Source organism: Lissotriton vulgaris, unplaced genomic scaffold (genome assembly GCF_964263255.1).
Source record: "Lissotriton vulgaris unplaced genomic scaffold, aLisVul1.2 SCAFFOLD_964, whole genome shotgun sequence".
In the NCBI taxonomy this organism is placed as follows: Eukaryota; Metazoa; Chordata; class Amphibia; order Caudata; family Salamandridae; genus Lissotriton; species Lissotriton vulgaris.
Window position 1 is genome coordinate 415,283 of NW_028249229.1, and position 72,089 is coordinate 487,371.

A 72,089-nucleotide genomic window follows, 5' to 3' on the forward strand; every position below is an offset into this window, starting at 1 on the left:
CTGGGTCCTCAGACGCCCAGCAGGAGGTGGAGCCAGCATTGACACTGGCAGGAGCAGAGCTATCAGCCTCCTGGCAGGAGGTGGGGCTAGGATCGTCCATGGCAGGCACAGAGCCATCAGCCGCTTGGCAGGAGGTGGAGCCAGCATTGTACCAGGCAGGGCAGGCTATCAACAACTACTCTCCCCCTACTCTCAACGCAAATGTCCCACTCATCCCACACTGACTCATCCAGACCTCTTGGAGCCACCCAGCTCCTGTCACACACACGCAAGACCAGCAGAAACCAGAAATGGTTAGACAAGAAAATAGACACTTTCTAAAAGTGCTATTTTCGAACCCAGAGTCCAAAAACCATCCACACCAACGGATGCGTAATTAAACCCCGAGTTCAGGGATACCAAACTCGACATTTCACCATGCTCCCCGAGCCAGCTAGGATCATAGCATTAATAATCCCGGTGACCCATTCTAACTAATGGAGAGCAGGCTACCTCGCAATAGTGAAGAACAAAGATGGCGGTTGTTCACTATCAGGACATGCCAACTTGGTCAGGCGTGTCCTACCTTACACTTACAATGCACCCTGCCCGTGGGCCTACCATAGGGGTGACTAACATGAAGTCAAGGGAAGGATTGAGGGGCTGGCAAGTAGGTATACTTGCGCAGCCTGCGTGACAGCACTAGGCTGCACGTGGGTCTCGCAATGACCGAACCGTAGACATTCTTTTACGAGGCCGCTCCTGTGGGTGGCACAACACGTGCTGCAAGCCCACGAGCGGCATTTGTATTTACAAGCCCCGGCACTCCTGGTGCACTAGACTAGGGACTGACAGTAAACCAAATAAGCCAAACATGGATACAATAGATACATCAATTTAACATAGGGAGCACTTGCGCTACGGCACTGATCAGCAGTGGCACGGCGCCCAAAGCATATACCAGCAAAACATCGTAAAACAGTGGAGGCAAACAGAAAAAATGGAGGAGAGACTCAAGCCAATGATGTCAGGTCTAACACAAAGGATCAGGACTGTACGGAGGTGATGGTGGTAGTGGACTACCTCACTAAGATGGGGCACTTCATTGCCTGCAAGCAAGTACCCTCGGCAGGTCAACTAGCATTGCTCCTCCTGAAGAATGTAGTACGGCTACATGGATTACCCACCACTATCATATCAGACAGAGGCTCGCAGTTCACGGCACAATTCTGGAGGAAGTGGTGTTTGGCGCTGAACATCAAATCGGCTTTGTCTACCAGCTACCACCCGCAAACGGACGGCCAGACGGAACGCCTTAACCAGTCCCTCAAACAATATCTACGATGATTTGTGGATCAAGGAAAGGAGGAATGGGTAGATCACCTATGGCTGGCCGAAATCGCCTACAACAACGCTACCCACAGCTCCACCAAGTCGTCCCCTTTCTACTCCAATTATGGTCACCATCCCAGGTTTCTGCCTTTTGTTCACCCAACAAGAAACTTGCAGGTGCCAGAAGCTGCCAGGAGAGTGGCACGCATCAAGGATGCTCTTCTGCGATCTCGTGCATGTCTGGAGGCAGCTAAGAGGTCATGCAAGGCGGCGGCGGATAAGAAGCGGAGACCGGGACCTCTGTATATGGTGGGGGATTATGTGTGGGTGTCCACTAGGAATCTACATTTCAGGAAGCGAAGCATGTTCCACCCTAAATACATCGGCCCGTATCGCATTACCAAGTGCCTCAGCCCTGTGAATGTACGCCTGTGTTTACCTAGCCACTTGAGGATCCATCCGGTGTTCCACGTATCCCTCCTGAAACCGGCCGCTAAGGGCGATCGAATGTCCTCAGCCCCTGTGTCAGTTGACGGCGATGTGGAGTATGAAGTCGAAGGGATTCGGGATTCCAAATGGCGGGGAGGCTAGCTGTGGTATCTGGTTGCCTGGAAGGGGTACGGCCCAGCGGAACAATCATGGGAACCCGGGCTGGCATCAACGCACCACGGCTGGTCGCGGCATTCCACAAGAAACACCCGAACAGCGCGGGGCCTGTTCGGAGAGGTGGATAAGAGGGGATGTACTGTCATGATCTACGTGGCGTGGGAGAGCGCTGAATTCTACCTTAGTACAGAAGAAGGATACAGCCGGGAAGTTCAGGAACTACAAGATCCGGCATGCCAAGCGGGTGCGTCACACCCGGAAATGAGTATATAAAGCGCTTGGGCCGTAGGGACATTGTCGAATATTTTGATTCCTGATCAGCTGTCCGTTGTGTCCCGTTTGTTCCGAGTCCACGGGAACAAGGAGCTGTGTCCAGATCGACGTTGGAGTAGGTATCGCAGTTTGGAACTACGGTAAAGTCTCCAAGAAACGAGCGGCTGCTCGTTGTACTTTGCAGTTGTGATTCTCGGTCGAGCGTTGGATTTTACGCTCCCGAGACGGACAGGAATAGAGACGCCCACCAAAGGAGGTGGTTGCTGCGTCTCTATTTTGGGGTTACTCGTTGCATCTTGTACCATTCCAGTAGAGCACCTGGACAGGTGTTCCCGAGGCTCTAGTTGTACAGAGGACTCCTCATCGTGCTCCCCCCCCCCATCAGTCGTATTCGAACGGCATTTTCGGCCGTTTCTCTGCACAGTGTTCTCTGTTGGCCGGACACCGGAACCGGTGTCCATGCAGAGGTCGGTTGGATCTCGGCTCTTATATTAGAAGCCAACGGCTGATGGGTAACGTATGAGAGACCTTGTGTTACGAGACTTAATCGCACTTTCTATTATTTTGTATTCCTTATTTCTATGTGTACTTGTGTTTATTAAACAAGAACATAGACAAACAATTGTTTCCGTGGTTTGTTTTGCCATTAGTCCTCGATCCCGAGAAGTGGGGGATTACAGTGTGCTATCAAACGCAGCTTTGACGACCACAAAGCAGAAATAAAGCACCCTTTTATTTCAGATTGCTTTGTCACACATGGGGGCCAGAGCAATCAGATCAGAGATGGTGCTGCATTGATCTCTAAAGCTGCAGAGGGCTCTTGGTATGATCCGAAGTTCCTCTTCACAGACTAAGATCATTGGGTAAGAAGCTGGCATAAAGTTTGGCATCATTATCGATTAGGGTGGGAGTCGGTAGTGGCAGGGGTCAGATTTAGAGCCTCCTCTAAATATTGGTTGAATGATGGATCCTCTTCAGGAATCTGGAATGGAGTTAAACAGGGGTGGTAAAACCCTAGTCCAAAAAAAAACACAAAAAAAAACACAGGGTCAGATGTAGAGAAAGCAGTAGGAACCCCGGTGGGACCAGGGGCTACATCTATCTGCATTCATACCAGCTTTAGCGCACAGCGTTCCTCTATTTGGCGGAATACATCCAAGATAGTTGGAGAGCCGGGTGCAGGCGGTTCCTTTGCAGGTGTTTTTATAGTCTTCGGAGAGACACAATGAGTAGCTTGGCAAACTACAGGAGGAAGATGAAAATTCGGCATACGATTCAAGTGAGCCGATACAAATGAGCACCATGGGGTTTCAGTGATGTTTGAATTAGTGTCCCGGCTGCTTCCTATTGTGGCTTCATCGATCAGCAAGCAGAATCTCTTGGTGTTCTTTTTCTTACTTGCAAATCTCCAAGTGCTCCTTTTCCCCCCTTTTGGCATGTCAGATTGTTTTTCTGCAGAGGGTTCTTGATTTACTTAAACTGAGTTTTGCAGCTAATGAAAAAGGAGGCTTGCCTTGAATTTGCATTTGCAGTTTACTTTGCTTTTCAAAGCCCTCGAGGATTCCCTCAATTGAAATTTAGAAAAAGGAGTGTCACGAGACTTGGTAAATGGGGGGAAATTGGCTCGGAGTCTCTGAAGGATTTGATCAATAATGAGCACCCACTGTCTGGGAGGCCATTTACATTGGGATGTGACATCATTCAATTGGGCTCGTATCCATGGCATAACTTTCCGGCTAATTTCATGATCCGGTTTCAGCCTTTTTAAATTTTCAGTCCAGACCCCAGAACTGATGGAAGGAGCACCTCCATTTTTTAATGGACAGATGAAGAGATTAATATACTGACGTCTCCGGTCGCTATTAAAACAAGATCTTAAAGAGAAATCTTGCATATATTTGAAGAGTACCACAGTGCAGAGGCTAAAGTTGATATTGAAACTAGTAAAGTATATGTGTTGATTAATTAAAATCATTACAAACAGCAAAGAACATATCCCAAACAGAATCTAGTTAAAAATATACAGATACAGTGAGTTTTTATGTCCAAGAGGAGATCCACTAATAAGCCATACCATGATTTGAGCAACCACAGTTTATCAATTTGCAAACAAACAAATTGAAACTAATTTATGCTGATGATTAGCAGATTGTACAATTAAAGCTGGGATGTCATACTCTATGTCCAGGCCGTTGCCTCACAGCCTGTTGCTCCCCCAAATAGATTGTTATTTAAGTCGCCATATAGCAGGACATTTGCTGGTGGAAATTTTTGTTTGAGGTCAATTAGAATGAATACTAGGTTTCTCATTCCTAGACTTGGTCGGATTGATGTAGACATTGATCATCAAACGCAAATGATTTTTGAGGTCTTGGAGTATGCCAAGACGGATTGCTTGGGCCCAATGTACTTTCAGAGCAATCTCCTCTGCCGAGCCTTGCAATGATGTAGAAATGTAAACAGTTAGGTCATGCATTGGGAGACCATACTAGTTAACTTAAATGGCTGCTTTCTGGAACTCAACATAACCCGTTAGAAGGACATTTGATGGAGCCTGAGATTCTTGAAGCATAAGAAGATTGAAGTCCTTCCAAAGGTTGCGGATTAGTCATTTCTAGTTTTTGCATGAGCCTGTGTGTATTTCAGGACCATCAGCTGAGAATGTCCCTGCACAGGCACTGCTTGACATGTTTACATTGCTTCGTCACAGGGCATGTCTTGCATGAAGGGCAGTGGTCAGGCAGCCCCAATCCGAATGATGTCTCGGTCTTACTAGAAGTGTGTGATCCATGTTTTTTGCAAACAAAGGCTTGGTCGTTCAACTTAGCATGGTGGATATTTTAGAGCCTTGAATTCCTGGTGTGCTTTTTGGAATTGAATAAGTTAAAGGACTATGCTGGTGCCAGCCCACAGTTGGGTACCCTTTGACCCTCACTTTCGAGTTTCACACCCCAGCCTTCAAAGACCACAGATTTTGCCAGAATCCTTTCCAACCATGTTGGGGAAAGAACGTGGCCCAAGTGGGGTCCTGGTTCATAGTTTGTCCTTGGCTCTTAAATTAATAAAATAAAGGGGCTCTCCTTACTTGCCTTGGGACTGGATACCGGCCATACTGGACATATCTTTGCCTTCCTGGCCCATACCCTACTGCCCGTTCTGCGAGTCCTCACGCCGCCGCTTTTCCACACTAGCAGCCGCTGAGTGGAGGACTCGCTATCCCGGCATCCCTTGCGGCGGCGCACCCTGACGCCGTCATCAGAGCGCCCGGAGGCGAATTAAAGACCTTGCAGCCCCCACGTCACGGGAGCACCCGGGGGTAAAAGGGCGGGGCATCCGAGGCCCTCAGAGGACCTAGGAGACTGGACTGGGCCACTCCCTGCTGAGGTCTGGCTGTACATGTTTGTGTTCGGACATTGCCACTACTATTGATTGTTATAATTGATTGATTGATGCTTTATTTCGATATGCACATATCATAAAAGCAGTACAAAAGATAAAAACAGCATGTCGAAAAAAGTAAGACTGAACATTTAGTATAAAAATAAAACACGTTAGATCAGCATAAATTAGATAAAAAGAGAATTAAATTGATATGGACAGTCTTATAGTTCTAATCAACCAAGCCCATTTTAAAAACTTAACAGCACAAACAATGGGAGGGGCTGTGTTAGTTAAAAGAATCCGGAGTGCAACGGAGTGCTGACGAGTACCCAGTTCTCTGCAGATGGGACCAAGCCAACGTGATCTGGGGCGACCATAGTCCGGGCATTCGAAAAGAAAATGTGGCACCGTCTCTGGCTTGTCATGACAAAGAGCACAGAAGCATGATATAGGCTGGGATTTATTCCACCTCGAGCAAAAGTCGGCCAAGGGTAGGGTTCCTAACCGAAATTTAATGTACAGGGACCTATCCATAGCCACTGAAATAATGTCCATGTACGGCTCATACTTGACAGCGTCTTTTAACAGCAGAAAAGCTGCAGTGGTTTTGCAGTGCTGCTGGCTTCTCAAACGCTTCATACAAACCCACTCCCAAAAAAGTTTTTTTAAAGTCTCCTTCGGAGGAGCGGAGTGGCTATGCCAGCAAGAGTCCAGGCCTAGGTCCCCTAAAAGGTGTTTTATGTCCTTCAGCCATTTGATGCTACGCCAACCGTCAGAGTGCATCACCTCTGCCAGACCATTGGCATAGGATTTTAGCTCCGGGACCCTCCACAAACGTGCCCAAAGCAAAAGGGGTTGAAGCCGAGCCTGGTCCCTTATGGCTTTGCAGCCAGTGTCCATGAGCACTGGGATGGTCGGGCTACTCGATGGAATGGCAAGGAGATCCTTGATGAATTTATTTTCAGCCTTGCTCAGTGAGTCAACTTTGCCCGAGCCCCACAGTTCCGCTCCATAAAGTGCCGCAGGGACCGCTCGTGCTTTGTATATCTCAAGTAGAGGGGCAACACAATGTTTTGAAGAGTTGTTAAACTCCTTAAGAAGGGCGCCCCCCACCCTTTTGTGGGCCAGTGTCATTTTGTCAATGTGGGCAGTCCAGCTCATCGCGTCGTTCAGTCGGATTCCCAGATAATCAAATTCTGCCACTCTTTCTAGAGGTATGGAGTTCAGAATGGGAGGGCGGCCAAGTTTGCGAGGTGGATGCATAATTAGGTACTTAGTCTTATCTACGTTGATGACAAGGCCCTTAGTGGTACAGAAGTCCTGAAAGCGGTTCAGCAGTGTCTGGAGACCTTGGGGGGTTTTAGAGATGAGGAGGGTGTCGTCGGCGAACAACAAGGTTGGAATTTTTACTCCTCACAGGGTGGGAGCGTCTGCTGGTTCGCCCAGTAGGTAATCTACCACCCCGTTGATGTAGAGGGAGAATAAGGTAGGGGCCAGAACGCAGCCCTGCCTTACACCCCTCTCGACCCTGATCTTGTCGGTCTTTTCCCCGTTCAACCCCCATCTAACCTGGGCATAGGTGTTAGAGTGCAGGTTGATAAGGAGGTTTAATATGTACGGGGGCATCCCTAGACCGTAAAGGACCCTCCAGAGTTCCTCCCTAGGTACCAGGTCAAAGGCAGTCTTGAGGTCAATAAAGGCCAAATAAAGACTGCCTTTGCCCAGTACCACCACCTTCCAGTATAATAACAAGAGCCTGAAAACCTGTTCGATAGTTCCTGTACCTGAACGGAACCCAGCTTGCATATCGGACAGGATGTGATTATCGTCCACCCATTGGGAGATCCTCCCTAAGATGGCTTTCCCCGCCAATTTCTGGCTTGAATCTATTAGGCTTATAGGCCTATAGTTCCCGGGTAGATCCCAACTGCCCTTTTTGTAGATGGGGACCACCTCCGCACCTCTCCAGGAGTCTGGCACAGGGCCTCCCCCAATGATTGCGTTGAGGAGTGCAGTGATTAGTACCCCCCATTCTTCCGGGTAAGCGCGGAGGATATCGCCTGGTAGGCCATCCGGACCAGCTGCTTTCAATGGAACCAGGGTTTTGATCTGCTTTGTGACATCCAAAACAGAAAAAAGTTCCAGGTCACGAACTAGGGTAAAGGGTGGGAGGTTAAAAGAATCGTTAAGTGGGCCTTCAACAGCAGAGTAAAGTTTTTGGAAGTGAGAGAACCAAGTCTGGGCATTGATGGTACAGGTCCTCCGGGTATCGTCAGGACGGTTCCTTTTGCCCACCATGTCCCAAAAGCCTTTGGCATCTTTCCCACGACTGGCAGCCAGGAGGTCCTGCCAGTAATTATCCTCCCACTCCATCCTAGCATTTTTTTGGCAGAGTGCATAGTGTCTTCTTGCCTCCCTAGCCATGGACGGTAATTTGGACTTGACTGCCTCAATGAGAAGTGACTTCGCCTCCCTACACTTCAGGTTGTACCAGCCCTGTCCCGATCGTGAGCCTGGTTTCCTTCTGCTCGAATTAGCTGGGACTACAAAGAGGTCACTAATAGCCTGAGTTATGACACAGTACCTGGGTGCCACCTCCATCAGCCCTTCCTCTTGGGGATCGAGATTGACTAGGGCTGAGGCAAGGAGCTGCCTAATGGCAGAAGTTTTCTCCTCTGAGAGTGCCAACTTCACCCACTTTAGCCGTCGTCCACAGTTTGTAACCACTGACAGGTCCGGGGCGGGGTTACTAGAAAATCTACTCGCGGTGATATTAAGACACCTGTAGGACAAGGTGAGGGACAGGAGATTGTGATCACTCTCAACCGATGGTACAATCACCATGTCCTCCACCATGCTCCACAGGTGTATGTCGAGGAGAAAATAGTCAATCCGTGACATGTGCCCTGGCCTGTTATAGGTGTGGGCCCCTGCTTTGTCGGACCTTGTCCTGCCATTAGCAGCCCTGAGGCCAAACTCCATAGCTAGTGAGTTGATCTGGAGGGCCACTTCTGTCCACTTTTTAATAGGACTAAGCTCGAGGGGCGGAATCATATTCCTCTTGGGCTGTTAGGATTTCAAGGTCCAGGGGCTCAAAAGTGCAGTTCAGGTCACCCGCCAACAAGGTACAGGACCTATGAGAGGATAAGCGGAGCTGGGCTTCCAGACAGGCTATTACTGGGGATTCTCTACCCCCCTTTGTACCTCGGGCGTAGATGTTAAAAATGTTTAAGATGACTCGGCCCTGGGAATTTCTCAGCAATATATTAAGGAGATCCGGGCAATTAGTGTCCCGCTCCACCACCCTGCAATTAAGTTTTGAGGCCACCCAGATAAGTAGGCCACCCGAAGGGCGGCCCCTACCAGTTGCACTATGTACTGCCGGCAGAAAGTGGGTGGAATATCCCGCCTTGTGTAGGGGCACCCGACTCCAGGTTTCCTGGAACAGGCATATGGAGTATTGCTCCACAAGCTCGTTCCAGTCCGGCAGCGCTAGCTTCCTCTCGAGGCCCGCCACATTCCAGCTGAAAACCCTAATCGGGGGGTCCGTCACAGCCGCAATGCGACAATCCTCGACAGGGAGCGGTAAGTCCAAAACACCCACACCAGAGATGCTAGCCGGAAGATTAAAAGATGCCCCAGTCTCCCCTTGCTCTTCTACAAACTCGGCTGTAGCCTGAATTTGCGATGAGGACGAGGAGCTATTGGTTTTAAGGTGAGGTATTGGCTCAGCAGCAGGGCTCGAAGCCACAGGGACCTCCCCGGGAACATCCCAGAGTCAGCAACCCCAGGGTCCCCAGTTCGGTATCACTGGAGCTAGGAATAGCTGCTGTGGGAAAACTCCCGGGGGAGAGTGGCCGTGAACGGTATTCTCCACAGGAAATTGGCCCCCAGAACTGCCAATGTGGGTTGGTTGCCCAAGGTGAGAGGAGGAAGAGGTCGTAATGGACCGGGGGTAAAAGAATGTTAAGTCGACTGCGTCGATACCCGTTCCAACCGTGGGTTGTCCTTGGGAGCATATCAGATGGGCAACCCTAACATCCTGGAAATTTATCACCACGCAATCCCCTTCAAGAGATTTTTTCCCGTTTCCAATCCATCCCACCCTGCGTACACCAAGAATTATACCATCCACTCCCGGAGGCAAGGGCCTGTTGGCTCTCAGCCAGTGGATGACCTTGTTCTTAAGTGCCTGATGGTTTTCCTGCTGGGTACTCCTGATAGGGGGGACTTTGGTGAGGATACATACGGGTGGCACTCAGGGGGGAGATTAACTGGGGGACACTTTCGTCTAATATTCTGAGGAAAACCTGAAGGAGGAGGGTTTGTTGGTGGGACAGGAATGGGTATAGCCTTAGGAGTTGATGCTATACCGCCAGTTGTAACAGGTGAAGCGGCCCCAGGTTGCGAAGTTGGGCCCGTCCCTCCCTTCTGATGTTGCCTTAGGCCTTGAATAGGCGCCGAGGTTGTTACTACTGGGGGGGGGATAGCATGCACTTGGGCAGCATGGGTGGAGACATTCGGCCTTGTCTGCCTAGGGCCATCCTCAGGGGGCAACCGAGATAGTATTCCCAGAGACTGGTCGCTTGGGCGGCCGCGGCAACTGTTCTCCTGAAGGGGGTCTCACTGGAACCTCTATCCTAGTGTTCTTATCTATCCTGTCTGTCTTATCCTCACTGAGCTTTGGCTGAAGTTTGAACAGGGTTTTAAGGGAGAAAAAATTGTCCCTGGTTGCCTGTTCAAAGCAGTCGAGCCTATCCCCCAACCTCTTAACTTGGTCAGTAAGTGGTACCAAAAGGGACCTGACCAGCTTCTCGATCGACTCCAGAGAGGGACCCACATTGGCTAGGTCAGGCGCTGATGGGACCAGCAAGGAAGGTAATACTGTGTCAGCTACAATTGGAGCGGTAATGGGAATCCCTGAAGATACAGGTCCTACGACGCCCCGGGGGAAAAGACCCCTCTGGGGCGGGTACCTGGCGTGCTTAATAAGCGAGGATGGACAGCCCTTTCGAATGTTAATTGCCCTTTTCCCCTTCCTTTTGTTAAGCCCCTGAGTAGATCGAATCTTAGGCGGAGGTTGTGGGTCAAGAGCAGGAGCATCAGGGCAATGTTGGGACTGGTTGCCAGGTGGACATGCTATGGAAGACTCGGTGCAGGGCTCTATAAGCACAGCACAAGGGCTGGTGGAGTGATTACCAGTCTGCGAGCTTTCTGCCCCATCTATACCACCCTCTAATGGTGCAATGTAAGAATCCCCAGGTAGGTCCCCAGGCAAGAGTGCATGGGGAATGGAGTTTTGTGAGGACAACACTATTGCTGGAGATGTGGTTTTGGAGGGAGGAAAGTCAAAAGAAAGGCGCCGTTCTGATATGGCGAGTTCATTGTCGATGACAGCCGCCAACCTAGTGAGGAATTTGTCCATAGAGCCAAACATAGTGCCCCCAGGGGCACTTTCACCGCCACCCCTCAAGGCCTTACCGGAACGTGTTGACATGCTGGGTTCCGGCCCCACAGTGAGGTGCCACGAACTGGGACCTGTACGGTGGGTGTCAGGGGGGTGGCCCTGCCCTGCCTCCTCCTGCCCCGGACGGCCACAGACGGCCCGCCCTTTGCCCGGGCTTCGCTTGGCGTCCCGCTCGCGTCCCGCTGAGCGTCGAGCTGTTCTTAAAATAGGGGGCGTTGCAGGCGGGGGGCGTGTCTGATTGTGGGCGCGTCCGCCTGTGCAGCTGGGGAAGCAGGGACTCCTGGTCTTCCGAGTCCCTGCTTAGCGCCGACAAGATGGTCAGTCCAGGCGCCTCCCAGTGACAGCGCTTGGTTTTCGCCTCTCCCTCCTTCAAGCCGCGAAGCGGCACCCGCGGAGCGGGTGCGGCGAGAGGCAGCGGCAACAGGGGGCAGCCCAGCAGAGTTGGACCCGAGAGCACAGGGTCGGACGACAGCCTCCACAACTTCCAGGTGAGTCCCGCTGGGAGCAGAGCAACCCGCGCCTTTTCTCTGGTCAGGCGGGGGCGTGTCTGATTGTGGGCGCGTCCGCCTGTGCAGCTGGGGAAGCAGGGACTCCTGGTCTTCCGAGTCCCTGCTTAGCGCCGACAAGATGGTCAGTCCAGGCGCCTCCCAGTGACAGCGCTTGGTTTTCGCCTCTCCCTCCTTCAAGCCGCGAAGCGGCACCCGCGGAGCGGGTGCGGCGAGAGGCAGCGGCAACAGGGGGCAGCCCAGCAGAGTTGGACCCGAGAGCACAGGGTCGGATGACAGCCTCCACAACTTCCAGGTGAGTCCCGCTGGGAGCAGAGCAACCCGCGCCTTTTCTCTGGTCAGGCGGGGGCGTGTCTGATTGTGGGCGCGTCCGCCTGTGCAGCTGGGGAAGCAGGGACTCCTGGTCTTCCGAGTCCCTGCTTAGCGCCGACAAGATGGTCAGTCCAGGCGCCTCCCAGTGACAGCGCTTGGTTTTCGCCTCTCCCTCCTTCAAGCCGCGAAGCGGCACCCGCGGAGCGGGTGCGGCGAGAGGCAGCGGCAACAGGGGGCAGCCCAGCAGAGTTGGACCCGAGAGCACAGGGTCGGATGACAGCCTCCACAACTTCCAGGTGTATTTTACTATACTAATTATCCACTAATCCTTTATAGTTTCTGGAGTAGCGTGCTACTCGCCAAAAGAGCACTGCAACACCCCATATGGGGTAACAAGTGTTATATTATTGTAAACCTTTTTCCCTCTTCTGTCCCTTCGCCAACCTTCTGAATCGAAATAACTGACTAACATGTCCACCACTCAAATCACTTTCACATTTCACTATACTAATTCACCACTAATCATTTTTGGGTTCTGGAGTAGCACGCTACTCACTGAAAAAGCGATTTGACGCCTGGTCAGGGATAGTAAGCCCTAAATAAGTGCATCATCACAGTAGAGGTTAACATTACAATCAAATTCAGTCGCCAGTATTAAACGTATTATCAGCTATTAAAAACTAACAGTGAAAATATATGTAAATACCTATTTCGCAATTAGCAGAAGATAAGTCATGTTGGTAATATAAGCATCGATGTAAAATTCATTCCCTGAAAGTCTCGGGAAGATTTGTCAAGCGGGGGCCAAGAAAAAAGTGAATGGACATTTGATATCATGTGAAGCAAAATACAGCTCGAAAAGGCGGAGATTGGCAGGAACAAACCTGGTATACAAATCTGGAGAGAACAGATCAAGCTGCAACTCAACGTTTGCTGTCAAACAGGAGGGTGAAGCAAAATGAGTTCTAGAATGGTGGAGGGCTGGTATCTCGTATCCCAGGTCTCGATATTCCAGCTGCCTGCGAGGGCTGCTTGGAAACGCCGGAGCTGGATTTCTCGGCAGGAGAAAGGCAGCGTCTCTCTCTCAGCGCGTCAGGAAGGCGGGGCAGCGCCTGTGGGCTTCGCTCCCTGCTGGGCTCCTCGGCAAGTCTCGCTGCTCCAATCTCGTCACCACCGCGTGTGTTTGCTTAAGGCAATGTCGGTAATATTTATACCTGAAAGGTGCCGAGATTGACGTAAGGATGGACATATATACGTCAATAAGGATGTCATACGAACGGGTTCGTTCGCACATTCTTTACTGAAGTTCTCGGTGAAATCAAAACAATGGCTACGGGAAAATCCCAGATCGCGGTAGGTTTCATTTGTTTTGAGAACTCCGTATGCCTTATCAGGGGCTGGAGGACTAGTGCTTGCCTAATTAGATGGCATGCGTTATGACCTAATCAGATAACGCGCTTCTGTCCTGTGGTGTGGCTCAATCAGATAGCGGTTTTTGCACCGTTGGATGGCTGCTAGTTAATTATTAACCAAACCAGGGTCAGGAGTAGGGGGATCGATACAGTACCTATAGAAATACATCACACCCACTCCACGTAGACTATGGCCATATTTACAAATCTAGGCATAGTAAAAAAACTAGTAGTGTTCGTGTATACTGTACCACCCCAAAATACATTCATATGCATTCTGAAATTTGGAATTATGAAATATACGAAACACAATTACATGTACTATATGCACTCAAGCAGTATAATAATGCTAAACATATAACACATATTATAAATCAGCATGAATAAAAAAAGCGTAATTTACACATGAAATGGCTCTTAATACAGAAGAAAAAATTTGAGACCATTCCATCACAAAATATAACATACTTATGAACATGCTACAGGGTAGCTAATGTCTCTAGAGTACCTAAGAATAGAAAGTTAGTTCTCTAAGAATAGTTCTACCTTAAGCAGAAGATGAGTGTTCCAAAAAAATTTGTAAATATTATTGGATTTGAAAAGGGTTCCCGCTGTCTGAAAAAAATGGTGAGAAAAATTTCCATATCGCTTTATTTTCAAAGTTGGAGGACAAATTCAGGGTGTGGGGAACGCCGTGTGCTAGTTTGCTCAAAGTCATTCTTTCTGTTGAAAACATCATATCATTTAGACTTTCGAAAAAACTGTCAACTGCTTCTTGCGAAAGTTCCATTAACTCGGAAAAAGTTGTTACCATGCTGTGGTATATAAATAAATAATACCGGATCTAGGTTTTACTGGACATAGCAATGACAGATAGCTCAATAAATAAGAGTCAAGATTCGAGGTAGTAGGAGTTTTGCAGGTTTAATACAGCATAAAGGACAGGAACAGGACAACCTGCACGGGAACAGAATGGCAGCTGCCGGGGGCAGGAAGGGAAGAGAGCTCTAACTTTTAATAACAATGTACAACATATATATACTAAAACAATAGCATTACAGTGAATACAGTAGGCGTAGCAGTGGGTGGAGCAGAAGGCGTGACGCGTAGCAGTCGCGAAAGATAAGAGTGAAAGTGGGTGTAACAGGGAGTATACATAGACATGTGATGCAAACGTAACAGAATATGTCATGAATGGGGCGGAAACATGGAGGGGGCTACCTAAGGAGCCGGGACCTCTGACCTAATGGTGCGCGCAAACTGGCAATGACGTGTTACTAGGAGGAGCTGGGGGCTATGAACTCTGTGCTAGGAGCAGAGACTGAAGTCTGGAGAGTCAGGGCAACATGTACCTAAACCCTATCTAGTATCTAATGTTTAGAGAACATGTTGATATAAACTAGAAGTCAGGAGGGGAAAGGCTAACAGACTCTAAGACTGGAGCATGCATTATTCTACATGTAGTGCGTGATGAAGAATATTAAATGACCATTAAATACAGTATTTCTCTTACATAGAGACGTAAAGGCTAGACAATGACGGAAACTATTGATGCGATTCAGTAGCTTAGGAATGCAGAGAAGGAGGGCTGGACTGATAACTAGAATCATAACATACTCTTGGCAGACTCGTAGGCAGAGCCAGGCTGAGCCGGGCACTATGAGGCAGGAAGTAAGTGAAGGGTCGAGGATACAGGTGGGGGCCGTATCGCTCCTCAGCGAGGGTTCAGGAGACAGGAGCTGAATCTGGTGTCCGGGCCCTTTTGAGGCCTAGAAACGGGGACTTTACAATGAAATAACGTGCACACTGAGAAACGTGGCAACGTAGCTGTACATAGGCCTAATACTCGTAGCTTTCACGAAGACTGGAAACTGGCATACCAGAGATGGACACAACTGTAATTGCGTCTTTAATCAAACATGGGGAGTACATATGCATATTAATCATGCACACATAACATAAGATGGAGGACACGTAGGGACACAGAACATGGCAAAATTTACTTTTCCACATTCCCTCCTTGTCACTACGTTTCCATCAGGAAACATCAATATTCATGATACCATCTATCATTTCATACAGTATCATTTGCTCGTCTCGAGTTTTCCTGGAACGGGATCTAGGACGGGACTTGGGACTAGGAATACAGGATGTAGCACAAATGCCGCAAATCGCAGGGCCACATTGTAAACAGAGGCAGCAACTGAATATGATCGCTACTGCAATACCTAGAAATGACAATACTTTCCATCCCCAGGCAGAAATTATACTCCAGAGCCAACCGGACCATGTCCAGGTGCCTGGATTCTGGTGTAACATATGGGCAATTTTATGAAGTCTGGTTATAGCTGAATAAACAGACGGCGCGTTATTAGGAATGAAAATGCAGCAACTAGATCCGATGACTCTACATGCCCCGCCCCTATCGGCCAGTATGACGTCAAGGACGAGACGATTTTGAAAAACTACAAATCTCATAGCAGATTGCTCTTCGGTTAAGTTACCTAGAGCAGAAGTAGTCTCATTCACTACTGCTTCAAGGGTTCTGGTTAACCTACGGATTAGTTTACTATTCTGGACAGGACCTATAAAGAAAAAGAATCCTTTATTAAAGTCTTGATACTGTTCTAGAGTGGTTTCAGTTTGATCGACAATCGGGGACTCGATCTCCCTTCTATGTCTAATGTGTACTAGACGTGTGTTTCTATGATAATCGGATGGGGCTAGGAAAACTGGTGGCAGTAGGAAGGCAATGTAACAGGTACCATCCCAATCGAGGGGCAGGCGAACATATGCGGTCTGACCACAAATAAAATAAGAATGATGTGAGGCTTTGAAAAAAGATTTCCCACTGTCACTATACTTGATAATAGTAGTACAATCACTATGTCCTACATGTACGGAACCATTATTTCGGACACATAATTCGCCTTTGACTGGTAATACTGAAATTGCAGGTAAGTCTGGAGTAGTATCAGACTGAACATTCAGGACCATAAAATTCGAAGAATAATTACCTAAATTATACACTTCATTTTCTAGATCTAACCCGGTTCTATGGGGAAGACCTTGCTTGTCTGGAAAACATGTACTGTTAAGAAAAGACATATCTGTTGAGGATGACGTTAACGTGGACCATGCTCCACACGAACCATTATGTGAAAATGGATAAGGAAAGAGTGGCAAAACTCCCTTCGGTGTCTGGAAAGGGGGGAGTCGACCACACACCCAACAATTAGTGGCATTGCTGGTCTGGTGTGAATAATGTAACATGCGGATAAAGGAATTATTACGCATAGCAAGGCGGTAAGAGAGTTCATGAGGTGGTAGATCACTAAACGTGTGCTCTACTGTAACATTAGCAGACTTATTTACATGAGAAACTGGAAAACACAAATAAAATGCATAACTGGTGCAGGTAATCATGAGGCTGAGATATAGCAGAAAACATAAAATAATAGTGCAATTTTTAGAATTCTCACTAAATCTCTCTCTGTGGGGGTCTATTATATACATGTCAGAAACCGGTCTAACCGTTTCACCTAGGGGAGGACTTAGACAATCAAACTGGCTGACTTATTTTACTAGACCTTAATTTCGATTTATACTCCTGCTGCAGAGTTTTCTCTAACAGGGAGGGTTCAGTATCATTGTCTTTTGCGGGACAGTCCTTGAGAACAGTACTTTGGCAGTCCTTTAAATCCTGGGAAATGTTCTTAGTAACAGGTTTCAGTCCATAAAACTTTTTGACGTGCGACAGGTGCACCCACCCCTTGCGGCCTTCCAACTTCACGGCCGTACGGGTGGTAAGGAGGACCTGTCGGGGTTCCTTCCAGCGAGGCTCCAGCGGACTTGAACGATCAAAGTTCCTCACAAGAACCATGCATCCGGGAACGATTTCATGCGGTGCCCCCTCGGTATTGTCTGGAAATGCGGCGGCAACCTGTGAACGACAAGAGTGTAGGGCAGACATCAAGGAAGCTAGGTAATCTGTCAGCATCTTACTTGAAACATCGGTAATACTTCGGGGTCTAGGTGTACCCCACATATTAGGGGGGCGGCCGAATACGACCTCGTACGGGGACAGACCTGATCTGGAATGTGCGACCATGCGCATATAAAACAAAGCAACTGGCAGAGCTACTAGCCAGTCCACACCTTTCTCTTTACATACTTTGGCAATTCGGATTTTCAGGGTCTGATTATGTCTCTCTACGAGACCGGCTGCTTCAGGATGGCGTACACAATGAAACTTCCACTGGTACCCTAATAAAAGGGAAACATGTTTCATAAGCTCAGATGAGAATGGCTGGCCGTTGTCAGAATACACGACCCTAGGGAGTCCATAACGGGGGAAGAATTCACGAACCAACTGCTTGGCAGTGGTCGCAGCTGTGTAATCTGGGACTGGATATGCCTCTGTCCATCTGGACAAAGCGCATACGACTACAAGGACATACTTGAAACCTCGACATCGCTCCATCTGAATATAATCCATCTGGAGGACTTCAAAAGGGTGGTCAGGAGGCTGGAATCCCCCTTGTTCCACCGGGACACTTTTACCTGGATTAAACTGACAACATATCATACAGGTACGGACTTTCTGCTTGGCTGCAGCTCGTAAATGCTTGTTGAACCAAATGTTCTGGATACTGTCTAACATAGCTTTTTCTCCTAAATGTGCTGGACTATGTGCGGTATTGATAATGACTTGAACCATCGAGTCGGGGGGAAACCATGTGGCTTTTCCCTTCGTCACCCATCCCTGATCTGTCTGGACCCCTCCTTGTTCGGACCATTTCTTGATTTCATCGGGAGTAGCATGCAACTGGATATCTATGACATCTTGAGTGGGGTCCTTAACTGTCATACATGTAGTCTGATCTGGAGTGGATGTCAGTGTCTTGCTAACTGGAATGTCGGGAGTCTGAGCTGTAAGCTTGGCTGTTCGATCTGCTAGATCGTTACCTTGAGAAATAATGTCAGTAACTTTCGTATGTGCCTTGCACTTCATGATAGCGATAGAAGTCGGTAAATGTATGGCATCTAACAGAGCTTGAATAAGGAGACCATGCTGAATCTTGGTTCCATGAGAAGTCATGAAACCTCTCTCCTGCCAGAGCACTCCAAAGTCGTGTACGACTCCAAATGCGTAACGTGATTCTGTATATATGTTAACTTTCTGGTTCTTGGCGTGTATGCAGGCTTGTGTCAGAGCAACTAGCTCTGCTGCTTGAGCGGACAGAGTGTCAATACGATGTGTCTCTATAACTTCAGTGTCAGTAGTCACTGCATACGCGGCTACTAGATCTCCTGTACTTGTTCTCATGCATGAACCATCCACATAAAGTGTCAGGTCGGGATCTGGTAATGGGATATCTGTCAGATCTTGCCTTGGCTTTGTCATAGTGTTAACTACTTCCACACAGTCGTGTGTGGCGGGATTCGAATTAACTGACGGTAACAGTGTAGCAGGATTTAGAACGTTGCAGCGTCTGATTTCTATGTGTGGCTGGAACAGTGTCAATTCATAACCTGTTAAACGTGCAATTGTCAAATGCTGAGTCTGTGTTCGATTTAAAAGAACTTCCACGGAGTGTGGAACTTGTACTGTCAGGGAGTGTCCCAATACTATGGAATCACTTTGTCTGATAGCTAGTGCTGTGGCTGCAACTGACTTGAGGCACGCAGGCAGAGCCTGGGCTACAGGATCTAATGTGCTCGAAAAATAAGCACAGGGCTTGTATTGTCCTGCTTGATCTTGTGTGAGAACAGATAATGCTGTACCTTCACGTTCAGTGACGAAAAGTGTAAAAGGCTTACTGTAGTTCGGTGTAGCTAGGACTGGAGCTTGGCATAGAGCTTTCTTTAATTCATTAAAACTAAGTGTATGTTCAGATGTCCAAGGGAGGACAGTCGATACGGCTGCCTCCTGTGTCGTTAACTGTATCAGTGGCTTGGCTAGAAATGCATACTGAGGAATCCATTGTCGGCAATAAGAAGTGAGGCCGATAAAAGCACGTACCTCCTTCTGGGTCTTGGGCTGAGGAAGACTCGCTATTAACTGGATACGGTCAGGTGTCAACTGCCTACCCCTCTTGGACAGCAAGTGGCCTAAATAGATTACTTGCTGGACACAGAATTGGAGCTTTGAAGGGGACACCTTGTGCCCCGTCTCGGCTAAGAAATACAAGACTGTAAGGGATGCTCGCTCGCAAGCACGTTCAGAACGGGCTGTGATCAGTAGATCATCGACATACTGGAGCAGGGCAGTGTCAGTTGGCATGTGAATATTATCTAGTTGTCTCTTAAGTGCTTGACTGTAAATACTAGGACTTTCTGTGAAACCTTGAGGAGCTCGTGTGAACATATAGCTCCTTCCATTTAAACAGAATCCAAAAAGAAACTGGCTGTCTGGATGAATGGGGACACTGAAAAATGCGTTCTTGAGGTCTATGACTGTGAAAAATGAGGCTTCGGAATCAATGGCTGTCAATAGGGAAGAAATATCTGGGACAACTGGGTACTGGGGAATAATACATTTATTGAGTTCTCGAAGGTCAATCACTAATCGATATACTGGGGGTGCATTTGGATCAGTGCGTTTCATGACTGGAATGATCGGAGAATTACATACATTGGAGTCAGTTTCTACAACTACTCCTTGAGCGATGAGCTCGTCAATAATTTTGGATAAGGCTGCTACAGCCTCAGGTGGCAATCTGTACTGTCTGATTCGTGGTAACACTACACCTGGCTTGAGAGTCACACGATGGGGTGTGATTTGCATATAGCCTACATCAGTTGGACCTTGTGCCCATAAATGCTGTGGAACATTGGACAATCTTGGATCAAAATCTTGTAATACATAGTGACCCTTGAAGTCACGTAGGAACAAGCGTATTCCCTCTGGGGAGCAGCAAATAACTGCACCTAATTCTTTCAGTGTTTTAATGCCTAACAAATTTTCTGGGCATGACTTTGTAAGTAACAGATCAGTAGTGCGGGACAATGGACCTACTTCTAGAGTTACTGGCTTTGATATTTCGTTTACAATAGGTTTACCTGAAAATCCAAGGGAAACATTTCTTGAGCCTGAGAGCGGAGCCCCTGGAACTTCGGCGTGGCTAATGGTGGTCCTACTTGCCCCTGTATCAATCAGAAACTTTCTGTCTTTCCCTAATACTTGACTGTGAACATAGGGACCCTCTTGATCTACAGGTATCTCGATGAGAGGCAAGCCTACCTCCCTCTCTAGGCTGTTTCATGAATATGGCTGATACTCTGGATACTCGGACTGTGCATACTGGTACATCTGCTGTGTAACATGCTGTGTTGCAGCTATAGGCTGCGGTACTGTAACTGTCTGTGGTGCATTCTGTGGCTGAGAAGTCTGTGAAACTTGTTCTTGTCTAGGCGGACGTGGTCTTTCTTTAGTCTTACCGGTAGCTATGTTGTGTTTCAGAACTGCACACTCGTTTATATAATGACCTGGCTGTTTACAATAATTGCAGGTCCCTTTAACAGGAACTGCAGGATGACTGGCTTGATTCGGACCCCTCTTCTGACTGTCTTGTGGGACAGATTGTGCAACTAGTACTTTCATGATCCTGTTCTTCTCTGATTCTATTCTGGTGATATTGGAGCATCTGTAACATTTGGGACGGGGTATTAGCTTGCCAGGTACTTTCGACTTTCAAAACTCGATTCTTAACTTGGGGACTTGAATTCTCGACTAATTTAGTAACAAAGAGATGAGGGTATGACTCGCTACTTGTCTTGAGGCCACTGTTTATACTAAAGCATTTCTCAAATCTAGAATAAAAATCACTAATGTCTTCGTCTTGTTTCTGTTTACAGGCTGAGATTGCATCCCAGTCTTCCTTTTTAGTTGCTAATAATCTGGGCAAAACTTGAATTAATAATTCAGGTAATTCTTTACATTTCTCTCCAAGACCGGTACCTGGTACTCGTGCCTTATCTTCAGCTTCTAGGACTGCCCAATCGATCTTTTTCTCTCCCACCTCCCATTCTTTTTCCTTGAGTTTTTCGTATACCCCTGCGGGCAACAGGACCTTTAACATTTTAATTATATCTGGATACGTGTATTCTCCCATACGGAGCATGTCTTTTAATTCTCTATGGAACCCTGCTGGATCTTTGTCATGACAGGGAATTAATTTCTTCATCTCTAAGAGTTCCATCTTTGTAATCGGGGTGTAAACAAACACTCGCTCTAGTTCGCCACCCGTTCCTCTAACTGGGTGGACTTCTCGTAACGGATTCTGTCTGTCTATGTAAAACGGTTTATTTTCTGGGGGTGAGACATGAACGAAATGCGGGTTTAAAAACGTTCTATATTTGTGGCGCTGTTCTAGAATGACACTAATTAAATCGGTACCTAGACCTTTCCATCTATACTGGAGTAACTCGTTCAGAACATCATGTAACGGACCTGGATCGGAATGCTGACCCTCATACAGAGTAATGAGGTGCTGGATCATATACATACCCACCAGTCGCTGCTCGGCTGGGGGCAGTTTCAGAAACATTTGTGCCACTATTTCGTCGGGAAAAGTGGTAGAATCAGTAATCCATCGGACTGCTGATTGGGCTAGTTCTTGTTCATGCATAGTACTTAACTCACTGTAACCGATTCGTGATTTCAGAATATGATCGGTAGCTTGAAATACTTGTTCTAGAGAACCTTGTTCTGGTGCTGGATGAGGAACAGTTTTCTTGTAATCTAGACGTGAATGTCGGTCGGAAAGTCTAGTTCTACCCACATACGCTATTCTGGTGGGATTCTCGTCGTCTACCTCTTCAGTAGAAGAGTCATTTTCTTTCTCGCTGACTTGTGCTTCTTTGCGTTTCTCGTGTAACCTTATTATTTCTTTACGAATTTTCTTGTACATACTCTCTATACTACTGATGGTCTTGTGCTTACCCTCGGCTATATTCTCACTCCACCTTGTCAGGATTCAGATTTCGGCCGGATCTTTGGAAGGGTAATCTTGTTCTCTTATTAAACAATTAATCAGAAATTTTAATAACATGAGCTGGATCTCAGCTTTCCTTTGAGACATGGCTTCGCCAATACTTTCTGGATCATCCCCTGTACGGATGAAACGATATATTCTGTCTAGATCTTCTTTCATGTCCGGTAGGGTGTCCAAATACCCGGTCACCCGTCTTACACGGATGGAATATATAACTGTACTATCATCACCTGTAACTGGATCATAGCGGCATTCAGTAAGGGCTCGTCGGATTTCTGCAACGGACTTATACTTAGGCGTACGCTGTAACGCACGTTCATGTAACTCGACTGATGTTACACGTTGGTGTGGTGGCGGGGTACCAGGAGGACCTCCTCCTGCGGCCCCTAAACTGGAATTGTCGACTGATACTCTTCGTGCTGGTAGAGTGGGAAATTGTAATGTAGGCTGGACCGGGGGTACCGTAGCAGGTGCCCCGGTGACTGGAGGAGCAGGATTTACATTATTTGCGGGAGCTGGCGGAACAGGATTTGCATATTCTGGGACTGTGTCGTCCAAATAGGACGAGATGAAAATATCAGCTGCGGTCGGTTTGTGACGTAGCTTGGTCGGAACCAACGGTGGCGGAAAATTGCTGGATGCCTCCGGGGTTGCTTTTGGCAAGCCCTCGGCGAGAAGAGGGTACATACCCTTAATGAGGGCATTCCTCTGTCTGTCTGACTGTTCGGTTTTAACTCGTTCACCTATCTCGATTAATTCCCTTTCTTGGGCTCGTTCTAAGGATTCTCTACTTAATTCTGACTTTCTGATTTCTTTTTCGGTTCTTTTATGAGATTCTTTGCGCCATAACTCGATGGCATCTTTCTGTGACTGTCTGGCTTTCTTTTTCCATAATGCCTCTTCTACTCTCATGATGCACTCGGCATCCCACGTACCTGATACGGGCCATCTATACTTTTCCCTTAACTCTTTGGTGTATTCCACCCATAAATCTAGATACAATATGGCACTTATGCCATGCTTCTGATACATAAAATGACCTGGACTGTCCCTAGGCGGGACAGGAACTGCTGCTTCTAGCAGACCTTTTCTGTTTTTTAACTGACGTAATTTAGAAAACAAGGGCATGACGGAACTGTAATCTAGACACAATACAATACACAATGAACACGATAATTACACCACATTCATACCACGACGTTAAAATACATGCAGAACATTTAGAATAACAGTTCGAACAGAATACTACCTGGAATACTGAAAACAGAATACACGAATTTTCTCGAGAACAGAACTGACTAGAACAGAACTAGATGCACTGCTGAAACAGTACGAAACTTACCGGTCTCATAAAGAGACACGTCAGGACCCGCATCCACCGAAGTGGACACTTCGTTTTGGGTCTGTGTACCACCAAAACCCACGGACCAGAGTTAATTAAATTGACCCTGTCTAGATACTACCCCAGCAACGGTACTCACCGGGCAGCAAGAACGGAAGGCCTCGGACTGGACTGGACTGCTTCGACGCCGGACGGACGAACTTCGGACTTCTGTTACGGGTGGGCCTCCGGATACCTCGGACCTTGGACTCTCAGCTTGGGCTCTGGTCGGGACTCGCCGCGTTCCTCCACCGCCTCGTCTGGATGCTGGACCGCCACCTCCGTCTCCTCCGTGGGCCTGAGGGATACTTGAAGCAGAAATATCTGCACGTGCACGGTATGGTTCCGTCACGGCTGCAGAGGGTCAGGGGGCCGGCGTGGCTTCACCGGCGCGTGGGGAAAGGGCAAGTCCCTATTCGGGCGCCATTATGTGGTATATAAATAAATAATACCGGATCTAGGTTTTACTGGACATAGCAATGACAGATAGCTCAATAAATAATAAGATTCGAGGTAGTAGGAGTTTTGCAGGTTTAATACAGCATAAAGGACAGGAACAGGACAACCTGCACGGGAACAGAATGGCAGCTGCCGGGGGCAGGAAGGGAAGAGAGCTCTAACTTTTAATAACAATGTATAACATATATATACTAAAACAATAGCATTACAGTGAATACAGTAGGCGTAGCAGTGGGTGGAGCAGAAGGCGTGACGCGTAGCAGTCGCGAAAGATAAGAGTGAAAGTGGGTGTAACAGGGCGTATACATAGACATGTGATGCAAACGTAACAGAATATGTCATGAATGGGGCGGAAACATGGAGGGGGCTACCTAAGGAGCCGGGACCTCTGACCTAATGGTGCGCGCAAACTGGCAATGACGTGTTACTAGGAGGAGCTGGGGGCTATGAACTCTGTGCTAGGAGCAGAGACTGAAGTCTGGAGAGTCAGGGCAACATGTACCTAAACCCTATCTAGTATCTAATGTTTAGAGAACATGTTGATATAAACTAGAAGTCAGGAGGGGAAAGGCTAACAGACTCTAAGACTGGAGCATTCATTATTCTACATGTAGTGCGTGATGAAGAATATTAAATGACCATTAAATACAGTATTTCTCTTACATAGAGACGTAAAGGCTAGACAATGACGGAAACTATTGATGCGATTCAGTAGCTTAGGAATGCAGAGAAGGAGGGCTGGACTGATAACTAGAATCATAACATACTCTTGGCAGACTCGTAGGCAGAGCCAGGCTGAGCCGGGCACTATGAGGCAGGAAGTAAGTGAAGGGTCGAGGATACAGGTGGGGGCCGTATCGCTCCTCAGCGAGGGTTCAGGAGACAGGAGCTGAATCTGGTGTCCGGGCCCTTTTGAGGCCTAGAAACGGGGACTTTACAATGAAATAACGTGCACACTGAGAAACGTAGCTGTACATAGGCCTAAAACTCGTAGCTTTCACGAAGACTGGAAACTGGCATACCAGAGATGGACACAACTGTAATTGCGTCTTTAATCAAACATGGGGAGTACATATGCATATTAATCATGCACACATAACATAAGATGGAGGACACGTAGGGACACAGAACATGGCAAAATGTACTTTTCCACAATGCATTCATGAGCATGATTGCCTTCATTGATGGTTTGATCAGCATAGCTGACAGAAGGTCGTACCTGATCGATGCTGCTTTCATCTTGTACTTCACTACCCCTCAATCGTAGTGGTGAAGTCTCCACGAATGCCGTCATCAGGATAGGTAGCCGCTGGGGGCAGCACAATGCATGAGCCGTTACCGGACCCAACAAGGTTTCTGCGTCCAATGGCACATCCGATTGTAGTGTCAAACAGGTGTCCAACACGCATTCTTCGCCGCATAGCAAGCACCTTAATACAGGCATAACACAACGTTGCCACATTGGTCTAAATGAAAGAAACCAAGTCATGTTCAAGTCCCGTAGCCGTGCTAGTCCAAGGACTCTAGTTATGCGGTCCCGGTAGCCAATGGCTAGAATCGTTTCTTCCCTTGTCGCAGGTGTTTTGTCTGTGACATGGTTTGCCATAGCGAAATAACAGGATCAAAAATAGGATGCCTGCCACCAGTCCCAAAAGGAGAGGAAGTCCGCCAAAGATGGAATGGACAAAGTCTGGAAAGATACCCAGGATGGCTTTAAATGGGGTTAAGGCTCCCGAAAACACTGTCTTAAATACACTTGAGACACCACTGGTATCAGAAATGTTTAAGATTTCGTTCAGTAATTCTGCGAAATGTATGGGGGAATTAGTTGATAACAATGAATGAATCTATGCCGTTGTCCTTGCAACTTGGAGATCATACGTTTCTTTTGATGACGTTAGCCTGGTCGGCGTCTGTAGGAGCACTGTCTTCATTCTGCTTAAAGTATCAATTCGAATAGAAGCAATTTTCAAGTTGGGCCATAACCTTGCCTCCCTGTCTGGGGAATCGCTGGGGAACAATACCCGTTCACAGCACATGACCTTTGTAGTCACAGTTATGAGATAAGGTTTTCCGGGCAGCAAACTACAACATCTGCGATCTACTATTAGAATGTAACTCCCGTTCGAGAGTCTCCTAAAAAATGGTTCTATTTGTGTTGCAGGTGTGCCTAGCTGGTGACATTAAACGTTATTTGAGGTCCCTTCACAGGCTCCATGCAAACTAATACCCCGACACAGAAGTGTACCGCTTAATGACCTCGCGCAATTATTGCCACTAAGAAACACTTTCTGGCCTTTATTACTGACACAAGCATGTGTATAGGGTAAGTTCCATGTTGACTTAATGTACCCTTTACCCAACCTTTCATACTGGCCTGCCTGTATATATTTTTGGCAGTACTGAAACCTGAAAGTAGATATCGGAATATTTATTATCCCATGTATTATCCATTCAATGACAGGTCGTTCTGACATTGTCAATGGTAATCTTTCGAGTTTTTCAATGCTCAGGATTGTATAATCAGCACCCTTCTGCGCCATACTGATTTGTTTATCAGTAAGGTTAAAGATATTAAATAATGACGTTGTGTTGATTAAACGCCAAGGCACATAGCCTGAACGCAGGTTTTGTAACGTCCAGCCAAGCTGTACAATAGAACGCAATTGGGACTGACCGTGTTGTAACAACAGTAAGTTTTGCGATATTATATCGATTGCTGAAGACGCAATGCTGTCCAAAGAATATATTCTGGAAGACAGAGTCATTAACCTATTGTCCACAACAGAAAGCGATTTTTCCAAATGAATACGGTCAATTTCCCGTATTTTCTCTGCTGTCTCAATTTGAGCTTCTTTCCAGGCTTCGTTATAAGCTGCATATATAGAGGCCGCTATGAAACGTTTTTGACGCTGTTTGCGTGGTCCCATGATGAAATCACGCAAGTCAGCACCTTCTGTAAGTAAAGTTAGGTGTTGCTTAATTTCTGCCAGTGTGGATGTTTGTAGCCATTGAAGGCAGAGCTTGCCCACACTGTAAGTGGTTATTATCCCTGGATGTTGTCGTTGGGAATATCTAGGGTCTGGCCTGGTCAATGTGAACCCCTGTATTTTGTTCAGGAATCAGTCTTGACAGTTATTTGTATCTGTGGGCCAGATCAACCATTGTTTCCATTCAGGATGTGTTCTGTTTTGGTTTAATATATGGTTTACGTCTATCTCAACATCTATAGAGCTATTACTATTCACTGTTGGCTTTGGAATAGACGGTTTGTTTAAATCTTTGATTTTGGCTAAGCCAAGACAGGTAGTTTGTTGAATAGTGTCATTCAAAAATATAATTTGTTCTGGGATCATGCAGGCTCTAAACAATGATTCTATACCTTGTACTTGCCAATCTCTTGTACCCCAAACAGTTTTTGCTTCAATGTTATTGTTCCAGAAATCAAAACCAAATGTATTCATTTGCTCAAAAAATGAATCAGAATATATCAATTTTGTGTTTGTAAGCATGGTCTTTGTACCTGTCTTATTTGACAATTTGAAATACAATGTTTCTGCATTACTTGTGTTAAACCCTGAAAAGTATGAATATTTATCATAAAATGTTTTCGAGCTACCTTTTGGAGGAGTAGCACAATGTTCCCATTGGTTATAATTTAAAACATTTCTAGGTTGTGCAGATTTATGTAGATAATGGTTACCATAGTGGTTGTAGCAGAACATCTCATCATAGATAGACGAACCCTGCAAATAATCATGTTCTGTAAATTTAGCAGACATCACAAGATCAGACATCATATCATTAATACTTTCAAAGTCCCAATCATCAGCAAATGTGCTTGGTTTTACAAAGTCACTCAATGAGATATTAAATTGGTGTAGATACTTCAGGATTTCAACCGGACCATAGATTTCATAATCAGTATTGTCCCATGCTACCCCGCCGGGGATAGGGTTGGCTGTAAGGTTGACTGAAGAAAGTTCTCTTTTCTCGACGTGTGAAGATGTGTGTGGTTTAAGGACCAAGTTGATTTTCTGGCTGGCTGTGTCCATTTTAGCATATTTTCCCTCAATGAAATGTCCCAAGCATAGTACCATGATGAACCAAAGTATGAGGACAAATGCACCTAAGGCCACCCAAAATTCAATCCATGGAGAAATCAGATAGGTTTCTTTCAGCTGTTGAAAAAGTTCCTTAGTTTTATCTTTAAAAGTTTTTATTGATGGCTGTTTCTTAGATTCACTCAGATCTTCAGAGAAATCATCGAAGTTGATGAAGTAGCCGGATGCCGTTCTGTCAATTGTTCCAATTGCTTCTGGATTACTTCTTGTTCTAGAAGTTTCATTTGTTACTTCATCGTAGGTTGGTGTGTCTCGACTAAATGTTTTTATTTGGGTTTTTAGAGGTTTAAGTTCCATTGCTTTGTTGCATAGTCCTTGTTGATTTACTGTAGAGTTTTTGAATGTTATTAGTCTCTCAGTTTGAACCTCTGTATTTGTAGCAAACGTTGGTGTTCTGCTACTTCTTGGGAGTCCACTTGGCCTACTATTTGTTATCGGCCACATGATTGTGGTTTTACCAGGTCGATGGATACAACTCTGTTCTCCTTTTTACCAGCAAGGGGCGGTAGTACTACTGATCTTGTCCCGTTGACAGACAGGACAGGAACTGCTTTTCTGTAAGAAGGCCCAAATTCCTTCTTTACCGCGATCTTCTCTCTGACTAGATCCCCGACTTTTGGAATCCAGACAGGCCTTGCTGGGACAGGTGGTTTTTCTTCAGTGGTTGTTGGCTGTTGTTTCAACTTTATGTTGCTCAGGTCTTTCCTTGTTTCATTTAAGTCCTGCAAAATAGCCAAACGATCTTTGATATCAAAGCTTTTGTCTTTAACCACTGAAGTCTGACTATCAAGATCTTGGATCATCATTCTAGTCCCAAACAATAGTTCGTTCGGACTGAATCCCCTCAGAGAATCTCTTGGCAGGTTATTTAGACTACGTTGGACACTTATTAGATGTTTGACCCACCCAGCTCCTGAACCTAATACCTTTGCTGTTATAGATTGCTTTATGTCACGGTTTTTTCTTTCTATGATTCTGTTTCCCTCAGGATGAAATGGACAAGAGTACCGCAATGCAATGCCCATGCTGGTCATGGCCTCCTTATAAGCCCGAGAGCTAAAAGCAGGACCCTGGTCAGAATGTAGCATGCCAATTGCGTATGTGCCGATAAAGACTCGCAAATCTTTTATAACAGTTCTGGCGTCAGCCGGTCGCTGGGGCCACATCCATGTGAATCTCGTACATGAATCCACTGCGACCAAGATATATTTATAGTTACCATCCCTTTGTAAGGGACCACAGTGGTCCAGATAAACACAGGCTAATGGTTTGTCTGAGATTAGAAGGGGCGTCTGCGCTGGTCGTCTCACTGTTGATACCTTCATTCTTTGACATATTTCACATTCTAGAACATAGTTCCTTGTCTGTCTTCTCATTTGAGGCCACCAGTATCTCTGCTTTAATAATGATACTGTGGCTGAAACGCCAGCATGTACAGAAGCAAGCCTTTCGTGTGCCGCTATGATGAGTCCTAACCTATGTTCCATGTTTGGAATTGCCCTATCCCCCCCCTCCAGGGATTCGAGCAAACGGAACATTATTTGCATCAGTTATGTATGAGTACTTTACTGGAAAGCCTTTCGGGAGTGTTTCTATCGCTTTTTTTACTGTTGCGCTGACAGCCTGTAATATTTTGCTGTCTATTTTTGTTTTTGACCGGGTGATGGTAGCTACGGAAGCCGTTTGTACAGCTGCCTTCGTGGCCTCATCAGCCAATTAATTCCCTGCAACGTGAACGCCATCACGTTGATGACTCAGTGTATGGATCACGTGAGTCTTTTGTAGTTCTTTTTGCAAAAGAACTACTTGTTCCCAAAGAATTTTATGCTTGATTGTGCCTCCTTTTGCATCTTTAAAGCCGTTTTGAGCCCAGATCTGCAAGTATTCATTATAAGACTGGACGCAGTAATACGAATCACACACTATGAGTGTGGGGAATTCTCGATCAGTATTTTCAAGCGCCATTTTGAATGCTCGTAGTTCTGCTCTTTGAGCTGTGCAATCTCCTAGAGATTGCGTTTTAGTGACCAGTGGTTTAAATTTTCCTTCGTGCCAGCGACCTTTAACGATCGCGCACGCAGCACTGTAAGCTTGTTTACCCCCTACTGCGGGTTGTGCTGATCCGTCTGTAAATATTATACAGCCGTAATGTTCTAGAGGTAAAATTTCGGTTGGCAGAGGACATTCGAATTCATATTGGAGAAATTCTTGTGTTTTCAGGTTGGGATCAAATTCGTATACCACGTCTGTTGCTGCAAGAGAATTAGCCCATTGTATCCATCTTGGATGGAGTGCTTTAGCATTCGGAATGCTAGCCTTCGTTACCGCCTCCAGGGCTGGTATCGGTGTTACGATGATTATTCATTTACCTTGTGCTAAGGCTCTTTCTTTTGCTACAGCAGTCTGTACCGCGGTTAGAATTTTTTCCGTTGGGCTGAATTTCATTTCAGCTTTTGTGTACAAGTGTGATTTGTATGCAATTGGTACCTTTTCTCCCTCATTAGAGGTCAGGTATGTGAATCCGCATCTTCCTGGGATGACTCGAATCACAAGGTTGCGTGTGTTGTCACGTGTTTGTAATTTTGTTTTAATTAACATGTCTGTTTGTAAAGATCTCAAAATTTCTGTGTGTTTTTGAGTCCAATTGTTTCTTTTAAAATCTGGTTTTATTAGATCATAAAGGGGTTTGACCCTTTCTGCGTAATTTATAATGTAAGTTCTTCCGAAATTCAGGAAGCCTAGAATTGATTGTAGGTTTTTTAGTGTTCTAGGCGCTTGGATTACAGCACATTTCTCTAGGAAATTGTCAGCCAGGCTTTTGCCTTCACTTGATAGTTCATATCCTAAAAACAGGACTGTTAGATGGGCAATTCTTGACTTTTTAAAGTTGAATTTGTAACCCTCTGCTGCGAACCCAAGTTTATGGTGTTCACTCTCTTCAAGTGAGTATCCAAGTCGTCATCTGTTAGATAGATGTCGTCGACATAAGATAATGCCTCATCATCATAGGTTTGTAGTAACTCTGTTACTCTCGCTGAGAATAATCCTGGGCTGTTCTTGAACCCCTGGGGCAAACGACAGAATTTTTTTTGCGCGCCATTTATTGACAACGCGGTCAAATATCTGCTCTCTGGTGCTATATTCTGACAAAAGAATCCATTAGAGATGTCTAACGTTGTTTTGTACTTTTTGCGCACTATGTTATTCATTAGTGCAGCACTATGCAAGTTTTGTACTGCAAATGTTTTGCAACATGAGTTAAGGTGTCTGTAGTACAAAACTAGACAATATGAATTGTCCGGTTTGGAGACAGGAAACAAAGGGTTGTTCATTTGTGAGGTGCAAGTTTCAATCACCCCCTGGTATTCAAGTTGATCTAGGATCTCTTTTACCTGTTTTTTAGCTTCTTGCTTAATTGGGTACTGCCTCTGTGCAGTAGGTTGTGATTTTAACTGGATTTTGTGAGGAGGAGAGTCCTCATCCCATCCCGCATGATTTTTATATAAAGCAGGAGCTTGAGCTACTGCCCACTTTCTTGCAAGTGTATATTTTTTATGTATTGGAATATGATTTGAGAAGGCAGGCATAATTATTCCTTCGCCATGAGGGCACTCGCTGACAAACTCTGGTGGCCAGTCTTTTTCAGCTAGAAGGATGTCATAGCCCTTGGAGAGATTATCCCAAAATAGACCCCTTATTTTCCTAGTCTTATCCCCCTCTATACGTAATGTTATTTCATATATTTTATGGGGTTTGCTAACTCTGGTATCTGCAGTTTCCACTTGAATGTATTCATTCGTGTCCACTGTCTCCAGATGATTCATAAGGACTTTGCGAGCTATGCTCACTTCTGCTGTGCTGTCTAGCATTGTCTGAGCCCATTCTCCGTTTTTCAGCTGTGTCCTCAGTATTCTCGGCATTGTTGATTACTTTAATACTGGTTTTAGAACCGGGACCCTGGCCGGCCAAGACTCGCGTCGAGGTCAGTCAGGGATCGCCAGTTCTAAGTGTCAGAGCAAGGGAGTTACACGCCAAGATAACCCCTACTCGCCCTCTAGGTAACGTGGCGCGAGCAGCAAGGCTAAACTTGGAGGCGATATGAGTTAAGTATTTGCGCACGCACCCCAGCAACAACACCCAAGGCCCACCACAAAGGAAACTCCACACAAGGTTATATAAAAATAGCCTTTGTATTCCAATACACATTAGATAAAAACACACACTTTACAATGTGCCAGGGGCACGGGCAGAATTTACAGGGGATATGTACAAGACAGGGCCACCTGGACCACTGTCAGGAATCAACACTTTCAGAAGTAACACTTTTAAAAATAGCACTTTTAGAATGTAAAATCACTGTAGCACAAAAATAACAAACAACCAGTAATCACTGGTAACCAGGACCTCCCTAGCACCACCTGTACTAGGGAGAAAACAACCACCTACATATCACCATACCTGTAGGGGTGTAAGAACATAACACATGATGCAATGCATAACATTCATTCAGAGGTGTAAGGAGGGAAAACACATGATGCATCGCAATACATTCAGAGGTGTAGAAAGAACCACAATAGCGCAAAATCCACGTTAGCCACCACCTGTGGCAGTCCCTGTGTCCAAATGTCAGGGTCCTAAACGTGGCAGTTGCCCACAAAGTGCTGGGCAACTGGGTGAGGATGGGGCAACACGAGGGAGCCTCGCAGGCTCTGAGTAAACCACTGTCCCCTTGAGCCTCCTCTGGGCTCTAAAACATCAAGGGGCGCAGGGAGCCTCTCTCAGGCTTTAAAACAATAACATGCCCCCTCAAGCCTCTTCTGGGCTCGTAACAAGGGTGCCGCCTTAGCCCCTCGTGGGCTCTACAAACAACTGTGGCGATTTTGAGCCTCTCTGGGCTTGCAAAATACAAAATTGTCCCCAGGAGCCTCGGGGCTCCTAATTAAAAATGCGGGGCCGTTGGAGTCCTTCGTGGACTCGGAATGGACGTCGGAGCGGCCCGCTGCCAACCGGGGCCGCTCTGTCACCCCCGGGATACTTGGAGCCTCTCGGGGCACAAAGAAACCACAAATTGCCCCCGGAGCCCTTGGGGGCTTCAATCACTGCAGTGCCTTTCGCAGGCACCGAAGCACACCGGGGGCTTCCTCCCCCCTTTCGGCACTCACCGGCTGCTGGCTGGAGAGCTCCCGCTCCTCGGGACTCTCCTCGGTGGCGGCAGGACTCTCTCCCTCCTCTGGGGCTGGCGGAAGGTCCGGGGCTCTCCCTCACTTGGGAGCCTCGGCTGGACGTGCAGGCTGCTTCCTGCTTCCCCGCCTGGCCCCGTCACGCTGCAACTTGCCTGGCTTCCTGCCTCGGGTGTCCGCCAATGGCAGCGCGGCCCCGAGCAGGGAGGCGGGCACTTCCGGGTCGCACTTGGCAGCGGCCCGGCAACGTTTTCACAACACTCCGGGCTGCGGCGGTGATTCTCCCAGGCACGAAGTCGAGGTGGGCACTCGATCCTGGGCAGAAATCAGTGGCAAAGTCCCGGGCAGGGTGGGCACCTGCCAGGGGACAAATTAATCCCAAATAAGCGAGGTGGCACTCGCGAATGCAGTAGCGACCGGGGCAAATGCCGGGTGGGCACCGGCTCTGAACAATAAAGCGCCCCGAGGCGCTTGCAGGAAATAGAGCGCGCTCTCAGCGCTAGGGGGTCGCAATAAAGCGCGCTCAGCGCTATAAGCAAAACAAAGCGCTCCCAGGGGCTAGGAAAATCAGGAAGCGCTCACCAGCGCTAGGGACAACAGAGTCCAGCAAAAGTCCTTCAGGGCAGGCAGGGGGCAAGGCTGGGCCCAGAGCCAGCACACTGGGTCTCCAGGCAGGGAGACACCCCAAGTGGCGGTCCTCTGGCCCAGCAGCAGCAGCAGCAGCCCCCTCCGGATCCTGGAAGAGAACAACCTCTCTGGGGACACAGCCCCATTTTTATACAGTACATTCCTTTGTCTGAAGGTGCAGGGTGGGGGCTGAACCAGTCGCAGCTGGTTCTTGAGTACCCTTGATGGCCCAACCACCCCTTTCTTTCACTGGCAGGGCTAGGGTCGTTAGACACACCACAGGGGGGCGGAGCCAGCATTGTGTGGGGAAAACCCAGCCCATCCAGGACACAGGTACACTCCTCCCACACATCACTCATGCTAATCTCCCACTCACCACCGGGCAGACCCATCCAGACTTCCTGGAGCCTGGCATGCCAGCCAGCTCCAGCCAATCACGCTCCAGCACCCTCACTGCACACATATCTCAATGTCCAGAAGTAGCACTTCCCAACTAGACACACACATGCCGCAGACACCATCTCGCAGCATTCACTCTCACGAGTTTATACATACCAAACTCGAGCCTGTACTCCCCACGCATCAGGAACTACCAGGGACACACACATTCCCCATGCATTCCTATGGGAGGGCAGGCCAGCCATACTACATGCGCGCACTTTCACTCTGGGGCCCAGGGAAAAGTGCGCAGAGACCCAAAAATCACTGACACAGGGTCACAAATAAGGCAAAAAGTCTAGGGGTGAACCTGCCCTGCGGGCCAAGTCCAACAACTGGCTACCTTCTTTTTTGGAAATTGTAATTTTTTATTCAGATGAGCAGGCTCCTTGTCTTTGGACTTGACATGCTCCTCCCTGTGTTCTGATCGTCCTCTTCTTTCCGATTTCTGAGAGGAAGTCTGAAAAGATTGAGAGGGACGTGTATCAATTTCTTGATATCTATCAGGTTTTTTTATATTATCCCTATTTCTAAGGTTGTATTTTTTCCCAGAGGGCTCCCTCTTGGGAGACCTGCGTCCTTGGTTCGGAGATCTTTCTCTCCGCCGAGGAGACCTTCCTCTGGATTGGAATCTTTTTTCTTTAGGATTGGATTGTTTATTTCCATCCCAGCTCTTTTTTTGAGTGTTTAAATTATTTTTAATAAATACCTTTTCAGGACTTTCAATTAGTTGCGGTTTTACCGGTATTCCACCCGAACTATCTCTTCCTAGTTCTTCATAGGATTTTTCTATGATTATGGCAATTTCAGGTGGTTGGTCTGCTATATCTGTTTCTTTTAACCTTTGGCGGATCGCCACATTTGCTGCTTCTCCCTTTATGTTGGCTAGTAATATTGCAGAGACCTGCTTGAAGTCTTTCAGTAATTTCATACCGAGAGTTAAAGCGGGTTCTGGACTGTATTCATCTTGAATTTGTTTTAGCACATCTGGTATTACTGACATGGATGGTACACCATGTGTTTTTGTGTAAATGGAAGCAAAGACTGTTCCCCAAGTGTCACAGTCCTCCACGTGTGGTGCGATTCCCATAGGAAGACAGATAGTCAGAATCCTGTGTTTTTCCACCGGGGTGGTGTCTGGAAACACGCCTCTATTTGAGTGATTTTTTGTGCTAGCCAGAAAGGTATTTGTTCCCGTTTTGCGGGTACTTTACCTAGACAGGACTGTATGTTCTGTGGTGTAATTTTATTTGTGTTCCCCTGATGAGGGGTCAGCTGTGGAATTTTAATTGCTGGTTGGACCGTTGAAGTCCGCATTACATATTGGACTAATTGTCTATGTATTTTTATTAATTGTTTTAGCTGTGCTAAAAGATCTGCTGCAGACATTCCTTCAATGTCTGGATGTGGTGTGTATCCAGCTGGGACCGGCCACGTCGCTCCTGGTCTACCTAGTGGACTGAGCCTGGTGATGTGATTATTATGTTTTAGGGCGCCATTAAACAAGAGCAGGTGCTCTTGGAATTTGAGTGGTATTTCCACCTCCTCAAAAGGAGTGTACTCATCAGGAGGTTCCTCTGTTTTGTAATAGTGGAAGACCTTTGTTACAGCGTTTGCTGCTGGAAAGTTTATCCATGAATAGAATACCTCTGTCTGCCGATATTCGTGTGCCTCAATTACGAATATGACTGTACCACCTCTTGGTGCCAGTCCATTTTCTATACGTTTTAAAGTTATAGATTTCCTTATGTTGACCGGGATGAGTATTATATCCGGGTCATTTTCCTGCAGAGTATTATCAGCTGCTAGGAGTTCAGCTGCTATTCTAGCTGTCTCCCTTTCTTCTTCACTGTCTGTCATTTTACCGACAGGAAGGTTATTCTGTTTTGTTTACAGATCAGGTTTCCACGGAAACAAAGATTAGATGCACAATATTTTGGAACAGTGTATCCTTCAACGTTGAATAAACCAAGAACCATACATAGGAGTCTCCTCCTGCGAGGTTTGGCGGATATAACCTTTCACCCACTCCAGACGTCTTTGGAGAATTATGGGAAAAAAGGGGGTCTGTGTGAAAAAGCACGACTGAGTTACTCTAATGTCTTGCGTTAGTTTTATCGCCTTTCCAAACGTTTGGGAGCCATGTAGTGTAGTTCCTATTATCCCAATAGGCTCTGCGCATTGGAATAATACCTTCAATAGTATAGACCTAGGGCAGAGGTTAACTAGGTCTTCTACTGACGATATTAGACTTAAAGTTTTGTGTTTGCCAGCTAGCTCAGAGTTCACTAGAAACTTTCTCGAATAGGTAAGGAGGGTTTTAACCTCCCTGGATAGACAAGAAGGGATTTAGTTTCTGACAACCATAGAACATGACAACTTTGCTCTCCCCTAATCAAGAGTGTATCTCTAGAGTCGTGTGAAAACAAAAGACAACTTATTTTACTCAGTCAGTACGTGCATTCTTAGTTTCACCAGATTGTAGAGAAAAGGAAGAGACGGGCGTGTTCAACAAAAGATGGTATTTATTGATCAGTCTCTTTTCTCGTACAAGAGAAATGGATCGCTACTATTGTAATACTTAGAGTTGAGTAAAGTGCATATAGTAAAAGCAGAATTATAAAGTAATACTGTAAAAGCATTGATATGGTTTCTAAGCCATATGATGTTTTAAAATGGATAAAATAGATACATACATATATACATTGGCTAATCGTACTCAACTGGTGCTTCTAACCACGCCTACCCCAGTGTACCTGACCTAAGCCTAATACGTGGGCGGGAGTAGATAAGTAACAGTTTAAGTTTAGTTTGCTTTGCCAAGGGACTGACTCAGGAATTCTCTGTAAGGGGTTATTCAGTTCTGTACCTGAGTTCTAGAATGGTGGAGGGCTGGTATCTCGTATCCCAGGTCTCGATATTCCAGCTGCCTGAGAGGGCTGCTTGGAAACGCCGGAGCTGGATTTCTCGGCAGGAGAAAGGCAGCGTCTCTCTCTCAGCGCGTCAGGAAGGCGGGGCAGCGCCTGTGGGCTTCGCTCTCTGCTGGGCTCCTCGGCAAGTCTCGCTGCTCCAATCTCGTCCCCACCGCGTGTGTTTGTTTAAGGCAATGTCAGTAATATTTATACCTGAAAGGTGCCGAGATTGACGTAAGGATGGACATATATACGTCAATAAGGATGTCATACGAACGGGTTCGTTCGCACATTCTTTACTGAAGTTCTCGGTGAAATCAAAACAATGGCTACGGGAAAATCCCAGGTCGCGGTAGGTTTGATTTGTTTTGAGAACTCCGTATGCCTTATCAGGGGCTGGAGGAATAGTGCTTGCCTAATTAGATGGCATGCGTTATGACCTAATCAGATAACGCGCTTCTGTGCCGTGGTGTGGCTCAATCAGATAACGTTTTTTGCACCGTTGGATGGCTGCTAGTTAATTATTAACCAAACCAGGGTCAGGAGTAGGGGGATCGATACAGTACCTATAGAAATACATCACAAGATAGAGGGACGGAAGGGATAGGTGGGAAGGTAACACTCTGTTCCAGACCTGGTGGGAGGGAGGGAGGGATGGAAGGGAGGGACGAGGGAAGCGATTATTACAGCCCAGACGGCACAAAGTACTACTTTTTCTTTTAGATTAAGCGCATTATGACTCTCTCAAGTCTACGAGCACTTTCGGAGTTTATCCACGTACATAATCTTTTTTTTGCCACAACTTAACATTAATGCAGAGGCTTCTTCGTGCCTACCTGTTGCTTGCTCTGCACCTCTTTCCCCGGTTGATCAGCGGCTCGGCTCTCAGCTGGTCTGGTCTTGGGCTGCGTCCTGGCTCACAGCTGATCACAGATGCTGCACAAGTTGGTGAGTTACAGATGGCTCCAAAAAACCCACCCAGATCGACCAGGACAAACAAAACTAACAATGAGGTGGTACCAACGAGTGAAGGAACAACTATATCACAAGTCCCCACATTCCATGGAAAATTGAGAGAGGGGGCTCTTCCTACAGGGATTACAGCCACTACTGATAAGGCAGGAGATAAGGCAGTAGAAACCGTGCTATCTCCAGGAGGGGGAGTTGGTGCTGCTATCCCCTCTTCAGCTTCCATAGTACACGGTAAGAAAGTTCTGCGACCTCCGATCCCTCTTGTACCTCTGCCCTTACCCTTATCAGCTCCTGCAAAAGACAGTAGCACTAAAATTGGCACAAATGACACAAATAAAGTTACTAATGCTACCAATGACATTAACGCTAAACCACTGAAAGGGGGAAAGAGCGTAGTGGAGCTTGAGGGAAACTTAATCAATATGGCTGTCTATACTGAAGCTACAGAGGGGTCTCTGGAGGGGGGTTCTACAGAAGAAATAGAAGGAGAAACAGTTGCTACTACTGTGATGTATTCCTATAGGTTCTGAATCGATCCCCCTATTCCTGACCCTATTCTGGTTAAACTAACCAACAAGTTGTGATTCGAGTCATCCCAGGAAGATGCGGATTCACATACCTGACCTCTAATGAGGGAGATAAGGTACCAATTGCATTCAAATCGAACTTGTACACTAAGGCTGAAATGAAATTTAGCCCAACGGAAAAAATTCTAACTGCAACACAGACAGCTATAGCAAAAGAACGAGCCCTGGCACAAGGTAAACGAATAATAATCATGACACCGATACCAGCCTTAGAGGCTGTAACAAAAGCAAGCATTCCTAATGCTAAAGCGCTCCATCCAAGATGGATACAATGGGCTAACTCTCTTGCTGCAACAGACGTGGCATACGAATTTGAACCCAACTTAAAAACACAAGAATTTCTCCAATATGAATTTGAATGTCCTCCGCCGACCGAAATTCTGCCTCTAGAACATTACGGCTGTATAATATATACAGACGGATCAGCACAACCCGCAGTAGGGGGTAAACAAGCTTACAGTGCTGCGTGTGCGATTGTTAAAGGTCGCTGGCACGAAGGGAAATTTAAACCAACCCTCACTAAAACACAATCTCTAGGAGATTGTACAGCTCAGCGAGCTGAACTACAAGCATTCAAGATGGCGCTTGAAAATACCGATCGAGAATTCCCCACACTCATAGTGTGCGATTCGTATTATTGCGTTCAGTCTTATAATGAATACTTGCAGATCTGGCTTCAGAATGGTTTCAAGGATGCGAAAGGTGGCACAATCAAGCATAAAATGCTCTGGGAACAAGTAGTTCTATTACAAAAAGAACTACCAAAGACTCACGTGATACATACACTGAGTCATCAACGTGGTGGCGTTCACGTTGCAGGGAATTCATTGGCTGATGAGGCCGCGAAGGCAGCTGTACAAACGGCTTCCGTAGCTGCCATCACTCGGTCAAAAACAAAAATAGACAGCGAAATATTACAAGCTGTCAGCGCTTCAGAAAAGAATTCGATAGAACCACTCCCGAAAGGCTTTCCAGTAAAATACTCATACATAACTGATGCAAACAATGTTCCTTTTGCTCGAATCCCTGGAGTGGGGGATAGGGCAATTCCAAACACGGAACATAGGTTAGGACTAATAATAGCGGCACACGAAGGGCTTGCTTCTATACATGCTGGCGTCTCAGATACAGTATCATTATTAAAGCAGAGATACTGGTGGCCACAAATGAGAAGACAAACAAGGAACTATGTTCTAGAATGTGAAATATGTCAAAAAATGAAAGTATCAACGGTGAGACGTCCAGCCCAGACGCCCCTTCTAATCTCGGATAAACCATTAGCCTGTGTTTATCTGGACCACTGCGGTCCCTTACAAAGGGATGGTAACTATAAATATATCTTGGTCGCAGTGGACTCATGCACGAGATTCATATGGATGTGGCCCCAGCGAACGGCTGACGCCAGAACTGTTATAAAAGATTTGCGAGTCTTTATCGGCACATACGCAATTGGCATGCTGCTGCATTCGGACCACGGACCTGCTTTTAGCTCTAGAGCTTATAAGGAGGCCATGGTCGGCATGGGCGTGAATTTGCGGTACTCTTGTCCATTTCACCCTGAGGGGAACAGAATTGTTGAAAGAAAAAACCGTGACATAAAGCAATCTATAACGGCAAAGGTATTAGGTTCGGGAGCTGGGTGGGTCAAACATCTAATAAGTGTCCAACGTAGTCTAAATAACTTGCCAAGAAATTCTCTGAAGGGATTCAGTCCGTACGAATTATTATTCGGAACTAGGATGTTAATCTCTGACCTTGACAGTCAGACTTCAGTGGTGAAAGAAAAAAGCTTTGATATCAAAGACCGTTTGGCTATTTTGCAGGACTTAAACAAAACAAGAAAAGACCTGAGCAACATAAAGTTGAAACAACAGCCAACAACCACTGAAGAACCACCACCTGTCCCAGCAAGACCTGTCTGGATTCCAAAAGTCGGGGATCTAGTCAGGGAGAAGATCGCGGTAAAGAAGGAATTTGGGCCTTCTTACAGAAAAGCAGTTCCTGTCTTGTCTGTCAACGGGACAAGATCAGTTGTACTACCGCCACTTGCTGGTAAAAAGGAGAACCGAGTTGTATCCATCGACCTGGTAAAACCACAATCATGTGGCCGATAACAAACAGTAGGCCAAGTGGACTCCCAATGAGTAGCAGAACACCAAGGTTTGCTACCAGTACAGAGGTCCTATCAAAGAGGCTCATCACATTCGAAACGCCTACAGAAGAATAACAAGGACTATGCAACAATGCAATGGAACTTAGACCTCTGAAAACCCAAATAAAAACATTTAGCAGAGACACACCAATCTATAATGAAGTACCAAGTGAAAATGCAAGAAACAGAAATCCTGAAGCAATTGGAACAATTGACAGAACTGCATCCGGCTACTTCATAAACTTCAATGATTCCTCTGAAGGCTTCAGTGAATCAAAGACACAGCCATCATCAGAAACCTTTAAAGACAAAGCTAAAGAACTTTTGAAACAACTGAAAGAAACGTATCTGATTTCCCCATGGATTGAATTTTGGGTGGGTTTTGGTGCATTTAGCCTCATACTTTGGCTCATCATGGTACTTACTTTGGGACGCTTCATTGAGGGAAAATATGCTAAAATGGACACAGCAAGTCAGAAAATCAACTTGATCCTCAAACCACACACATCTTCACACGTCGAGAAAAGAGAACTTTCTTCAGCCAACTTCACAGCCAATCCTATACCGGGTGGGGTAGCATGGGACAACACTGACTATGAAATTTATGGTCCGGTCGAGATCCTGAAATATCCACACCAAATTAAGATCTCCTTGAGTGACTTTGTGAAACCGAGCTCATTTGCTGATGATTGGGACTTCGAAAGCATTAATAATATGATGTCTGACTTAGTAATGTCTGCTAAATTTACCAAACATGATTATTTGCAGGGTTCTACAAATTATGATAGTATGTATTGCTATAACCACTATGGTAACCATTTTCTACATAGATCTGCACAACCTAGAAATGTTTTAAATTATAATCAATGGGAACATTGTGCTACACCTCCAAAAGGGAGCTCAAGAACCGTTTATGACAAATATTCATACTTTTCAGGTTTTAACACAAGCAATGCTGAAACATTTTATTTTAAATTGTCAAACAAGACAGGGACAAAGACCATGATAACCAACACAAAATTGATATATTCAGATTCATTCTTCGAACAAATGAATACTTTTGGTTTTGATTATTGGGACAAAATGTTGAATTGAAAAGTGTTTGGGGTACAAAAGAATGGCAAGTACAGGGTATAGAATCACTATTTAGAGCCTGCATGATCCCAGAACAAATGATATTTTTAAATGATACTATTCAACAAACCACCTGTCTTGGCTTAGCCAAAATCAAAGACCTAAATAAACCGTCTATTCCAAAGCCAACAATGTTTAGCAATAGCTCTGATACAGATGAAGAGATAGACTTAAACCATATATTAAACCAAAACAGAACACATCCTGATTGGAAACAATGGTTGATCTGGCCCACAGATACTAATAACTGTCAAGACAGATTCCTGAATAAAACACAGGGGTTCAAAATGACCAGGCCAGACCCTAGATATCCCCAAAGACATCACCCAGGGATAATAACCACCTACAGTGTGGGCAAATTGTGCCTTCAATGGCTTCAAACTTCCACACTGGCAGAAATTAAGCAACACCTAACTTTACTTACTGATGGTGCTGACTTGCGTGATTTCATAATGGGACCACGCAAACAGCGTCAACAGCGTTTCATAGCAGCCTCTGTATATGCAGCATACAATGAGGCCTGGAAGGTTACTCAAATTGAAACAGCAGAGAGAATACGGGAAATTGACCGTATTAATTTGGAAAAATCACTTTCTGTAGTGGACAATGGGTTAATGACTCTGTCCTCCAGAATTTTTTCTTTGGACAGCATTGTGTCTTCAGCAATCGACATATTATCGCAGGACTTACTGTTGCTACAACACGGTCAGTCGCAATTGCGTTCTATTGTACAGCTTGGCTGGACGTTACAAAATCTGCGTTCAGGCTATGTGCCTTGGCGTTTAATCAACACAACGTCACTATTCCAAATCTTTAACCTTACTGATAGACAAATCAGTATGGCACAAAAGGGTGCTGATTATACAATCTTGAGCAATGAAAAACTCGAAAGATTACCAGTGACAATGTCAGAACGACCTGTCAGTGAATGGATAATACATGGAATCATAAATATTCCAATCTCAACCTTCAGGTTTCAATACTGCCAAAAATATATACAGGCTGGCATGTACGAGAAATTGGGAAAGGGGTACATTAAAACAACATGGAACCTGCCCTATTCACATGCATGTGTCAGTAATAAAGGACAGAAAGTGTTTCTTAGTGGCCATAATTGTGCGATGTCACTAAGCGGCACGCTTCTGTGTAACGGAATTAGTTTGCATGGAGCCTGTGAAGGGAATTCATACAACCTTTCATGTCACCAGCAAGGCACACCTGCAACAGAGATAGAACCATTCTTTCAAAGACTCTATAATGGGAGTTACATTCTAATTGTAGATCGCAGATGTTGTAGTCTTATGCCCGGGACTCCTTATCTCGTAACTACGACTGCGAAGGTCAAGTGCTGTGGACGCTCATTGTTCCCCAGCTCCTTTCCAGACAGGGAGGCAAGGGCATGGCCCAATTTGAAAATTACTTCTATTCAAATAGATACTTTAAGCAGAATGAAAACAGTGCTTCTTCAGACGCCTACAAGGCTCACGTCATCAAAAGAAACGTATGATCTACAAGTCGCAAGGACGACTGCAGAGATACATTCATTGTTATCAACTAATTCCCCCATACATTTCGCGGAAATCCTTAATGAAATCTTAAATATTTCTGATACCACTGGGGTCTCAAAGGTATTTAAGACAGTATTTTCGATGGCATTAACACCATTCAAAGCCATACTGGGTATTTTTCCAGATTTCGTCCATTCGATTTTTGGCGGACTTCCCCTGATCCTGGGACTAATTGCAGGAATCCTATTCTTAGTCCTTATTTTTCGTTATGGCAACCCATGTCACAGACAAAACTCTTGCGACAAGGGAAGAAACAATCCTAGCCATTGGATACCGGGACCGGATATCAAAAATCCTGGGACTCTCCCGGCTTAGAGACCTGAACATGACTTGGTTTCTATCATTTCGACCAATGTGGCAAAGATGCGCTTTACCTGTATTAAGGTGTCTGCTATGCGGAGAAGAATGCGTGTTAGACACCTGTCTGACGCTACAATCGGATGCGCCAATGGATGCAGAAACATTGTTGAGCCCAATAAAGGTTCATGCTTTGTGCTGCCCTCAAAGGCTACCAATCCTGATGACGGCATTCGTGGAAGCTTCACCACTACGATTGATGGGTAGTGAAGTTCAAGATGAAAGCAGCATCGATCAGGTACGACCTTCTGTCAGCAATGCGAATCAGAATGTCAATGGAGACAATCATGCGCACGAATGCATGATTACACCTATTTCCGAGTTAGTGGAACTTTCCCAGGAAACTGTTGACAGTTTTTTCGAAAGCCTAAACGATATGATGTTCTCACCAGAGCAGAAATAGAGACTTTTGAGCAAACTCGCACACGGCGTTCCCTGAATTCGGCCTTCAACTTAAAAAAAATAAAGTCACATGAACTATTTTCACTCCAGTTCACGGACAGCAACTCTTTCAGCAGCCCCAAATTATTTTTTCAATTTTTTGGGACACTTATCTTCTGCTTAAAGTAAGAAACTATTCCTAGAGAACTAAGATTTCTATTTTTAGATACTTTATAGACATTAGCTGCCCGCTGGTATGTTCATAAATATTTTATTCTGTGATGGAATGGTCTCGAACTTTTTTTCTGTATTAAGAGCCATTTCATGTGTAATTTCTCATATACCAAATAGCAATAATGTATACAAATGCGTGATTACTTTAGCATTTATTCACAGCTTAAGTGCATACAATACATATGACTGCAATTTTTCCGTATATTTGAAAATTTCAAAATGCATTTATGTATTTTGGGGTGGTAAGGTATACACTATACTCTATAGTAAGTTGTACTATGTTATACTATGCATAGATTAGTAAATATGACCATAGTTAGCGTGGAGTGGGTGTGATGTATTCCTATAGGTTCTGAATCGATCCCCCTATTCCTGACCCTATTCTGGTTAAACTAACCAACAAGTTAACTAGCAGTCAGCCCATGAGGCGGAAAACCCCCCTGATGCAGATACCGTTATCTGACGCAGTCACACTATGGCACAGGAACGTGTTATCTGATTAGGTCATAACGCTTGCGATCTAATTAGACAAGCGATATTCCTCCAACCCCTGATAAGGCATACGGAGTTCTCATAACAAATCAAACCTATGACAACCTGGAAAAACCGTGCGGCCATTGTTTTGATTTCACAGAGAACTTCAGCAAAAGAATGTGCTAACGAGCAAGTCGTATGACATCCTTATTGACGTATCTATGTCCATCCTTACGTCAATCTCGGCACCTTAAAGGTATAAATATTACCGATCTTGCCCTATGCAAACACACGCGTGGTGACGAGACGGAGCAGCCATACTTGCCGAAGCCCAGAGCAGAGCAGACCCCGCTGGCAGCAGCCCCGCCTTCCTGACGCGCTGAGAACGAGAAGCTGCTTTCTCCTGCCGAGAAACCCAGCACCGGCGCTTCCGGGTAGCCCTCGCAGGCAGCCTGGAATATCGAGACCAGAGAAAGAGATACCATTCCTCATTCATCCTAACTTCCAGGTACAGAACTGAATAACCCCTCACAGAGAATTCTTTAGTTATTCACTTGGCAAAAACAAACTTAACTTAAACTGTAACTTTCTATTCCCGCCCACGTATTAGGCTTAGGTCAGGTACACGGGGTAGGCGTATTTAGAAACACCAGTTGAGTACGTTTAGTCAAATGTATATGTGTATGTAATATATTTTATTCATTTTAAACATCTTATGGCTCAGAAACCATATCAATGTTTTTACAGTATTATTTTATACTTCTGCTTTTAATGTATGCACTCTACTTAACTTTAAGTATTGCAATAATATTGATCCATTTCTCATGTATGAGAAAAGAGACTGATCAATAAATAACACCTTTTTATTGAACACGCCCGTCTCTTCCTTTTCTCTACAATCTGATGAGACTAAGAATGCACGTACTGACTGAGTAAAATAAATTGCCTTTTGTTCACACGACTCTCGAGATTTACTCTTGATTAGGGGAGAGCAAAGTTGTCATGTTCTATGGTTGCCAGAAACTAAATCCCTTCTTGTCTAATCAGGGAAGTTAAGTCCTTCCTGAACATTCGAGAAAGTTTCTAGTGAACTCTGAGCTAGCTGGCAAACCCAAAACTTTAAGTCTAATATCGACAGTAGTAGACCTAGTTAACGTCTGGTCTAGGCCTTTACTATTGAAGGTATTATTCCAATGCGCAGAGCCTATTGGGATAATAGGAACTACACTACACTACGGGAGCCCACTCAGTTGACTTTTCCATGGAAGATCTCCCCTTAGAGAGGGGGTCCGGCGTTGATTCACTAGCCGCTAGCGCGGAGGCAAATAACTCTCTGAATGGGGAACTATGCACAATGGAGGAGTTGGCAGCTTTAGAGGGTATTGCGGAGGGTACAGTAGAAGGTGAAATATCTAATGATGAATTAGAGGACTTAACAATGACCGGCTCTCCCTCAGACACAGCGAAATACCTTTCGAACAGGAGGGACAAGGCTAAGTCTAAGTCTAAAATAAGGGGCAAGAAGGCGAAAACCATGGGCTTGGTAGTAAGTTTAAACCCACTCACAAGGAAAAACCTCCTGGCTGAGAAAAGCCCTCTTAGGAAATGGATTCAAGCTAAGGGGCTGGTGAAAAATATGACACTCACGCTCTCTGGTACAAGCCCTTCCGATCCTGATGGTACTGACCTTCTTGCATTATCTCCGGAGGATTTAGTTAATACAGCAAGTATTTCTAGACTGCTCTCAGTTGGAGAAACTGGATTAACGAGCGTAACTGACCTGACTGGGCCCATGACCCGGTCCCCGGAGAGAAAGACCTCACACTGGCTTCTACAACGATTGAGACCTTGCCTAATAGCACCTCTATGGCTAATATGACTACTGCTAATAGCTCTCCTGTCTGGATAAAATCACCTACGATTCTGCTGACAACTATCTCCACAATCCCTCAGTGCATAACCACTCTTAATGAATTCTCAGAGTCAGAGATAGAATCACACGACTCCCCACTGGACATCATCTTACAGACTTTGACTGGACACAGGAAAGAAGCGCAAGAACATTTCTTACAGCTGCAAGATGATAACATCAAACTCCAGAGTGCTATGCTCGAGATTACATCTAAGATGGGGGGGATAGTCCAGGAAATAGAGGGTTTGCAACAGCGAGTGGTTCAGGTGGAAGAGGGCTCAGCTAGAATTGATGCTAAGGTTAGCGAACATGAATCCCAGCTTTTGGCCCTTCAATTGAAAGTTGAGGACTTGGAGAATCGCCAACGGCGATCTAATCTAAGGCTCTTCGGTATCCCAGAGGGGGTTGAAGGGGAGGATCCGAGGGCATTCATGGTGGACTTACTCCAGAAAGCCTTCACGGATCTCGTTAATTGGGATTGGGACTCCCAACTTCAGAGAGTCCACCGGCTACCATTGGTTCAGAGGAACAAGGATAACCAATTTCCTCGCCCTTTGCTTATCCACTTTGGTAACTATCTGTTAAGGCAGGCAGTATCATTCAAAGCTAGACCGAATCTACCAGTCTCAGTAGGGAATTTATCTTTTTTAGTCAAATTAGACCTTAGCAAGGCTACCATGGACAGGAGATGGCAATTACGTAAACTTATAGATCCGTTTAAGTCACATGGTGGACAAGCTTTCCTACAGGAGCCCGCCCGCCTCAAGATAATCAAAAATGGCCATACTCACTTCTTTACAGATGTAAAGGAAGCAGAGAGCTTCCTCACGTCACTTTCCTAAACTTAGAGAACTATAAGTGATCTCGTAATATAATATTCTAGACTCAAGTATCCATTTATGAATAGTTTTTTTTTTTCTCTATCATTGAATCACGCACTAGTTTTCTTTTTTTTTTTAGACACATGTAGAGTCTTTTTGTTCGGGTGGGGCTAGGGGAGGAACCACTGGCTGCTCCTCAGGTTGGCTGCCATTCTAGCGGCAGCTAGTGTTCGGGGGGGGGCTCCTTCCCGTGAGGGGGGAGGGGTTGGGGATTTGGGGGGGTTGGGAGGGGTTGGTGGGGGGGAGCAGTATACTATGGGAAAAGCAACTCCGATAGCGAAATTATGGTTTCACTTCAAAAACATTTTATTATACACTTCAGCCTTGCGGAATGACAAGATTTATTTGATCTCTTTTTTTAAAATGGCGCGCATAAAATGTCTTGCATGGAATGTTGCAGGTTTAAACAGCAGAAATAAGAGAAGACTTGTCCGAGAAGAATTAGCCCTCCATGACCCGAATTTTGTTTTTTTGTCTGAGACACACATAGCCTACAAAGACAGGAAGTTACTTGGCCAATTGGGCTATGATTGTGGAAAATTAGTACGGTTTGGTGAACATTATCTGCGCCATCTTGCCTCTTCCCCTGATGCCACACTTTTGTCGTGCGCACCCGCCATTTTAAGATGCCCTGAGCCGAACAAACCCTTTTGCATGCCGCTGGCCCCTGACATAGCCCTTCGCCCTCACCAAGCCTGCACGCTGATCAACCCCCCTGCTTGCACCTGTCTTGAATCATAAACCCCTCTTCAGCGCTGCTCTGCCTCAGGCCCTCATCCTGTTCCCAGCGCAACACCTCCCTTCTTCCCTTTTATGATCCCCGGCCCTTTGATGCAAACCCCTTTTTCCCCGTGTGCCCGTTTGTCTTCCTCGTTCCCAGGCCGACACCCAGCTCTGCCGATACTATTCCTTGCCCCTCCCCGTACAATAGAAAGCTTCCCCCATCAAAGGATCCCCGGGTTGATCAAAGCCCCCACCCCATGAGATCCGATCGAACCCCGCATTCCATGAATTGACGGAATATCCAGCTGCGCGATACTCATCACCTGTTGTGACCAGGGTGGGGACCTCTACTGTAAATGTGTGTGGGAACGGGCCCGGAGGGGGGGGGGTTCCGGGAATGTCTTTCCGTACATCAAAGCTTTGTCATGAGTATGTAAACTGTAATAAAAACCGCAAACCCTGTATATAAGGGGCCAGGCCTCAAACATAAGTTAGAGCACCTCAGAACGATACCTGCTGTCTGTTTTGCTGTGTTCTCCTCCGGAGAGAATAAAACCTTGTTTCCTGCTTTCCAGTCTCCAGCGCCTGCCTCTTCATTTACTAAATAATTCGAGGGTCACAGAGGCAATACCGCCGGGCAAATATCGATTGTCCCCGACCCGACTCAGGTTTTACATGATGTGATTATTTGTTCCACTTTTAATGCTTCAATAAGAGGGGTCACTTTCCTAAAAGACAAACGCTTTAAGATTGAGATATGTAGAACTGCTTGTGATAAGAATGGCAGATGGGCTTTAGCGCAAATATTAGTCGGAAAATGCAAACTGGTTCTCTGTGTGATTTATGGTTCAAACTCTGAGGAGCCATTTATTTTCGATCAATTAAATATGGAATTACTACAGTGGAAAGGGGCATTAGTTATCATGGGTGATTTTAACTGTATAATGAACTATCAGATTGACACTATTAAGCATAACTCATTCCAACGAATGCGGAGAACCCGCGCCGCCATATTAGATCTTGGCCGTATTCATAATATCAAGGATGCTTGGCGCAGTGCATGCCCCAATGTGCTCGGTTACACATATTATTCCGCTCCCCATAGGCTCTGTTGTGAGAAGTTGGCCTGATATATAATGTTCACTATTCTAGTGAGCACTTTGTATCAGTCCAAACAACCCTTATTGATGATTGGTTGTAAGTCAACCTTATAGACCAGCTATCCTAGTAGCATGGACAAGAGCAGTCTAAGGCTAAACTCTAGAGGGCGTGTTAAGCCAGCTGTTTTACCATCACATATACCCCTTGAACACCAAGTGAAAGGACACAAGCTGTTATGAAAATAAAAGGATATTTATTTAGAACACAACAACCCTGGACTCTTTATGAGTCAGGGTGCTAAGTACAATACAAAGCTCTTAAAGAAATACTGAAAGTCGCACAATTTACACAAATGCCCGAGGGGCACGGAAAACCATATACTACATAAGTGGAATGCGAAATTACTAGCAGGTAAGTACTACTCTCAGAGGCTTTAGAACTGCTGGGCCTACACTGCTGAACCCTTAGATTAGAAGCAGGGGCCCTGGGGACGTCGTGTGCAGAGTGGGAACTCTCACGCGTAATGCGGGACAAAGTCTATGGATGCTAGTAAATGCAAAGTTAGTGTTCTCGGGCGAACCCGACTAGGTAGGTCAAAAACGAAAGTGGATCTAGACACTTAGAGAGTGGATCTACGCTGGAGCACCGTGGTACTCGGTTTACCTAGCCCAGGGGCTGCGGCTGCATAGGGTTCAAGTGTCGTCGGGAATCCTCGTTGACGGACCAGGAGCCTGAAGTGGAAGTTGCTGGCAGGCGACCAGTGAAGATGTTCCGGGCTGATCCAAGGACTGGATCAGTGAAGAAGGATACCTGTAAGCAGAGGGGACCACGTTCTGAATCACTAGCCAGTGCTTAGGTGGGCACCAGGTTGGCACCGGACGAGGTCACTCAGCCAGGTGAAGAGGTGACACTGGATTCTGCTGCTGCACGGACCAGGGCGAGGATGTCGACCAGGCTGGAGGTCTGTGAGCTGTCCCACGTCGGATGTCTGCTGCTGGCGATGCTGGACCCGGTGAGGGAGGCAACAAGCCTTGGCTAAGGCAAGCCCACGTGGTGACACAAAATGGCATCTGGATTGGACCAGGAGGGTCCGAGGAAGTTCCCCTTCAAGAGGAGACCAGGGCCAGTCTAGAGGAGCTAGACCAGCGGTGAAATCAACGTAGGACGTCGTCTGGAGGGTCACTAGCCAACGGGCAAGTGACCGGACAACGTGGCAAGCAGCGCAGAAGCAAAAGGGCCCCACACAGATCTGGAGGATGCTGGGGGGCTGAACTTCGGTGCTCGTGCTGCTTGGGATTGGGGCTTCTCTTACCCCAGTGCACCCACTCGAGGGTCCCTCGGCGGTCGTGCTGGGTCAGTGTCGTGCTGGTTCTGATGGTCGCCGGGTCCTCTGGTCTCGTCGCACCCACGGTTCTCAGCTGTGCTGTAGAGGTAGGTAGAGGTCAGAGAGGGCAGGGAGTCTGGGTCTCGTCGTGCTGGTCGGTCTGATTCCGGAGGAAGGACGTGCAGCAAACCGCAAGGTACTTAGTTGGTGCCTGCTGATGCAGGGTGACTACTCCTTAGTCACAAGGGAGAAATCTTGAGAAGAAGTCGAGAGTTCCTTTCGTGGAAAGTAGTTTCAGGATTCAAAGATGATCTAATCTGGAAGGGTCCCCGCTCCCACCTTTATTCTAAAGAAAGGGGCTGGTACGCGACTAGGTCCTGCCCATGGGTGGGACCAGGAGGGGGGTGGTTACACCCCTCTCCTTTGTCCGGTCTCTCCCCAGCTCAGGGGCTGGTGTGCCCCCAGAACTGGTTTGAGCCGGCCTATGCACAGTGAGCACCGGGGTGCCACTTGCAGTCACCTTCCTCTAAAGCCATGCCTACCTGGGATACACAAAACCCTGACTGGGATGGTGCTAGCACCGCCCCTGACAGGAAACCCTCTGTCCAAGCTCTCCTCGCTGGAAGGACTCCCAGCAGCAGGAGGGCAGACTTTTGTCTCGGTGGCAGCATCCATTTTGTGGAGCTGAGGCTATGTTCAACTTTAACCGGGGTTCAGTTACATACATGTCGTGCCGCTCTAGAAGGGTGGAATGCTAACCCCGTCGCCAGAATTGGCGAGGGGTTAGTATTCCAATTCGTATGACACCTTACTCGACATGTTTTGATAATGCTATACCAAAGTTAGCATATGACCGCGAGGTACATAATGCACTTAAGAGTATATGGTATAGCGTTATCATGGAACAGCTATTAGGACTTGGTTCCGCAAGCTGCAAACGGGCTCAGCTCATGCCAGAGCACCATTTCACATTATTCCAAGCACTCTGCCTTCAGGATTGATAAGGCCTGCCGTAGGAGTGACTGATAGGAATATATGTGTCCTTTTTAGGGTTAGATATAGGAATACTATATCTACAGCAAAGGGTGTGTACACCACCTTGCCCCAGCTGTCAAGCAGCCAGTTGTGTCAGATTTGGATGGCCTGCCAGGGGTGGCATAATACATGCTTCAGCCCCTGGTAGGCCCTGGGTACACCTATGCCCTGGATACCTAAGGTATACTGTACAGGGACTGATAAGGTGACTCAGTATCCAATTAGATATGTACCTAAGGTACATGGAATCCATTTTACAGAGAGAGCAGTGGGCCTGGGGTCCTGAATAGCAGGGCCCCAGGTCAACTAAGTCAGAAAACCAGCAAAACACCAGGCAAAAAGTTGGGGGCAACCATAGTCAGGGACCTACCTTCCTACACTGTACACGGATTGATATGGTTTGGACAACAGATAACCTGCTGAAAGACAGTACTATAGAACTTTGTCCACGAATAAACTCTGACCACAACCCTATTTTATTCTCTTGCGATACTAAAGAGAACCGCGCAGCGCCCCAAGCATTTTCCTTCCCCAGGCATTTGTGCTCAAAAACTCTATTTATCTCCCAACTTAAACTGCACATTCTAGACTTTATTGAGCTTAATATTAATTCTACCACTTGCCTCATTGTATGGGATGCCTGTAAGGGAGTATTCGCGGGTTCACGCAGCAGTTTCTATATCAACAAAACACTGAGCGTCGAAGGAGAGACAAAATAATGGCTAACGATATTATGAATGTAGAACTTCAACTAGCTGATGCTATCCGCTCGTGTCCCGAAAATGTGACTACATTAGGGCTACAATTAGGGTGTTTGAAGGCAAGACTTAAAACGATTTTCTGGGAAAAGAGCTGTTTAAAACTACATAAAACACGTTTCTCGCAGTATGAAAGCAGAGACAAGGTAGGGAAGCTGTTGGCCTATAAAATAGCAGATGAAAAGGCTAGTACTCGGATAAAATACATTAGCGGCCCTAATAATTTAATATGTGACCAACCATCTCAAATCCTAGAGCAATTCTCGCTGTTTTATGAAAAGCTGTATACACCAGAAGTATGCCCCACCTCGGCAGCTATTCAAAAATATCTGGATTATTATGTAGGAACATTTGAACCCCTTGATTTGGAACACCTGTCTAATAATATTAGCCAACAGGAGATCAGACAAGCGATATCCTCTTTACCATCCGGAAAAGCCTCTGGTGAAGACAATACCAATTGAGATTTATAAATTATGCTCTGACGAATTGATTTCCTACTCCAACAAGTTAGTAATTACATTGGGGACCACGGGAAGGCACCCTGCTCCTGGAATAGGGTTAATCTTGTGTTCTTTTTGAAAAATGGGAAACCACCTGATAATTGCGGCTCTTACCGCCCTATTTCATTAGTTAATGCTGATGCTAAAATATTTGCTAAGGTACTGGCCACTCGGCTGGCCCCGTATATACCAAAAATTGTCAGCCCGCATCAGCACGGTTTTGTAATGGGCAGAGATACTACGGCACACATTAACATGGCAATAACTGCCTTTGATATTGCAGACAAGGAATCCACCCCACTCGGCATGATTTTGCTGGACGCAGAAAAAGCTTTTGACCGAGTGGGGTGGGGATATCTTTGGCAGGTAATGTCTAATTTGGGTTTTAATGGCAAATTTATGAAATGGACTCAATCTTTATATGATAATCCTACAGCTAAAATTAGCTATGCCAGTATTACATCAACTCCATTTTCAATAGCTAGGGGCACCCGACAAGGATGCCCCCTCTCACCATTATTATTTGCCTTGTCAATGGAACCATTTCTATTTGCTTTAAAATCTCAACCCCATATCCCTCCTTTCGAGGGACCTAGCCCTAGGACACCCCCGCGCCGCACGGCCACCAGCTGCTGTGTGCGTGTTCCCTGACTGCTGCCTGCTGCCTCGCTAGCAGAGCTCCGGACGCGTGACCACGCCCCCTGCCTCTAGCGGCGCGGTCCGCGACCTGCCCCCGTCGTCATTGCTGCTGTTTAGTGTTTTTTGCCTGCCCCCGTCGTCATTGCTGCTGTTTAGTGTTTTTTGTAGCCTGTCCCCCTTTAACCTGCTTTTTTGCCTTCTGTTTGTGCTTGTGCCTTAGCCCCTTCGTCCCCGCTCCCCGGTTCCCGCCAACGCCGATAACCCCGCCCACTTTGCCTTCTGTACCCTCCCCGCTCCCGCCTCCCAGCTGCTCCGCCCACCCGCGCACTTGGCAATATATGGCGACCGTGCGGCGCAGGTGAGTGTGACCTAGCCCTAGGACACCCCCGCGCCGCACGGCCACCAGCTGCTGTGTGCGTGTTCCCTGACTGCTGCCTGCTGCCTCGCTAGCCGAGCTCCGGACGCGTGACCACGCCCCCTGCCTCTAGCGGCGCGGTCCGCGACCTGCCCCCGTCGTCATTGCTGCTGTTTAGTGTTTTTTGCCTGCCCCCGTCGTCATTGCTGCTGTTAAGTGTTTTTTGCCTGCCCCCGTCGTCATTGCTGCTGTTTAGTGTTTTTTGTAGCCGGTCCCCCTTTAACCTGCTTTTTTGCCTTCTGTTTGTGCTTGTGCCTTAGCCCCTTCGTCCCCCCTCCCCGCTCCCCGGTTCCCGCCAACGCCGATAACCCCGCCCACTTTGCCTTCTGTACCCTCCCCGCTCCCGCCTCCCAGCTGCTCCGCCCACCCGCGCACTTCGCCATATATGGCAACCGTGCGAACGCGCAGCGTTGACGCGCAGCGGGCGCGCCGATTGTGCGCCGAAGGCGCGCCAAAGGTAAGCCCGTCTGCGCCCGTCCGCACCTGGACCGCGCCCAGCGCCAGGACCCCTGGCCCCCACCGACGGAAGCCGACCCGACGAACCTACAACGCCGCCGAACTCCTCGCATTCAACACCAGCGGCATCCCGGGATGTCACCGAGCCGCCCCGAAGCACACCCACGGACCCTTCAGCTGCCACGCCTGCAAGTTCACCTGCATCCGGACCTGCACTACACCAGCCCCGACCAAGCCGAACACCAGCAGCAACCACCTCAAGTGCATCCTGCTCAACACCCGCTCCGTCCACAGACACGCCATCGAACTCTGGAACCTCCTCGACACCACAGCCCCCGACGTCGCCTTCCTCACAGAGACCTGGATGAACGCCTCCTCAGCGCCCGACATCGCCATCGCCATCCCAGAGGGCTACAAGATCACCCGAAGGGACCGCACCGCCAACCAGATGGGAGGAGGCATCGCCATCATCCACAGAGACACCATCCGCATCACGACCAACACCGACGACACCCTAACCACCGCCGAACACCTGCACTTCCAGATCCACACCGACCCGAAGACCACCCTCAGAGGCACCCTGATCTACCGACCCCCGGGACCACGCACACGATTCAGCGAGGACATCGCCGACTTCATCAGCCCGCATGCCCTCCCCTCCGCCGACTACATCCTCCTGGGGGACCTCAACTTCCACCTGGAGAACAACAGCGACCGCAACACCATCACCCTGCTCGACAACCTCGCCAACCTCGGATTCAAACAGCTGGTGCCCACCCCCACCCACCTCGCCGGACACACACTCGACGCCGTCTTCTCATCCAGCAAAGACATCGCCTTCAGCCACGCAACAGGACTCCACTGGACGGACCACAGCTGCGTCCACTTCACCTTCAAAAGAACGACGATCCACCACCACCAGCAACAGGTTGCCCGAAGAAGCTGGAGCAAGATCACAGCCGATCAGCTCACCGCCTCCCTGAGCCAGCACCCCCCTGCCGGCTCAGCGAACCCCAGCCAGGCCGCCGACAACCTCACGAAGTGGATCAGCAACTGCGCGGACGAACTCGCCCCTCTGAGGACCCCGCCCAACAGACCTAGCAGCAGAAAAACCCCATGGTTCACCGACGAACTCAAGAGCTCCAAGAAGAACTGCCGAGCCCTCGAGAAAGTATGGAGAAGGGAACCAACAATGGACAACATGAACACCCTCAAGCTTGCCACCCGGAAACACCACCAACTGATCCGCGCCACAAAGAAAAATACATACAAGGACCGGCTGGACAACAACGCACACAACTGCAAGGAACTCTTCAACATCGTGAAAGAGCTCTCCAACCCCAACGCCGGAAACAACGACATCACCCCGTCGCAAGACCTCTGCAACTCCCTCGCCTCCTACTTCCACAACAAGATCGCGGACATACACAACAGCTTCAGCATCCAACCAACGCACGCCACAACCGCAGCAACGCCACCCACCACCACCCTCCGCGCCTGGAACCCGATCAGCACCTAAGACACCATCCGCACAATGAACTCCGTCCACTCCGGATCTCCGACCGACCCCTGCCCTCACCACGTCTTCAACAAGGCCGACGCTGTCATCGCACTCCACCTGCGGGACATTATCAACACCTCCTTCGACACCGCCACCTTCCCGGAGAGCTGGAAGCACGCAGAACTCAGCGCTCTACTCAAGAAACCTACAGCGGACCCCACCGAACTCAAGAATTCCCGCCCCATCTCGCTCCTCCCGTTCCCGGCCAAAGTCATCGAAAAGACCGTCAACAAACAGCTGGCCGCCTTCCTCGAGACGAATGGATCCCTCGACCCCTCACAGTCTGGCTTCCGAGCCAACCACAGCACCGAGACCGCCCTCATCGCTGCCACCGATGACATCCGAACCATGATGGACAACGGAGAAACAGCGGCCCTCATCCTCCTGGACCTCTCCGCGGCATTCGACACTGTCTGCCACCGCACCCTAGTGCAGCGCCTCGGCAACGTCGGAATCCAGGAGAAGGCACTGGAATGGATCACCTCCTTCCTCGTCGGAAGAACACAGAGAGTCCGCCTACCACCGTACAAGTCAGAGGCCACCGAAGTCATCTGCGGCGTCCCTCAAGGATCCTCGTTGAGTCCCACCCTCTTCAACGTCTACATGAGCCCCCTCGCGGCCATCGCACGCCAACACAACCTCAACATAATCTCCTACGCCGCCGACACCCAGCTGATCCTCTCCCTGACCAACGACCCCGCCGCCGCCAGAGCCAACCTGCACGAAGGGATGAGAGATGTAGCCGAGTGGATGACGACCAGCCGCCTGAAACTGAACTCGGACAAGACGGAGGTCCTCATCCTGGGCTCCTCGCCCTCCGCCTGGGACGACTCCTGGTGGCTCCCCGCCCTGGGCAACGCACCCAAACCGACGGACCACGCACGCAACCTGGGCTTCATCCTGGACTCCTCCCTCTCCATGACCAGACAAGTCAACGCCGTCTCCTCGTCATGCTTCAACATCCTACGCATGCTACGGAAGATCTTCTGGTGGATCCCCACCGAGACCAGGAAGACTGTCACCCAGGCCCTCGTCACCAGCCGACTGGACTACGGCAACGCCCTCTACGCCGGAACCACCGCCAAGCTCCAGAAGAGACTCCAGCGGATCCAGAACGCCTCAGCCAGACTCATCCTCGACATCCCACGAAACAGCCACATCTCCGGACATCTGAAAGACCTGCACTGGCTCCCCGTCAACAAAAGAAGCACCTTCCGTCTCCTCACCCACGCACACAAAGCCCTACACGATCAAGGCCCGAGCTACCTCAACAACCGAATCAACTTCTACGCTCCCAAGCGCCACCTCAGATCAACCAGCCACGCCCTCGCCGCCGTCCCCCGCATCCGAAGAGCGACAACAGGAGGAAGGTCCTTCTCCTACCTGGCCGCCAAGACCTGGAACTCCCTCCCTCCCGACCTGCGCCTGACCCAAGACCACCCTTACTTCAGGAAGAAGCTCAAGACCTGGCTGTTCGAGCAGTAGCGGCACCCCCCCCCCCCCCCCCCCTAGCGCCTTGAGACCGTACGGGTGAGTAGTGCGCTCTATAAATATCTTGATTGATTGATTGATTCGAGTTTGGCCCTCACACATTAAAAATTATGGCCTATGCCGACGATATTGCTATTTATTCCACTGATATTACAGAAGCAATGAAGGGTATCATAGAGGAGGCCAATCGATTCGGAGAGATCTCCGGGTATAAATTGAATTTAAATAAAACTCAAATTGTATCGAACTATAAACCAGTGGTGCCAACTGTAGGTCTATGCCAGACTGCAACTTATCTAGGGGTTCAAATTTCTAATATAAAGAGTATAATCAAAATAAATTATGAAGCCCTACTCAAAACTAAGGGTATACTACTAAAAAAATGGCACAAGATCCCTCTAAACATGATAGGCAGAATCAATCTGATACGAATGGTCATACTGCCAAAATTCTTATATTTATTTTGTTCTATCCCTTTAGCTCTCAATAATTGTTTTTTCAAAAAATTGGACGGCTTATTTAGCAGCTTTATATGGAGCTATCCTAAAGATAGGCGCTCAATGGCTCTGTTAAAAGGGCCTTTGGATGTAGGGGGATTAAACTTTCCGGACTTTAAGCTATATTTTTGGTCAACATTCATTGAACGTCTTCAATGTCTAATTAACCTGATAGATGAAGACAATCAATTTTATTTTTATACTTTTATGTTAGACATGGACTCAAATATGTTTCTCTGGAGGGTGAACGATCCCAATTACTTCAAAAGGGTCAGGTTTAAGACCGCTAGGGTTTTAGTTAAAATATGGCGGAACATCTTGGACTTTTGTCATACTTCTTTTTTCCATCCTAAATTATCACTGTGGGGCAATCCGGGACTTCCGGAAATCTTTAGTACTGGTGCAATAAACACCTGGTCATCAATTGGCATAAGGACCTTAGGAGACTTATATGGAGCACAGGGATTCCCGAGCTTTGATACATTAAAACTTCTTTATAAAGCCATCGACTGCATGAGATATAAATACATACAGATACATGACTTCCTTATACGAAAGATGAAACTTTTTAATAGCTCGGATACGGATTTTTGGGACTGTATTTATTTATATAAAAAAAGGGGTTAATTAGCGCTGGCTATAAATGCCTTAATACCTATAAAAATACTGAATGCAATAAAATTGCAGAAAAATGGAGCAAGATTCTGGATAGTAACATCACAACGGCGATAATTAACAACTCATTGTGCAATATTAACAATGCCGTTTCTTCATCTAGTTTAAGACTGCAAAAATTTAGAACAACTTGCATGCTCTATCACACTCCAGAAAGAATCTCTAAATGGGCTGGAAACCCATCAAATAAAAATGAACGAACTAAATGCCGTAAGTGCGCTCTGGCAGCAGCGGACTTGGTACACATGTTGTACTTATATCCAATGCTATTGGAGTTCTGGAGTATTCTGGGTAAGGTAATTAATTAAAAAATGAATTGCCTCTTATCACTTACAGCTTCCTCAGTTCTGCCTCTCGAACAGTACACATGTGTAATCTACATGGACAGATTTGCACAACACTACGATGTAGAGAAAAAATCCTACAACGCAGCGTGCGCGATTGTTAAGGGTCGCTGGCGCTTTGGTAAATTCAGACCAATAGTCATCAAAACTGAATCACTCAGAAACTGCTTAACTCAGCGAGCTGAAATTAGATCTTTAAAGATGGCACTTGAAAATGCCGATCGCGAATTCCCCACACTAATAGTGTGCGATTCGCATTTCTGCGTCAGGTCTTACAATAATGACTTGCAGAACTGGGTCAAAACGATTACAAAGATGACACAGGTGCCACAATAAAGCATAAGAAGCTTTGGGAACAAGTAGTTCTTTTGCAGAAAGAACTACAAAAGACTCACGTGATACATACACTGAGTCATCAACGTGATGGCGTTCACGTTGCAGAGAATTCATTGGCCCTCAGAGCCACGGCAGAAGCGGTGCAACCGGCTTCCGTAGCCACAAAAAAGCATTCAGAAAAATACATAGACGGGGAAACGATGCTGGCGGTAAAAGCGTCTTTGAAAGGCGACTATGCAGCATTACCTGTGAACTATCCACTCAATAATACATACATAATAGATGCAAACTCCGTTCCTTTTGCTCAAATCCCTGGAGTGGGGGATAGAGTAATTCCAAACACGAACAGGAGAGTCTTCTTGATTGAAGCAGCACACAGGGATTGGCTCTAAGGCACCAAGAGATCAAGGAATCTCTAAAAGAATTACAATCAGAATACTGGTGGCTGGGGATGAGCCTGCAACATTACAGATTTGCAATGAGCTGTCCAAACTGCAACAGAGATCGCAGTTGTGAACCGACCGGAGTATTGCCAGGACCCTTTTATTAGAAAGCATCAGGCTATCGATACGCAAAAATCCAGCAGGAGAAATGCGTCCCCATAATATTTAAGACTAGATTCACTTAAAATGTAGACACCAGCGCTCGGCTGACGCCAGAACTGTTATAAAAGATTTGCGAGTCTTTATTGGCACATACGCAATTGGCATGCTACATCCTGACCAGGGTCCTGCGTATAACTCTAGGGCTTACAAGGAGGTCATGGCCAGCATGGGCATTGCATTGAGGTACTCTTGTCCATTCCATCCTGAGGGAAATGCGGTTGTGGAAAGAAAAAAACGGGACATAAAGCAATCTATAACGGCGAGGGTATTCGGTTCGGGTGATGGGTGGGTCCAACATTTAACAAGTATCCAACGTAGTCTTAATAATCTGCCAAGAAATTCTCCGAAAGGTCTCAGTCCATACGAACTATTGTTCGGTACTAGAATGCACATTCAGGATCTTGATAGTCACACTTCAGTGGTAGAAGAAAAATGCTTTGATATCAAGGACTGTTTGGCTGTTTTACAGGACTTAAATGAAACAAGACGAAACCTGAGCAACATAAAGTTAAAGCAACAGCCAACAGCCACTGAAGAAAAACCACCTGTCCCAGCAAGACCGGTCTGGATTCCAAAGATTGGGGATCTGGTCAGAGAGAAGATTGCGGTGAAGAAGGAATATGGGCCTTCTTACAGAAAAGCAGTATACCTGTCTTAGCTGTCATCGGAACGAGATCAGTTGTACTACCGCCCCTTGCTGGTAAAAAGGAGAACCGACTTGTAGCCATCGACCTGGTAAAACCACAATCATGTAGCCAATAATAAGTAGTAGGCCCAGTGGACTCCCAAGAAATAGAGTACCACAATTTGCTAATCCAAGAGGTTCAAACTGAGAGACTAATCACATTTGATAAACCTGCAGTGAATAAATAAAGGACTATGCAATAAAGCCATGGAACTTGTGCCTCTTAAAACCCAAATTGCAACAGTTTGTCAAGAAACACCAGTCTACAACGATGTAGCCTCGAACTATGCTAATGAAACAAAGAAAAATCCAAAAGCAAATGAATATTCGGAAGCAATTCCAACAATTGACAGAACTGCATCTGGCTACTTCATCAATTTCGATGACTTTTCTGAAGATCCAAGAGAGCCTGAAGAAACGCAAGCAACAAAAAATTTCAAAGACAAAGTAACTGAACTCTTTCATCAACTAAAATAAACCTATCTGATTTCACCACGGATTGAATTTTGGATTGTGTTAGGTGTACTTTTCCTCCTGCTTTGGCTCATCATGGTTCTATGTTTGGGAAAATTCATTGAAGGAAAATACAGTACAATGGACACAGCAAGTCAGAACATCAACTTGGTCCTAAAGTCTCAAGTCATCTCACATCGAGAAAAGAGAACTGTCATCAGTGAACATCACAGCCAATCAAATACCCGGTGGGGTAGCATGGGACAAAACAGATTACGAAATGTATGGCCCGATTGAGCTCTTGAAATATCCACACCAATTCAATGTTTCATTAAGTGACTTTGTAAAACCAAGTACTTTCTCTGATGATTGGGACTTTGAAAACATTAATATGATGTCAGATTTAGTAATGTCAGCAAAATTTACAGAACATGATTATTTACAGGGTTCATCAAATTATGAAGAAATGTATTGCTATAATCCTTTTGGTCATCACTATATGCATAAAACTGCTCAACCTAGAAATGTTTTTAATTATAACCAATGGGAACATTGTGCAACACCGCCTAAAAGCAGCTCAAAAACATTTTATGAGAAATTCCCATACTTCTCAGGGTTTAACACAAGTGATGCAGAAACGTTTTATTTTAAAATGTTAAATAAGACAGGAATGAAAATAATGTTGACAAATACTAAATTGATTTATTCTGAAACATTTTATGAAAAAATGACTACATTTGGTTCTGAATTCTGGAAAAACAACATTGAAACAAAAACCATCTGGGGTACAAAAGAATGGCAGGTCCAAGGTTTAGAAGCATTATTTAGAGCCTGCATGATCCCAGAACAACTGATATTCTTGAATGACACCATTCAATAGACTACTTGTCTTGGCCTAGCTAAGATAAAAGACTTAAACAAACCGTCTATTCCGAAGCCCACACCTGACCGTATTAGCACTACAGATGTGAAGATAGACGTATCCCATATTTTATACCAAAACAGAACACATCCTGATTGGAAAAAATGGTTGTTCTGGCCCACAGACATAAATAACTGTCAAGATAGATTCCTGAACAAAACACAGGGGTTCAAAATGACCAGGCCAGACCCTAGATACTCCCAGAGACAACATCCAGGGATAGTTACAACATACAGTATAGGGAAACTATGCCTCGAATGGCTACAAAAATCCACACTGGCAGAAATTAAGCAACATTTGACTTTACTTAAAGACGGTGCTGACTTGCGTGATTTCATACTGGGACCACGCAAACAGCGTCAAAAACGTTTCATAGTGGCTTGGAAAGTAACGCAAATTGAAACAGAAGAGAAAATACGAGAAATTGATAGTATTAATTTGGAAAAATCACTTTCTGTTGTGGACAATGGGTTAAAGACTATCCTCCAGAATATATTCACTGGACAGTATTGTATCATCTGCTATTGATATAATAGAGCAGGACTTGCTAATGTTACAACATGGTCAGTCCCAATTACGTTCTATTGTACAGCTTGGCTGGACGTTGCAAAATCTGCGTTCAGGCTACGTGCCATGGCATTTAATCAACACAATGTCATTATTCTCTATCTTTAACCTTACTGATAAACAAATCAGTTTGGCACAAAAAGGAGCAGACTATACGATTCTGAGCATTGAAAAACTTGGGAGATTACCATTGACAATGTCAGAAAGACCGGTCATTGAATGGATAATACACGGAATAATTACAATTCCGATAACAACTTTCCAGTTTAAATATTGCCAAGAGTATATACCAGCGGGCCAGTATGAAAGGTTGGGTAAAGGGTACATCAAGTCAACATGGAAATTACCTTATACACACAAATGTTATAGTAAAAAGAAAAAGGAGGTATTTCTTAGTGGTAACAATTGTAAAAAATCATTAAGCGGTACACTTCTGTGTCAAGGTATTAACTTGCATGGGGCCTGCGAAGGGTCTTCGAATAACCTTTCATGTCACCTGCACGGCACTCCAACGGCAGCTATGTTCTAATAAATGACCACAGCTGTTGTGGCATGGTGCCAGGAAAAGCCTACCTCGTGAGCGTTAGTTCCATGGTCACTTGCTGTTTGCAAGTATTGTATCCAAACAGCACTCCAGACATGGAGGCAGCAATATGGCCTTATTTGAATATCTCTTCTATTCGAATTGATACTTTAAGCAGAATGAAGTCTATTCTTTTACAGACAACTGTGCCTTCGACCTCGTCCAAAGAAACGTATGATCTGCAAGCTGCAAGGACAACGGCAGAGATACATTCCCTATTAACAAATTGCCCTGTGCCTTTCATAGAAATGTTAAGCCAAATCTTAAACATGTCAGATACCAGTGGCATCACACATATATTTAAGACAATTTTTTCGGGACTGTTAACACCCTTTGAAACAGTTCTGGGCATCTTTTCTAAATTTGTCCATTCTGTCTTTGGCGGCCTACCTCTACTTTTGGGACTCGTAGCAGGAATTTTATTTTTGATCCTTCTGCTTCGATATGGCAAGCCAAGCCGCAGACAAGACTCCAGCAACGATCCTAGCTATACGCTATCGGGACCGCATCACTAAAGTCCTTGGATTAGCCCGGCTAAGCGATCTGAATATGACCTGTTTTTTTTCATTCAGACCAATCTGACAAAATTGCATCTTACCTGTGCTTCGATGTATGCTATGCGGAGAAGAATGCGTGTTGGACGTCTGTCTTACACTACCATCAACGGTACCAATGGATACAGATACCTTGCTAGGTCCTGTAACGGCTCATGCAACGTGTTGTCCCCAGCGGCTACCCATTCTGATGACGGCATTCGTTGAGAGTTCACCACTACGAGTATGTGGCAGTGGAGTACGAGATGAGAGCAGCATCACACAGGTACAACCTTCTGTGAGCATTGCTGATCCTGACATCGATGATAGCAATCATTCTCACACATGCACTGTTTCGGCATTTTCAAACTCGGTCGAACTTTCACCTAATGTTGTAGACCAATTTTTTGCGAGTCTGTCTGATATGATGTTCTCCCCTGAACAACGAGAATAACTTTTAAAGCAACGAGCACACAGCGTTCCCTGAACTCTGAATTCGGCCTTCAGTTTTTGATAAACACAGCTACTGAAAACAATTGGAACTATTTTTCCCCCGAAAGCGAAATTATTTTTTTCACTTCCAAAATATTTACCTTTTTCTGGCACATATACTCTGCTTAAAGTAGAACAATTCTTAGAGAACAGAGCTTCTATTTTAGGAACTCTAGAGACAAAATTTTACCTCAGCCTCTAGTATATGTACAGAATCTGTATAAATATGTGATGGAATTGTCTCGACCTTTTCTTTATTCAGAGCCATATCATGTGTAAATTTCGCAATTCATTCAGCTGATATATGAATTTTTAACTGAATGATACCACTGCTTGAAAAGCGTACAGTACCAACACTCATTTTCGTGTATTTATCATATACCATTTCAAATGCGATTTATGTATTTTGGGGTGGGTTGGAAAACACACATGCATCGTTATATGTTTACTATTGCTTAGTTTTAGTAATGATTGACATTAGATCGTGGAGTGGGTGTTGTATTTCTATCTAGGACCCTATTTCGATATTCCCAATGTATGCCCTTGTATGGCTATAATAAATAATACCACAACATACTAGTAGAGAGAGGGTCTGAGTGTATTTAAAGACCTGGCCTAGGTTTACACCCCCTAATCAATATGTAAAAACACCGAAAACCAAGGGATCTAGATGAGGCACTATCTCAGTCTGTCATAGTGGTCCAAACTTTAACTGAATTGACCGAATATGACACCATGCCGAGGAGGGTAACGCTAGGGCACATCTTGAAATACCCGTTTGGAATAAGTGACATTGAGCATGCCTTTTACTTTCTATACAAGCGCGGTTGACTATTCAGCGCATGCGCATAGCTAAAGAACTGCACGAGTCAATCGAATGACATCACTTTGGAGTCCTGCGGGACTACGCGGCTTACCCGACCTTCCGTCTCAGCACTAACAGACTCTTTTTGGAACAGGGTGAGTTTTTGCAAAACGTGCCATTTTTCCCTGCTACAATTACTACATCTTGCTAAATTAAGGTCGAGACAATAATGAGAACGTTCTAATATTAAGAGGAGGTGAAGCGTTCTGTTTTTTTCTCGGTTGTCAGTAGCGCGATGCTCATTGGCCATGGCACTACGTGTGCACTCTATTTGATATCACGTACCTGTCTGGTTCGTTGCCTCCCCCTGGACTCGGGTCCTGCCAGTGGCAACGATGGACAGGTAAGTTTTAGTGCTACCCTGACGATTTTGTAGTTGTTGAACAGCCTTGGGAGGCACTTAATCGAGTGGTTTGTCTTGGTGGACACTTCACTTTCATATACAACAGGTTGTGTAGTTTACACATTTTTGTGGATTGCAAGGCTTGTATAGTCATGAAGTGTAAATGGGAGACCACTAGAGGTTTGAGCCCTTAGATGCTGAGATTTATTGATTTGATATTTTTTGAACATTAACTTGAGGATAATGCTAGGAATGCTCATACTGATGCAGATTAGAGTGTAACTAATTCATTTTACCTACCTGCACTACGCACCCGTATCCTAACTTTCTAGAGCGTGGTCTCATCATCCCTGAGTATGTGTCCAGGTGAGGTGAGGCTAAATCGCCGGTCATGCTGGGTGAGTGTTATATTCAATTTTCATTTTTTCTCACTTGAGTTGTAAAAGTGGTACATTGCAAATATTTTGTTTGTTTTGTGTTTTGGGATTATAGATGCATTAAATCATCCACAGACACGGAGGACATGCTACTGATTTAGAGTATCCTTTTGATTTTTCACTTTATTATTCCTTTGGTCAACTGAGATCTCTCCTTTGACATTTTTACTTTGCAGTACCAACGTTGTGAACAGAAGCCCTGAAGAAAGCCTTGGGTCTTCCCCATTGAGACTGAAACATGTTGGATTTAATGCAGTTATTTGTTTAACACTGCTATCTTGCACTGTTCTTGTTTTTAATCAGAAAGATGGCAGATTCTCATTAAAGTTTTCTCTCCTGTCTATCCTGTTTTATCATTGACCACCTTTAATTTTTTGCACTGCACTATAACCCATCATTTTGATACTATTTAGCTAAAAAAGTGTTTATGGGAAGTACCCAGCCATGGTACTAGGTAAGAACATGGTCTCAATGATCAAGAGACCTATTTGCCTATGAAGGATGACCAAATGATAATATTGATCATTGCAATTTGTTGATGGGAATACTCTGAATACCTTTTGGGTTCTTCTCATTAATCACTACAGACACTTTATTTGCTTTTTTGTCCCACTTTCTTTAATTAATTTGTAGTCATTCAGGTAAAGTTTTGACCACTATGACAGACTGAGATAGTGCCTCATCTAGAGCCCTAGGATTTCGGTGTTTTTATATAATAAATAATATCCTTATAAAGGCATAAGAATCATATCCATATTTAGTCAGCCCATGCAGTCCAAATTAAGCAAGGCTACTTCCCCAGACTCCTAGAGAGTACAACGCGTTCTTTAAACAAAGCAAACCTCCAGCAACCTGGGAAATCCCTAAGCTTCTGTTTTAATTTGTCCTAGAACTCCTGTGAGCACTGAAAGAACGGCCAGTTCTTAGTGACGTCTTATGTCCAACCTTACGTCAAACCCGGCACCTTTCAGGTATAAATATTCTAACGTTGCCTTAAGCAAACACACAGTGGTTTGGAGCAGAGCGGCTTTCTACTTGCCCGAGAGCCCAGCTGATGCAAGAGCCCACGTACGACGCCCCTCCCTTTTGACGCACTGAGAGAGACGCTGACTTTTTCTCCAGCCGAGAAAATCCAGCTCCGGTGTTTTCAGCCGCCCTTGCGGGTTACTGGGCTGTTGAGTCCTGAGAGAGAGAAACCAGACCTCCTGCTTTCTATTACCCAGGTACGGAGCTGACTAAACCCTTAAAGAGAATTCTTGATTCAGAACTCTTGGCAAAAACCAACTTAACTTAAACTGCAACTTATATATTCCTTCCCATGTATTAGGCTTATGTCAGGTACACCGGGGTAGGTGTATTTAGAAGCACCAGTTGAGTACGTTAGTCAATGTTTTTATGTATGTATATATTTTATCTATTTTAAAGTATCATATGGCTAAGAAACCATATCAATGCTTTTACAGTATTATTCCATAATACTACTTTTACTGTACGCACTTTACTTTACTATAAGTATTGCAATTGTGGCAATTCATTTCTCTTGCATGAGAAAGAAGACTGCTCAATAAATAACACCTTTTATTGAAAACGCCCGTCTCTATTCTCTGCACTCTGGTGAAACTAAGTATGCACAATTGACTGAGTGAAATAGCTGTCTATTGTTTTCACACGACTCTAGATACACTCTTATTCTGAGGGAGCAAAGTTGTCATGTTTTATGGTTGTCAGAAGCTAATCCCTTCTTGTCTATCCAGGGAGGTTAAACTCCTTGTTTATTCGAGAAAGTTTCTAGTGACCTCTGAGCTAGCTGGCAAAACGAATTAAGTCTAATATAGTCAGTAGAGACCTAGTCGACCTCAGTCCTACGTCTACACTGCTGTTTATATTATTCCAATGCGCAGAGCCTATTGGGAATATAGGAACTACACGGCAAAGTGAGAAGGGAGCGTGAATCTTGTGAGGGACTCCTGGGTGCGGGAAGATGAGTTGCAGTGTTTTGATTGCGATTAAGCTTGAATTAGCTCCCTTTCCCACATGTGCATTAATTGACAGCTTGGCGTCCATGGTAATTCCAAGGATTCGGACCTCCTAAATATTGTTTTTACAGTGACCCTAGGTCCTCAGGCCAGGTTTTGAGAGAGTCAGAGGTTTCCAGTCACCACAAGAGTATTTTTCTTTTGATCAATTTGAGGCAGCTCCATGGCATTCATTGGTCAACAGATGGGAGGCGACTGTAGAGTTTGATGATCAAGTGTCACATTCCTGCCTAGTAGGGCCCAGTGTAGTATATCCCAGATATGACCAGTGGGACACCATCCCATATGATAAGATTCAGCACACTTATCACACAAGGTTGCCAGTAAGACATAGTATGACCAGTTGGACACCATGTTGTATAAAATTATACATCGTTCGCTTATCACATGTCCGTTCACATATACACGGAGATAGACATTTTGAAAAAAGCCTGGGCTTTGCTTGGCCTTCTATCCTGCTGATGTCCCAAAAGCATACAATCACCCCCAAGCAAGTCTTCCAAGGTAGAGTCTTTTCACCAACTATGCGAGACATTTACCAGGAAGTGGACACTGCTGCTGCCTGCACTCCTTCAAGCCTTTCTCTCCTGCCCTCTCCCTCACTCTCGTGCCTTTTCCATCTATACCCTGCCCTATCTTCCTCTGTGGGTGATGAATTCACAAAGGTAAACTTACATTTTTCTATAATTTTACTACTTTAGATTATCACAAAGGGAAATTTTGACACAGAGTCTAACTTTACTAGTAGAAACTTACCTTTGTGAATACCGAAAAGTAGTAAAGTTACACTTTCGGTCTAAGCTTACCTTTGTGAATATCGAAAAGTAAACTTACACACAAGTATAGGTGTACCTTTGTGAAACTGGCCCTCTATCTTTCTGGACCAGAGCAAAGAACTCAAGACTGGTGCTAAGAACTAGTGAAGCCATGTTTTGGGAACTTCCTTGGAAGGAAAGGAGTGTTTACTGGCCAGTGTCAGAAGAGGAGCAGACATCTGACCAGTAGGATAGAGAGCAAGGTCCAGCTGCCTGAGGCCAGCTTCAGGGAGCTAGTAACCCAGAAGTCCTACAGACCCCGCAGCCACAACGAGGCCAAGAAGATTTGAGTGGATAGAAGATTGAGGGCCTGCTAAGAGGTATTCCATGCCTGCATGTCTGGTGTGCCTGCATGTCTGGTGTAACTGCATCATCCCAACCCTCTCAGTCGTGGACTGTCTGGCCAGCCGGGCAATCCCCCGGAGGCTGGAGCCCCAGGAGGCTGGTTTTTACACTTCGAGGCCGGTTTTTACACTTCGAGGCCGGTTTCGGCCTCCAGGAGTGATGGTGATTGTAACGAGATCCCGGCAGCAGCTTGAAAGAGTTAATCTGGTTCTAGCGCACATTAGCACGTCTGCACATGGGAGGTGAATTTATCAGTTTTGCCAGGGCTGTTTTAAGTTCTGTCTGGCCCTGATCTCGGTACTTTCCATGACTATAGGAGTTTGTTTCTGCCCTCCCTGCTCTAGGGTCCGCAGAGGTTCCCCTCTCAACTTTGGGCCATACAGCAGTTTCCTGTATGAAGGCAGTCACTGTAGTCCTAGATCTTGAGATTTTCCATCTAAAGTTTCTGCTTTCCGAGTTACTACCTATGAAGGTGAAGTGTGCTCCCTAAATCCCAGCTCCAACTGGTTTTCCTGTGTCCAGTGAAGTCGCTGCTCCCGGACTAGTGGATGCGCCCACCAAGTAAAAGGCTTGACCGTTATGGAGGGGTTTTGGGATACGCGTCCATGAGGTTTGGTGCTCTCATGGACATACCTTGATTGTTTACCCCATTACACCACCCGTAGCAGCCCCAGATTGCGGGGAGACCAAGTCCCACGTCTGAGCTCAGTCACGTGCCCCAGGCACAGATGTCCTAGTTCACAGTAGCCCCTTTCACCCATCAAGGGTTTGAGCTAATGGACATTCAACACATGAAATCTGCGCCTCTGCTTGGGTGGCACCCTTGTTCGTTTTGGGTGGTACGTTTTACATTGTGACTGTTTTGCTGGATTCACAACTTCCTATCAAATTCACTGAGTTGTCCAGCCTTGAACCCAGGGCTGCTGAGAAAACATGTCAGTTTATGTTGGGTGGTTGGCCCAACTAACCGTGCACTGTTCACTCGGTGCTATGCACCTAAACTCATTTCATTTTTTCAACAAATAATAAACCTTATGTAGTCCCTCTTTTTTCTTTTTATTTACACCTTTTTATGTATCTTTGTCATGTGTATCAATAACCACATAATTTTTGTTTCTGCAGTTATTCACATTCACACGCTACTTATGAGCATAATTCTAAGAATCTCACAACGGGCAGTACAACTAGATACTTAGCTACAAAGACCAAAACAAATATATTACAGTGAGATCAATAATTCACCAAAAAGACACATCCACACGGAGAAGATATAACCATCTAGTCCCAATAGGTACTACTGAACATTGATATGATTAAATAGTAAAGACAAGTTAGCAGCTGCTTGAGTAATTAGTAGAGACAAGTTAGCAGCTTCTTGAGTAAACAGCAATACAATTCACACATCAAGAACATTGGATATAAGAGCGAAGTTAACAACAAATTATAGGGTGAGTCATAGTATAAAAAATGGTTCTCTATCAGCAGTGCAATATTGTGATTATTTAGCAATCATCAACTGAGAAAATAGATATGATGTTGAATTACATTTAAAATAATGTTCAGATCAGGCTGTAATAAGGTTTTGTGACAAATCGAAACAATCTATTTTTTGCTATCTACGATATGTTTGAACATCACACAATAACGGGGCATTCACTTATTGTTCTTACATCACACTAAACATCGAAGAACAGCGCCGAACACGCGTTTAGTGTTTGTTTTTACTGATGTGGATGGAGATTGAGAAGGCGGATACCGTTCCCAGATGGTGCTTGTAAAATTGCGGTACAGGGTAGAGCAGTCCGTCTTCAGTGGTAGTGATCTCTAGCTGAAACGCGGGAGCATTGTTTGTTATAGGGGCATCGGCGGTAATGGTTGCAACCTTAACGGGAGTACATGCAGGCTGCAATACGGAGAGGAAGAGTAGCAATCTAGGTAAGCTTGGATTCCAGCATCATAGAGGACAACAGATCTTTGTGAGGACAGGTGGCAGTTACGTGAGATACTGAAGGTGTCTTTGTTTTTGTGAACTTTGCAGAGAGAGTAGCGCGACAGTTGGAGTAAACAGGTATGCGGGAACGCATTACTAAAGATGGCAAGTCTTGTTCTGCAGTTCATAAGGTCAGAGTGTTTAATATTGGATTTGCGGTTTGTTTATTTTACAGAAAGAAATAGTGCTGGATAATCAGGTATGCATATTTCTTAAAAGCGGTTGTAATGCTAGCAACTAAAGGAGTAAAAGTAAGCAGGACATTCACTACGTTTCTCGTTTATCACTTAGGGAGTTTTGTTTGAAGCCACAATATCAGCGGTAAGCCGATTGATTATATTCTTATTGGATGAGTTTTTTTTGATAGTAGGTACCAATAGTTGGCAACAAGTATGATAGGGAGTGCTTAATATATATATCACATTTTGTTTATACAGGTTAGAGCATTGAGCACAACGCATCAAGGTATGAGAATAATCATAGTACACACTTCAACATATACATGGGCACCCAACAATCG

The 72,089-nt window shown here is 46.0% G+C and overlaps 2 protein-coding genes and 2 pseudogenes across 2 annotated transcripts; 1 reads left to right on the forward strand and 3 right to left on the reverse strand.

Annotated features, from left to right (window-relative positions):
* Positions 1 to 17,480: 17,480 nt before the first annotated feature.
* Positions 17,481 to 18,675, reverse strand: LOC147663647 (uncharacterized). Its single transcript, XM_086950293.1, has 2 exons — positions 17,713 to 18,675; positions 17,481 to 17,534 (listed from the first exon to the last, which is right to left on the reverse strand). The coding sequence occupies exons 1-2, from the start codon at positions 18,673 to 18,675 to the stop codon at positions 17,481 to 17,483; spliced, it is 1,017 nt and encodes a 338-aa protein (XP_086806419.1).
* Positions 18,676 to 20,532: 1,857 nt separating this feature from the next.
* LOC147663648 (uncharacterized) lies at positions 20,533 to 23,395 on the reverse strand (annotated as a pseudogene).
* A 2,235-nt stretch (positions 23,396 to 25,630) lies between these two features.
* LOC147663649 (uncharacterized) lies at positions 25,631 to 28,675 on the reverse strand (annotated as a pseudogene).
* Positions 28,676 to 41,048: 12,373 nt separating this feature from the next.
* LOC147663650 (uncharacterized) lies at positions 41,049 to 44,116 on the forward strand. The gene is given in 2 exon segments (XM_086950294.1): positions 41,049 to 42,174; positions 42,177 to 44,116. Coding segments are annotated over 2 exon segments (3,066 nt in total).
* The last annotated feature ends 27,973 nt before the right edge of the window (positions 44,117 to 72,089 follow it).

Bases quoted from the DNA above. Each gene is read 5' to 3' on its own strand.
- LOC147663647 (XM_086950293.1), bottom strand. From the start codon at position 18,675: ATGACAAAGCCAAGGCAAGATCTGACAGATATCCCATTACCAGATCCC. The intron at 17,535-17,712 runs GTATGCGCTTTG...CCCTTTTATTAG, and splicing joins TCAAGTATGTCCTTGTAGTC to GGTACCAGTGGAAGTTTCAT.